This window comes from Chiloscyllium punctatum, chromosome 40, assembly GCF_047496795.1.
Source record: "Chiloscyllium punctatum isolate Juve2018m chromosome 40, sChiPun1.3, whole genome shotgun sequence".
In the NCBI taxonomy this organism is placed as follows: Eukaryota; Metazoa; Chordata; class Chondrichthyes; order Orectolobiformes; family Hemiscylliidae; genus Chiloscyllium; species Chiloscyllium punctatum.
The window spans coordinates 11927006-11978994 of NC_092778.1; the positions used below are offsets into that span (position 1 = coordinate 11927006).

Sequence of the window (51989 nt, forward strand, 5' to 3'; positions counted from 1 at the left end):
CTTTTCCCTTCCCCTCACTTTATCCCAGATCCAACCTTCCAATTCAGCACTGCCCTCTTGAACTGCCCTGTCCATCTTCCTTTCCACCTATCCACTCCTCCCTCCTCTCCAACCTATCATCTTCACACCCACCTATCGTGATCACAGCTACCTTCCCCCTAGCCCCACTCTCCTCCCATTTATCTCTCAGTCCCCTTGGGCCACAAGCCTCATTCCTGGTGAAGGGTTTAAGCTTGAAATGCTGATTCTCCTGCTCCTTGGATGCTGTCTGACTGGCTGTGCTTTCCTAGCACCATGCTCTTCAACTCTGATCTTCAGCATCTGCAGTCCTCACTTCCTCCTGGAAATAGAACCAGTTTGACTGAAGATTGGGATACAGACAGACACTAACCTCATACCTTTTAATGCATTTCCTGAACTGAGATGTCAACTTTTTTTTATAAAACCTTAAGTTATTTTGAGAATGTGACTTAAAATAAATTCTGGGATTTAGATATTAACGAACCGAAACCGGCAACTCATTCTAAAAGATGAAAGACTGGAGGGGGGTGATGGTGATGGGTCATCTCCCACCTGCATCTCCCTATTGCCTTCCTAGCTATCTTGCTCCCAACCTCCATCCCCACCCTACTGTTTATCTCTCAGTCCCCTTTACATTCCCGATGAAGGCGTTATGCCTAAAACTTGGGCTCTCCTGCTCCTCAGATTAGATTAGATTACATTACATTACAGTGTGGAAAAAGGCCCTTCGGCCCAACAAGTCCACACCGACCCGCTGAAGCGCAACCCACCCATACCCCTACATTTACCCCTTACCTAACACTACGGGCAACAAAGCATAGCCAATTCACCTGACCTGCACATCTTTGGACTATGGGAGGAAACTGGGGCACCCGGAGGAAACCCAGGCAGACACGGGGAGAATGTGCAAACTCCACCTGACCTGCTGTGCTTTTCCAGTGCCACACTTTTTGATGATGAATGAAAAACAATCATCATGTCCATTCTGGATGGAGCAAGAAACACTGCAATGTTGTGACTTCAACTTATTGTGTTTCCTTTCTTTTGTCTGATTTGGATTCATTAGGCCCTGAAGGGGGAAAGTGTGTCTAAATTTGATGTCTCTGAGATACAAAAATCTAGAGTCTGGTCAGATGGTAGTGGGTTATCATTGCTATTTACTTACAAAATGATAGCGTGTTGAAGGCTCCTGGGGTACAGTGGTAGTGTGAGCCAGGAGACTTGCTTTCAAGTCTCCAAACATGTGTCATAATATCTGAGCAGGTTGCTTTAAAAATATCCATCTAAGACACCTTGTTCGCACGCGATGTTTCATCACCTGATTTTGCAAATATCAGTTAGAGTGTTGAACATTGATAGTTTGGTGTGATGAAGCAATCCTGATCCCGCCCTCTGGCTCTCTGCCCTCCCCCCCCCACTCCCTATAAACACAGCCAGCACTAGCTCAGGTTGCTCACAGTTGCTGCCTGCTGTTTGATCTCGGGATGGCTGTCCTTTTTGCAGAGAGTCTGGGGGCGATCCGGGCCGCTCTGTCCGACCAGACCTGGATCCTTCTCATCACTTTCCTGCTCCTGCTGGCCTGGTAAGTGTCTGCGGGATCTCTTTATCGCCTCGTCCAGCTTCCAACGATGGGACAAAACAGTCACAAAGTTCACCTGCAGTCGCTAACGGGGAAAGTTTGTCACCAGGTGGTCTGTGTGTTTGAACTCTGGGTGTGAGGCGGAGAGAGGGAGGGGGCTCTCCTCAGCCTCTGACCGCACTCCCCCTCCCCGGGCAATCGCTGCTGATTGTGGGGTATTTTCCCTTCCTCCTGCCCCCAGCCCTGAGAGCCCAGGCTCTGGCTGAATGAGGCTGGTCCCAGGATGGGAGAGAAGCTGATCCTTGTGAGATCCAGTTTCGGGTGGGGGCAAAGGGGGGTCGGGGGTGCTGGGGAATGTCTGATAGTGAAGAGACAGTCAGACCTGACAGTGTGTGAGAGGAAGCAATCCTCCTAACGCTGTAGATTCCTCCCTCCCTCCAGTGTTTTCGGTTGAGGATGAGAACAAGCTGAATGTCTGGGGCAGGTGAGGTTGACAGTCCTCTGTTTTGTGGTTATCCAGAAGTTAGACAGGACTGTTTTAATTGTTTATAGGGTTAGATCTATTCTGCCTATTATAATCTAGATCTTGTTTTAGAGCTAAGCAGTATTTACAATGGTATGGGAACCAGATCTTACATTTCCAGAAGGGCACACAACTGAACGATTTCTTCTTCATCAAATCACCAGTGGGATTTTGTCATCTATTAACCACCACCAGTAAATCATCCATGTTTTCCAATTGATTGATGAAGTTGCAAAGTCATACAGACTGGCGGGGGGGGGGGGAAATGATATTCAAAATGGAGTTGTAAGGGGAGATAGGAAGCCAGTTCTTCTACCCAGAAGTGTGTAATCACACACAAGTAAGCGTCTTCCCACCACCAAAAGCTTCATGACTTTGTTGCTTTTAAACTAATAAACATTAAAACACTGTTAAGGGCAGTGCAAACCATGAAAGGTTGGGGGATGAGGTATTTAGGGAGAGTAAGAAGGGACTAAATCAAGGTGGATGGTGAAATAAAGCACTGAGGAAACAACTTTCTCATGTGCTCCAATTAGCCTCAGTACCTGTTAATCATACCTGGAACATGCACATATCCACATTCAATTAGCTCAGCATTTGAAACATTCACCACTTTTAATAATGAACACAATGAATGCTGGAGAAACTCAGAAATGACTGCATTGTGAAAGAGAAACAGAGTCAAACAAGAGTGATACTGGACTAAAAATATTAACTCTGGCACGATCTTGTGGAGAGAGAAATAGATTTGCTGAGTGTTTCCAGTGTCTGTTGTACTTTGTTTTTATTGACATGTTCAGGTTTTGTTGTTGATGAGATAGTCATTCACTTTGCAGGTACAGTGTTTTACCATTTGGGTTATTTAAACGCATTGGAGTTCCAGGCCCAAGGCCACTGCCATTCATTGGAACATTTCTGCATTATAGAAAGGTATGTTTGGTTGCCATTTTCTTTCCTGACTATGTCAAGAACTCCAATTTGAACCTTAATGAGGGCTGATGGAGATTCCTCGAGTATATTTAAGGGTAAAGGTGAATCTGGAGGATGCAGGGTTGGTGCTGGCTGACTGTCATCATGCTCTATTTAGTGAATTAGCCACAATCTGATGGAACTCTCCCACAGGACTGTCTCACTGGATGTCTGTAGAAGTGAGTTTGAACTTGTACTCCTGTGATTGGCAGTGCTAGTGCTTCAGCATTGGACTGACTGCAGTAGTGTGAGATATTGCATTCTAGTTCCCTTAACTAACCCACTCACAAATGCTTTATATTTTCCACACACATTTTATGTTTATTCGTTTGTAATCCTTTACTAACCCACTAAGAAACTCAGACCACTTTCCAGTTTCATTCATTCATTCATACCTCCCTACTATAATAAGGTTTCATTCATTCATTCATAAAACCACAGTTTTGTAGTAATTTTGCTACCATGGTAGCATTAGCGCATTTTCACACCTTATCAGCACTTGCTGCAAGCAGTGTTTAGGCTTATTTACCTCTGAATAAGTGTAGTATATTCAGATCAATGCCAATCCCTCCATCATATCTCCACGAAAGATTATGATACTCATCAGTCCTTACTAATCAACTCTCATACCTGAATAGATTACAGAACATCAAACATTTTCCCCAATTAGTATGTATTTGTTAAATCCCTTTTAACTGAGCTCATAGAGTCATAGAGATGTACAGCATGCAAACAGACCCTTCGGTCCAACCCGTCCAGATATCCCAACCCAATCTAGTCCCACCTGCCAGCACCCGGCCCATATCCCTCCAAACCCTTCCTATTCATATACCCATCCAAATGCCTTTTAAATGTTGGAATTGTACCAGCCTCCAACACTTCCTCTGGCAGTTCATTCCATACACGTACCACCCTCTGTATGAAAAAGTTGCCCCTTAGGTCTCTTTTATATTTTTCCTCTCTCACCCTAAACCTATGCGCTCTAGTTCTGGACTCCCCCACCCCAGGGAAAAGACTTTGTCTATTTATCCTATCCATGCCCCTCATAATTTTGTAAACCTCTATAAGGTCACCCCGCAGCCTCTGACACTCCAGGGAGAACAGCCCCAGCCTGTTCAGCCTCTCCTTATAGCTCAAATCCTCCAACCCTGGCAACATCCTTGTAAATCTTTTCTAAACCCTTTCAAGTTTCACAATATCTTTCCAATAGGAAGGAGACCAGAATTGCATGCAATATTCCAACAGTGGCCTAACCAATGTCCTGTACAGCCGCAACATGACCTCCCAACTCCTGTACTCAATACTCTGACCAATAAAGGAAAGCATACTAAATGCCTTCTTCGTTATGCTATCTACCTGCGACTCCACTTTCAAGGAGCTACGAACCTGCACTCCAAGGTTTCTTTGTTCAGCAACACTCCCTAGGACCTTACCATTAAGTATATAAGTCCTGCTAAGATTTGCTTTCCCAAAATGCAGCACCTCACATTTATCTGAATTAAACTCCATCTGCCAATTCGCAGCCCATTGGCCCACCTGATCAAGATCCCATTGTAATCAGAGGTAACCTTCTTCACTGTCCATTACACTTCCAATTTTGTTGTCATCTGCAAACTTACTAACTATACCTCTTATGCTCACATCCAAATAATTTATATAAATGGCAAAAAGTAGAGGACCCAGCACCAATCCTTGTGGCGCTCCACTGGTCACAGGCCTCCAGTCTGAAAAATAACACTCCACCACCACCCTCTGTCTCCTACCTTTGAGCCAGTTCTGTATCCAACTGGCTAGTTCACCCTGTATTCCGTGAGATCTAACCTTGCTAACAAGTCTCCCTTGGGGAACCTTGTTGAACACCTTACTGAAGTCCATATAGATCACACCTACTGCTCTGCCTTCATCAATCCTCTTTGTTACTTCTTCAAAAAACTCAATCAAGTTTGTGAAACATGATTTCCTACGCACAAAGCCATGTTGACTATCCCGAATCAGTCCTTGCCTTTCCAAGTACATGGTACATCCTGTCCCTCAGGATTCCTTCCAACAACTTGCCCACCACCGATGTCAGGCTCACTGGTCTATAGTTTCCTGGCTTGTCCTTACCACCTTTATGCGTTTCAAGACATCCAGCACTTCCTCCTCTGTAATATGGACATTTTCCAAGATGTCACCATCTATTTCCCTATATTTTATATCTTCCATATCCTTTCCCACAGTAAATACTGATGCAAAATACTCGTTTAGTATCTCCCCCATTTTCTGCGGCTCCACATAAAGGCCGACTTGTTGATCTTTGAGGCTAATATAAGAACTGCGTATAAACAGGCTAATGTAAGGACTGTGTATAAACAGGCCAGTGTAAGAACTGCGTATAAACAGGCTAATGTAAGAACTGCGTATAAACAGGCTAATATAAGAACTGCGTATAAACAGGCTAATGTAAGGACTGCGTATAAACAGGCTAATGTAAGGACTGCGTATAAACAGGCTAATGTAAGGACTGTGTATAAACAGGCTAATGTAAGGACAGTGTATAAACAGGCTAATGTAAGGACTGTGTATAAACAGGCTAATGTAAGGACTGTGTATAAACAGGCCAGTGTAAGAACTGTGCATAAACTGGCCAGTGTAAGAACTGTGTATAAACAGGCTAATGTAAGGACTGTATAAACAGGCCAATGTAAGGACTGTGTATAAACAGGCTAATGTAAGGATTGTGTATAAACAGGCTAATGTAAGGATTGTGTATAAACAGGCCAGTGTAAGAACTGTGTATAAACAGGCCAGTGTAAGGACTGTGTATAAACAGGCCAGTGTAAGAACTGTGTATAAACAGGCTAATGTAAGAACTGTGTATAAACAGGCCAGTGTAAGAACTGTGTATAAACAGGCCAGTGTAAGGACTGTGTATACACAGGCTAATGTAAGAACTGTGTATAAACAGGCCAATGTAAGGACTGTGTATAAACAGGCCAGTGTAAGAACTGTGTATAAACAGGCCAGTGTAAGAACTGTGTATAAACAGGCCAGTGTAAGGACTGTGTATAAACAGGCTAATGTAAGAACTGCGTATAAACAGGCTAATGTAAGGACTGCGTATAAACAGGCTAATATAAGGACTGCGTATAAACAGGCTAATGTAAGGACTGTGTATAAACAGGCTAATGTAAGGACTGTGTATAAACAGGCCAATGTAAGGACTGTGTATAAACAGGCCAATGTAAGGACTGTGTATAAACAGGCTAATGTAAGAACTGTGTATAAACAGGCTAATGTAAGAACAGTGTATAAACAGGCCAGTGTAAGAACTGTGTATAAACAGGCCAGTGTAAGAACTGTGTATAAACAGGCCAGTGTAAGAACTGTGTATAAACAGGCCAATGTAAGAACTGCGTATAAACAGGCCAATGTAAGGACTGTGTATAAACAGGCCAGTGTAAGAACTGTGCATAAACAGGCCAGTGTAAGAACTGTGTATAAACAGGCCAGTGTAAGAACTGTGTATAAACGGCCAGTGTAAGAACTGTGTATAAACAGGCCAGTGTAAGGACTGTGTATAAACAGGCCAGTGTAAGAACTGTGTATAAACAGGCTAATGTAAGAACTGTGTATAAACAGGCCAGTGTAAGAACTGTGTATAAACAGGCTAATGTAAGAACTGTGTATAAACAGGCCAGTGTAAGGACTGTGTATAAACAGGCCAGTGTAAGGACTGTGTATACACAGGCTAATGTAAGAACTGTGTATAAACAGGCCAGTGTAAGGACTGTGTATAAACAGGCCAGTGTAAGAACTGTGTATAAACAGGCCAGTGTAAGGACTGTGTATAAACAGGCCAGTGTAAGGACTGTGTATAAACAGGCCAGTGTAAGGACTGTGTATAAACAGGCCAGTGTAAGGACTGTGTATACACAGGCTAATGTAAGGACTGTGTATACACAGGCTAATGTAAGGACTGTGTATAAACAGGCTAATGTAAGGACTGTGTATAAACAGGCCAATGTAAGGACTGTGTATACACAGGCTAATGTAAGGACTGTGTATAAACAGGCTAATGTAAGGACTGTGTATAAACAGGCCAATGTAAGGACTGTGTATAAACAGGCTAATGTAAGAACTGTGTATAAACAGGCCAGTGTAAGGACTGTGTATAAGCAGGCCAGTGTAAGAACTGTGTATAAACAGGCTAATGTAAGAACTGTGTATAAACAGGCCAGTGTAAGAACTGTGTATAAACAGGCTAATGTAAGAACTGTGTATAAACAGGCCAGTGTAAGGACTGTGTATAAACAGGCCAGTGTAAGGACTGTGTATACACAGGCTAATGTAAGAACTGTGTATAAACAGGCCAATGTAAGGACTGTGTATAAACAGGCCAGTGTAAGAACTGCGTATAAACAGGCCAGTGTAAGAACTGCGTATAAACAGGCTAATGTAAGGACTGCGTATAAACAGGCTAATGTAAGAACTGCGTATAAACAGGCCAGTGTAAGAACTGCGTATAAACAGGCTAATATAAGAACTGCGTATAAACAGGCTAATGTAAGGACTGCATATAAACAGGCTAATGTAAGGACTGTGTATAAACAGGCTAATGTAAGGACTGTGTATAAACAGGCTAATGTAAGGACTGTGTATAAACAGGCTAATGTAAGGACTGTGTATAAACAGGCCAATGTAAGGACTGTGTATAAACAGGCTAATGTAAGAACTGTGTATAAACAGGCCAGTGTAAGAACTGTGTATAAACAGGCCAGTGTAAGGACTGTGTATAAACAGGCCAGTGTAAGGACTGTGTATAAACAGGCCAGTGTAAGGACTGTGTATACACAGGCTAATGTAAGAACTGTGTATAAACAGGCCAGTGTAAGGACTGTGTATAAACAGGCCAGTGTAAGGACTGTGTATAAACAGGCCAGTGTAAGGACTGTGTATAAACAGGCCAGTGTAAGGACTGTGTATAAACAGGCCAGTGTAAGGACTGTGTATACACAGGCTAATGTAAGAACTGTGTATAAACAGGCCAGTGTAAGGACTGTGTATAAACAGGCCAGTGTAAGAACTGTGTATAAACAGGCCAGTGTAAGGACTGTGTATAAACAGGCTAATGTAAGAACTGTGTATAAACAGGCCAGTGTAAGGACTGTGTATAAACAGGCCAATGTAAGCACTGTGTATAAACAGGCCAGTGTAAGAACTGTGTATAAACAGGCCAGTGTAAGGACTGTGTATAAACAGGCCAGTGTAAGAACTGTGTATAAACAGGCCAGTGTAAGGACTGTGTATAAACAGGCCAGTGTAAGAACTGTGTATAAACAGGCCAGTGTAAGGACTGTGTTTTGGGATTCTGTTGCCGCCTCGAACTTGTGCTACTTGTGGTTTCTGAATAAAGAGGTTATTTTTGCCACTCACCAATTTTGGTTGTTATTTGAACACGATCTGACAGCAATGTAAAAGAATTATTTTAACAGCATGGCTCATAAATGCAAGTGTTTCAAAAAATCGCAGTTAAAATTTACAGAAAGAAGTGGACTCAGTACTGATTCCTGTAGAACGTGCAAATCACAGGCCTTCAGTCTGGGGGTTAGGGGTGGGCATGGGGGTGTAATTACAACAGAACAGAAGAAGTCTTTATTGTAGTTCTATGCCCAACCTCAATGTCTCTTTTCAGCTTAATTTGCATTTGGGCTAGAAATAGATCAGCAACAGTAAAGACCTGATTATCTGACTTGGTGATAAAGGTTGAAGGATAAATATTGCCCAGATAAATACTGCAAGCAGTAATTGCTGCTTATCTTTGAAATAGTGCTGTGGAATCTTTCACATACACGCGATAAAAGGAAGATGAGGCCTTGAGTTAACCTGTTGTCAGAAATACACTGTTCAGTAAAAGCTGCCTTCATCCAATCACCTCAAACAGTTGATGGGATAAGGCTGCTGTAGCTCCATGTCCTTCTCACATTCTCAGTTCTGAGGTACATACACTGTGGTCATGGACATGTCTTATCAGAGACTGAAGGCAGAAGTTTGGGATCAGAGATAGTAGTGGGAGGGATAAGGGGATGTTGAGATGAAGCTAGAGGAACACACAATGGATAAAGCGATTGGAAAGGGGCCCCAACAGAATAGATGGAGTCTTGTGCGGAGCATAAATTCCATGAATACAACAACTGCCTCAAATGGCCTGTCTTCATCTTTGAAAGTGATTTCAAACTGTCTGCTGTGATTGGTTCCGCTGAGGTTACATTAATGTATACTTGCAAAATGTCAAAATAGAATGGAATTAAAAAGGTACATTTGGTGGTGGTTCCAGAAGATTCTTTTGACTAGAGCATTTGTAAGAGCACAGGACATTGACTGGAAACATTGCAGGAATGTCTTTCTCTGGAGTTCAAGAGGAGCAGTGCCCTTTGTATTGTTCCAATTGTTTACCTCACCTTCTGTCTCCATGCACCAGCCCTTAGTAGCTACCCACCACATGGACCCGGATATGTAATTATCCTTATATTTTCTTTGAACTTTGTGCTTGTTTTGCTGATGTTTTTGTTTTCTTCTGGCTAGGGTATGTTTGGATTTGACACAGAATGCTACAAGAAATATGGAAAGATATGGGGGTGAGTGTATTTAATCAACAGGTGACATATGTGAAGTGTTGGATTTTTACCTTCTTCAAAAATCTATTTTCCATCAGTCGTACAGTCCAGCCTAAGGCCAACTCAGTTTTAAGGGAAAGATCATTCCAGTCTTGACATTGATTCAGTTATGACTCTTCAAAAACTTGATACACTGTTGTCATGGATACTTAACTTTACACACAAAAGGATGGTTTGAAGTTCTTGTGGAGGGATGTTCAACCTTCATGTCCTTTTGTTCATCCTGAGAACTGTCTCCAATGGTGCCTTCACATTATGCCTGACGATCACTCTGGTTTGATTCAAACACAGCTCGTACACTTTTCCATCCAAGTCACTGCAATAATGGGGTGAAGTTTTGATCTGATGAGAATTGGCCCATTTTCATTGTTGCCTGGAATTGTCATAATGGGTTGGCCTGAATTCCGTCCACATTTTCTGTAGGAAGGGAGCATTTTTGAGGGAGCTAGAGATTCTTGTCTATTGGAGAAATTTCATCTATTGAAAACGAGCAAGTCTGGGAAATGTCCCAGTTGTCCCTCAAAGCTTATTGATCCCAGAGGTGACCTTTGATAGGCTGAGAATGTTTAATCTGTCATTTCCCTTTGGATGAGGATGGGCTTCAGGATGAAGGTGGAATGGATGGTGGCGACTAATTCACTCGCAGGGTGGTGATGAGTCACAGGGTGAAAGGCTTTAAGGATTGATTCTACATGTTTTTATTGATGTTCCATTTTTGGGAGGATTTCCTGGACCTGAATTATTCCAGTGCTATCCTCCTATTGACCCCACCTCTTCTCAACCTTCCTCTGCCATTGCTACCTCAAATTCCCTATCCCTGATGTCTACTACAGGTTAGTGTCAGAGCACTTACCAGGCTGACAATTAGGCAACTTCTCAAACAGGCTGCCTTTCAGCAGAGTTAAAAATCACGCAACACTACTTTATAGTCCAACAAGTTTATTTGGACTATAACCTAGTATTGTGTGATTTTTAACTTTGTACACCCCAGTCCAACATCGGCATCTCCAAATCATGCCCTTTCAGCAGGGCAAACTGATAATAAATTTGCATTATAATCTGCGTGGTGTCTGTGAAACCTGAAAATCTAAGTTTTCTGTTCTGCTTACAGTAAATATTGGGCGTGTGTTCTCTGTCTGAACTGGTTTTGAGTGAGCCAGGTGGTGGTGAGAAAGCATTTATATGTCTGTATTAAGGTTATAGTGACGAAGACCTGGTTGTCTAGAGCACATGAATTTATTGCAGTAAATCAGCCAAGTCCCCCAAGTCAGACCCCAAGCTTTAACTGAAGCCAAAATTCACTTTGGAACATTTTTGCCTTTTTCCCTTTAGGATTTATGATGGACGGTTACCCATTCTCTCAATCTTGGATCTTGATCTCGTTAAAATCATCTTTGTAAAAGAATGTTACACTTTGTTCACCAACAGGCGGGTATGTATTGGACTGCGCTGAAGGTTATCTGCTTTTTTATTGATTCTTCTCAGAACTGCAATAAACCCTTGTTTTCTTTATCTGAATGTTAGAATTGCTTTACTGGTTCATCTGAAATGTAATTTGATTCCCATTTTTTCTCCATCTGCCAGAAGGTATATCTTACCCAAGCTTTAAGTTTCTTGTAGCCTGCAATCCTCACCACAGAGTCAATAATTGTTGTGAAGTCTGACAGGATTTCTGCACTCTGATTTATGTTATGCAACAGAAGGATTTATAGTCACAGAGTTGGACAGCACAGAACCAGACTCTTTGGTCCAATCCATCCAGGCCAACCAGGTACCCTAAACTGATCTAACCCCATTTCCCAACATTTGACTCATATCCCTCTAAACTCATTCTATTCATATACCCATCTGGATTCATTTAAAATGTTTTAATTGTACCGGCTTCCACCACTTCCTTTGACAGCACCACCCTAAGTGTACAAATATTTCCCCTCTCACCTTAAACCTATGCCCTCCAGTTTTGGACACACTCACCCTGAGGAAAAGACCTAGGGTATTCACCCTATCCATGCCCCTTATGATTTTATAAATCTCTTTAAGGTTACCCCTCAGCCTCCAATGCTCCAGGGAAAAATAGTCCCAACCTATTCAACCTCTCCCTCTAGCTCAAGCCCTCCAACCCTGGCAACATCCTTGTAAATCTTTTCTGAACCCTTTCAAGTTTCACAACATCCTTCCGATAGGAAGGAGACCAGAATTGCACACAATATTCCAAAAGTGTCCTAACCAATGTCCTGTATAGTCGCAACATGACCTCCCAACTCCTGTACTCAATACTCTGACCAATAAAGGAAAGCACACCAAACGCCGCCTTCACTATCCTATCTACCTGCGACTCCACTTTCAAGGAGCTATGAACCTGCACTCCAAGGTCTCTTTGTTCAGCAACACTCCCTAAGACCTTACCATTAAGTGTATGAATCCTGCTAAAATTTGCTTTCCCAAAATGCAGTACCTCGCATTTACCTAAATTAAACTCCATCTGCCACTTCCCAGCCCATTGGCCCATCTGATCACAATCCCATTGTAATCTGAGGTAACCTTCTTCGCTGTCCACTACACCTCCAATTTTGTTGTCATCTACAAACATTACTAACTACACCTCCAAATCATTTATATAAATGACGAAAAGTAGTGGACCCAGCACCGATCCTTGAGGCACTTACTGGTCACAGGCCTCCAGACTGAAAAACAACTCTCCACCACCACCCTCTGTCTTCTACCTTTTAAGCCAGTTCTGTATCCAAATGACTAGTTCTCCCTGCATTCCATGAGATTTAACCTAGCTGACTAATCTCCCATGGGGAACCTTATCGAATGCTTTACTGAAGTCCATATAGATCACATCCACTGCTCTGTCCTCATCAATCTTCTTTGTTACTTCTTCAAAAAACTCAATCAAGTTTGTGAGACATGATTTCCCATGCACAAAGCCATGTTGGTTGGTCCGGGTGTCGCAGAGGTGTTCTCTGAAACGATCCACAAGTAGGCGGCCTGTCTCCCCAATATAGAGGGGGCCACATCGGGTGCAACAGATGCAATAAATGATGTGTGTGATAGTGCAGGTGAATTTGTGGCAGATATGGAAGGATCCCTTTGGGCCTTGGAGGGAAGTAAGAGGGGAGGTGTGGGCGCAAGTTTTGCATTTCTTGCGGTTGCAGGGGAAGGTGCCGGGAGTGGAGGTTGGGTTGGTGGGGAGTGTGGACCTGACGAGGGAGTCACGGAGGGAGTGGTCTTTTGGAATGCTGATAGGGGAGGGGAGGGAAATATATCCCTGGTGGTGGGGTCCGTTTGGAGGTGGCGGAAATGACGGCGGATGATACGCTTTATATGGAGGTTAGTGGGGTGGTAGGTGAGGACCAGTGGGGTTCTGTCCTGGTGGCGGTTGTAGGGGTGGGGCTCAAGGGCAGAGGAGCGGGAAGTGGAAGAGACGCGGTGGAGGGTATCGTCGACCACGTCTGGAGGGAAATTGCGGCCTTTGAAGAAGGAGGCCATCTGGGTTGTACGGTTTTGGAACTGGTCCTCCTGGGAGCAGATGCGGCGGAGACGAAGGAATTGGGAATATGGGATGGCGTTTTTACAGGGGGCAGGGTGGGAGGAGGTGTAGTCTAGGTAGCTGTGGGAGTCGGTCGGTTTATAGTGAATGTCCATGTTGATTCGGTCGCCCGAGATAGAAATGGAAAGGTCTAGGAAGGGGAGGGAGGAGTCTGAGACGGTCCAGGTAAATTTGAGGTCTGGGTGGAAGGTGTTGGTAAAGTGGATGAACTGTTCAACCTCCTCGTGGGAGCACAAGTCAGCGCCGATACAGCCATCAATGTAGCGGAGGAAAAGGTGGGGGGTGGTGCCAGTGTAGCTGCGGAAGATGGACTGTTCCACATATCCGACAAAGAGGCAGGCACAGCTGGGGCCCCTGCAGGTGCCCATGCCCATCCCTAATCAGTCCTTGCCTTTCCAAATACATGTACATCCTGTCCCTCAGGATTCCCTCCAACAACTTGCCCACCACCGACGTCAGGCTCACTGGTCTATAGTTCCCTGGCTTGTCCTTACCACCCTTCTTAACCAACCTCCAGTCTTCTGGTATATCTTCCATGTCCTTTTCTGTGGAAAACACCAATGCAAAATACTTATTAGTATCTCCCCCATCTCCTGCGGCTCCACAAAGAGGCTGCCTTGCTGATCTTTGAGAGGCCGTCTTCTCTCCTTAGTCACCCTTTTGTCCTTAATGTATTTGTAAAAACCCTTTGGATTCTCCTTAACTCTATTTTCCAAATCCATCTCATGCCCCCTTTTTCCCCTCCTGATTTACCTCTTAAGTATACTCCTACTGCCTTTATACTCTTCTAAGGATTCATTTGATCTGTCCTGTCTATACCTGACATATGCTTCCTTCTTTTTCTTAACCAAACCCTCAAATTCTTTAGTCGTCGAGCATTTCCTACACCTACTAGCCTTCCCTTTCACCCTGATAGGAATATACTTTCACTGGATCCTTGTTATCTCATTTCTGAAGGCTTCCCATTTTCCAGCCGTCCCTTTACCTGCGAACATCTGCCCCCAATCAGTTTTCAAAGGTTCTTGCCTAATACCGTCAAAATCGGCCTTTCTCCAATTTAGAACTTCAACTTTTAGATCTGGTCTATCCTTTTCCATCACTATTTTAAAACTAAGAGAATTATGGTCGCTGGCCCCAAAGTGCTCCCCCACTGACATCTCAGTCACCTGCCCTGCCTTATTTCCCAAGAGTTGGTCAAGTTTTGCACCTTCTCTAGTAGGTACATCCACATATATTGAACCAGAAAATTATCTTGTACACACTTAACAAATTCATCTCCATCTAAACCCTTAACACTGTGGCAGTCCCGGTCTATGTTTGGAAAGTTAAAAAAACCCTACCATAACCACTCTATTATTCTTACAGATAACTGAGATGTCCTTACAAATCTGTTTCTCAATTTCCCTCTGACTATTAAGAGGTCTATAATACAATCCCAGTAATGAGATCATCCCTTTCTTAGTTCTCAATTCCACCCAAATAACTTCCCCGGATGTATTTTCAGGAATATCCTCCTTCAGCACAGCTGTAATGCTATCCCTTATCAAAAACTCCACTCCCTCTCCTCTCTTGCCTCCTTTTCTGTCCTTCTGTAGAATTTGTATCCTGGAACATTAAGCTGCCAGTCCTGCCCATCCCTGAGCCATGTTTCTGTAATTGCGAAGATATCCCAGTCCCATGTTCCTAACCATGCCCTGAGTTCATCTGCCTTCCCTGTTAGGCCCCTTGCATTGAAATAAATGCAGTTTAATTTATCAGTCCTATCTTGTTCTCTGCTTTGTCCCTGCATGCCCTGACTGTTTGACTCACTTCTTTTCTTAACTGTACCAGTCTCAGACTGCTCTCTTTCCTCACTGTCTCCCTGTGTTGTGTCCCCCCCCCCCCCCCCACCTTACTAGTTTAAATCCTCCTGAGCAGCTCTAGCAAATCTCCCTGCCAGTATATAAATCCTCTTCCAATTCAGGTGCAATCTGTCCTTCTTATACAGGTCACCTCTATCCCAGAAGAGATTCCAATGATCCAGAAATGTGAATCCTTCTCCTATACACCAGCTGTTCAGTCATGCATTCATCTGCTCTATCCTCCTATTTCTACCTTCACTAGCTCATAGCACCGGGAGTAATCCAGATATTATACTCTTGAGGATCTCCTTTGTAAATACCTGCCTAACTTTTATATTCTCCCTTCAGAATCTCATCCTTTCCCCTTCCTGTGTCATTGGTCTTAATGAGTAAATGGTCTCCTGCTGCTCCCTCCCTTTTGAGAATATTCTGCACCTTTCTGGGATTTCCTTGATCCTGGCACCAGGGAGGCAACACACCACTCTGACGTTTTATTGTCGTCCACAGAAATGTCTGTCTGTGCCTCTGACTAGAATGTCCTCCATCACAGTCGATCACTTGGAAACCTGATATACCCCTCGTTACATTAGTGCGGGTTATTAACAGTAAACCAACAGACAATATCATTTGTGATCTGTGGAGAACCATGATCACTGATATTTGTTGTACTATGATGCCTGGCCACCAACAACTGGCAGCTTATGGTAGGGAGTGGAGAGTAGCCACCAATCTTCCTTCTGATGACATTCCAAGGGGTTGTCTAGCAGTCTGTGGAGGAGGATGGAACATGAGTAAGTCTTCGCAAAATAAGTTCTTCCCGAACAATATATAGTTTGTTAGATAACTCTAACTAGATTAAAGTTACATGAATCCTTAGGGACATTAATTATTCCTAACAAAAAGGTAAAAAAGATGTGTCTCCATGAGGAGACCGTGCAAGAATCCAGCTGATTCTCCATTCAGAAGCTGAGCGACATCATCAGCTCAGTCATGAACTCTTTGAGAACCACTTCCTTGTATGAACACCATAACTCATACTGTTTCATCAGAACCAGTAATAGACCATGCAGGCCTTCAGCTTTTCCCCACCATTCTGTAAGATCATGGTTAAATACCCTAGGCCTGAATTTCTTGTTCATGTCAGCTCCTCGTAGCCCTCAACTCGTTGATTATTTCAAAAATCTGCCACCTCTTTCTATACTTCAGTGATCTAGCCTCCATGACTCTCTGGTGTAGAGAATACCACACATTCACTGCCATCACAGGAAATTTCTTCAAATCTCCATTTTAACCGAATGTCCCCTTATTCTGGAAGAACATCAGTGTGAAGTGGTAAATCCTCTGATGTGAAATAACTTGATGCAAATAGGAATGCGACAGTTATCTTTGTTGTGCGTATTGCCAAGAGTGTCCAACTCAATGCGTGATTTCATATTTGTGCTCTGATATTATAATATTGTGTACAATAATCTATGAGAATGAAGTACTCTTTTTGTGCCAGCATCATGTTGCATCAGCTCTGTGCAAAGGTAACCTAATAACAAATGTTGGAAGGAGTTGAGCAGCTGTGTTGTGTTGTACAACTGCCTCCCTCATCATTTGTACTAACTCTCTTTCCTCCTCCTCTTCCTTATGTTTCTTCTCTTTTCCTACTTGTCCTCCTCACTCACTGATCTGGAGTATTTGAGGCGAGCAGTTCAGTCTTGACCATTTTCTCCAGGTGAAATGTTCCACAGTTTCTATGTGGTATCCCAGTTATCACAATGAATTTTCCTTATTTAAAAATAGGATTATGTGATATGAAATTGTGCCCTAGACTCCTTGATGCTAAGAGGGGATAGATCACACAGAGCCAAGCGTATTTTCAGAGTGATCATAGTTCTGCGTATTTGTTGAAATCACTGCTCAGAGAAATAACAAGCATTCACATTGGTGTGGTTGACAATGGCAGAGAAAATGCACATTGCAGACATTATAAGAAAATTGTAACTAAAAGCAGTCTGGGCAGACATGGTCAGAGAAAAGGTTGTGGAAGTGGGCGAAGGTCTTGAAATAGTGATTAGGCTTTAAAATAAATGGTGCATTTAGCAGGTTTTCACAGGAATCATTGCTTTACACTGCTGATAGATTTGAAGCAACGAGTGTTGGTTACCTGAGGAACTCTGGCACGGATTTGATGATCTGGATTCTGAGATTTGAAAACTTTGACACACCTGGAAGGGTGAGAGTTACCTGGATGCTGTGTTACCATCACACCCTCCAGATTAACTATCTGGAATTTGGTCAGTGACCGGAGAATGTGACAACAAACAAGTAGAGGAATCCAGGAGGCAGTGCTGAAGAAACCTCAGCCTTCGAGCTCGTCTAACAGGTTTGAGATGCTAGTTCCCTTTGTGGAGAAGATTGGGGGCTGTAGGGTGGATGAGCAAATCGACCATAAGCAGCGAAGAAGGTTACCTCAGATTACAACGGGATCGTGATCAGACGGGTCAATGGGCTGAGAAGTGGCAGACAGAATTTAATTTAGGTAAATGTGAGGTGCTGCATTTTGGAAAAGCAAATCTTAGCAGGACTTATACACTTAATGGTAAGGTCCTAGGGAGTGTTGCTGAACAAAGAGACCTTGGAGTGCAGGTTCGTAGCCCCTTGAAAGTGGAGTCGCAGGTAGATAGGATAGTGAAGAAGACGTTTGGTATGCTTTCCTTTATTGGTCAGAGTACTAAGTACAGGAGTTGTGAGGTCATGTTGCGGCTGTACAGGACATTGGTTAGGCCACTTTTGAAATATTGCGTGCAATTCTACTTCCCTTCCTATCAAAAAGACGTTGTGAAACTTGAAAGGGTTCAGAAAAGATTTACAAGGATGTTGCCAGGGTTGGAGGAATTGAGATATAGGGAGAGGTTGAATAGACTGGGGCTGTTTTACCTGGAGCATTGGAGGCTGAGGGGTGACCTTATAGAGGTTTATAAAATCCTGAGGGGCATGGATAGGGTAAATGGACAAAGTCTTTTCTCTGGGGTGAGGGAGTCCAGAACTCTGGGGCATAGATTTAGGGTGAGAGGGAAAGATATAAAAGAGACCGAGGGGCAACTTAGAGATTGATCATTACCAGAAAATAAAAAGAAGAAATAGAATGTATGAATGCCATATTGTATCAAGGAACCATAAATGTAGTGAAGCTCGATAATAGAACAAACATAAAGGATTTTTATGTTAACGCACAAAGCAGTCAGAATAAAATAGATAAACTGATGGCACATATTAAGAGTTTAAAGAAGAGTTTAGACTAATTAAAGATGGAGGATGGCTCAGCAGAAGATATTAACATTTCCAGAACAAGTAACAGGACAAAGAGTATGGAAGGAGCCAGGAGTCTAACTTCAGGCAAAGCAAATAAGGGGACAACAATGAGAAAGGGAACAGTCAGTCCAGGACTAAGGCATGGTACTTAAAATGCACGCAGTATACCAAACAAGATAAAGGAGCTTGTAGATCAGATTGTAATTGCCAAGTATGTTGTTGTGAGTATCACAGACTGCAAGGGGATCAGGGCTGGGAAGGATACGTGTTCTATCAAAAGCACAGGTAGAGGAAGTAGTGTTGCTTTGTCAGTAAGAAATTAAATTAACATCAATGGCAACAAGCAAAATAGCACCTGAAGGCATAGAATCTGTGTGGATAGAGTTGAAGAACTGCAGAGGAAAAAAGACCCTGATAGGAATTACGTAGAGGTCAGGATGTGGGGCAGAAAATAAATCGAGAGATAGAAACGGCTTGTAAGAAAGACACTATTACTGTAATCAAGGGGACTTCAATATGCAAATATACAGGGAAAGTCAGTTTGATAGCAAATCCCAAGAAAACAAATTCATGGAATGTCAAAAGATTTTTTTGAAAGCAGATTGTGATAGAGCTGACTAGGGAACAGGCAGTTCTGAATTTGGTAATGTGTACTGGAGTAGACTCAATTAGGGAGCTTAAGAAGAAACCCCTAGTGGGATAGTGATCACAATATGGAAAATTCGCCTTGCAGTTTGAGGGGTAGAAGCTGGAATCAGGTATAATTGGATTACCATTGAGTAAAGGTAACTACAAAGACATGAGGGAGAAGCTGGTCAGAGCTGACTGGAAGAGGAGCCTCATTACGAAGACTGTGGATCAGCAATGGCTGGAGTTTCTGGAGGAAATTTGGGAGGTGCAGCAGAAATTCATCCCAAAGAAGGTGAAACATATTAAAGGGAGGATGAGGCAACCATGGGTGACAAGGGAACCCAGAGACAGCACAAGAGCAAAACTAAAAAAAAATACAATGTGGTGAAGATCAGTTCAAATCCAAAGGATTGGGAAGATTTTAAAAACCAGAGGTCAACTAAAAAAGCAACAAGGGGGCAGAAGATGAAATGTGAGGGTAAGCAAACTTGTAATATAAAAGAAGATTGCAAGAGATTTTTAGATGTAAAAGGTAAGAGAGAGACAAGAGCAGACTTTGGACCACTGGAAAGTGAGCCTGGAGAAAGAGTAATATGGAACAAAGAAATGGCGGAGGAACTGAGTAGGTGCTTTGTATCTGTGTTCACGGTCGAAGACACCGTTAGAAAACAGACAGAGGTGCAGATGTGCATGCAATGGACATCACTAAGGGGAACGGGCTGGGGATGCGGAAAGATCTGACGTTGCAAAAATCACCTGGGCCAGATGAACTACACCTCAGAGTTCTGAAGGAGATAACTGAGGAAATTGTGATCAGAAATCAGGAGTCCGGCAGGATCCAAGAGGACTGGAAAATAGCTAATGTAACACCCCTATATAAGAGGGATATGTAATAGAAAACAAGAAACTATAGGTGACTTAGCCTGATGATATTGACAAGAGACTGTTATTAATGATGAGATTGCAGAGTACTTGGAAGTGTATAGTAAAATAGGACTGAATTAGCACAACTTTATCAAGGGAGGTCATGCCTGACAAACTTGTTAGAATCCTTTGAGGCGGTAGTGAGCAAGTTAGGCAAGGGAGAGCTCGTGGACATGATCTGTTTGGATTTCAAGAAGGCCTTTGGCATGCTGCCGTGAAGGAAGCTGCTCAATGAGATAGGACCCCATGGCATTAGGGGTGAAGTACTAACATGGATAGAGGATTGGCAGATTGGCTGACCGGCAGAAGGCAGAATGGGGACATAGGGATCTTATTCAGGTTTGCAGCAGTGACTGGTGGATTTCCACAGGGGTCCATGCTGGAATCACAACTATTCATGTATACATTAACCATCTGGATGAAGGAGCTGAGGGCATTGTTCCAATTTGCAGATGTTACAAAGATAGGTGGAGGAACAGGTAGTGTTGAAGAGATGGGGAGGCTGCAGAAGGACTTGGACGAGCTAGGAGAGTGTGCAAAGAAGGAGCAGAAGAGCTCCAATATGAAAAGTGCACTTTGATAGGAATAGAGGCATAGATTATTTTCTAACTGGGGGAATTCTTCAGAAATCTGAACTACAAAGGGACTGTAGGAATCTTAGTTCAGGAATCTCTTAAATTAACATGTGAGTTCAGATGGTAGTCACAAAAACAAATGCAATTTTAGCATTCATTTTGAGAATATGAGAGCAGGAATGTATTTCTGAGGGTCTGGACAGACTACATTTGGAATATTGTGAGCAGCTTTAGGCCCAATTTCTCAGGATGGATGTGCTGGTGTTAGAGAGGGTCCAGAAAAGAATTACAAGAATAATCTCAGGAATGAAGGGTTTGTCATGTGAGGAATGGTTGACATTCTGAGGCTGTACTCAACAGTGTTTAGAAGGATAAGAGGAGGATCTCATTGAAACTTACAGAATACTGAGAGACCGACATAGACTTAACACGGAGGAGGTGTTTCCGCGAGTAGGAAAAACTAGGAGCCCAAGGCACAGCCTCAGAGTGAAGGGACAACCCTATAGAACTGAGATGAGGAGGGATTTTTTTCAACCGGAGGGTGGTGAATCTGTGGAATCTTGCCACAGAGGGCTATGGAGGCCAGGTCATTGAGTGTATTTAAAACCGGTTTGGGTTCTTGATTGATAAGGGGAAATCAAGGATTATCGGGAGAAGCCAGCAGAATGGGTTTGAGGAATCCATCAGCCATAGCAGGATTACATAATTCATTATGTGCACCGAACAGTGACTCGTCCCTTCAAAACCCAATATTTTCAACACAGAAGGAAGGAAGCCATTCAGTTCATTGCATCTGTAGCTGCCAATTATCCAACCTAACTGGTATTCCAGCTCTTGTGGGTATAGGTACAGTGGGATGGCATTCTCCCTGGCAAATTGTTTGCATTCAAATGTCCCTGTATATGCATCACAGAAAGTTAACGTGGAGATACAGCAAACTATTAGGAAGCCAAATGTTATGTGAACTTTTATTGCAAAGAATTTGGAGAAAAGAAGTCTGATTACAATTATAATTTGGAGATGCCGGATTTCAGTTACATCACACTGTAAACTTTTGCTATTAATTCTGCGTATTACGATCTTATACTCCACAACCACCTAATGAAGGAGCAGCGCTCCAAAAGCTAGTGCTTCCAAATAAACCTGTGGGACTATACCCTGGTGTTGTGTGCTTTTTAACTGATTACAATTATAAAACACATTGGTGAGGTCACATGTAAATTGCTGAGTAGTTTTCGCATCTTCATCGAACAAAAGACATACTTGCTGTAGAGAGAGTGGGTGCAATGAAAATTCACTAAACTGGCTCGTGGGATGAGGGAATCAACTTCTCAGGAAAAATATAACTCTATTTCCCTTAGAGTGAGGAATAAAGTAGTGAAACATTGAAACCTCTTAAGGGGTTTACAGGATTAATGTTGGAGAATGGAGAAGGTGGGGTCACGGAATAAGAGATCTGGAAGATTACGAGAAATTTCTTCACTCATATTGTGATCCTTTGGAATTCTCTCCTGTGAAAACTGTGGACTTTCTGTTATTGCATTTACTTAAGACAGATTGATAATTTTTGGAAATTGTGGAGTAGTGCAAGAAGGTGAAAATCAACCATGATCATCTTGAATGGGGCAGTATGGCTCAAAAAGCGAAATTAGCTTCTGGGGCTCCTGTTTCTTTCGTTCTTGAACCTATTCCACATTTCAGTCACAAGATCACAAGATGGCTCATCTTCACTTCATTATGTTTTTCCACTTTGCCTTCATTATTTTGTCGTACCTTCATTTAGATTGTCAAAATCAGTCTTGTTACTGTGCCAGGATTCTCAGTACTTTTTTAGGGTGAAAATTTCAGATTAATATAAGGCCTATTTTTGGATTTGAAACAGGTAATATCCCAAGTTGGTTACATTCCAAGAATCGGACCCAAATTGTATCTCAGACTTCAGAGGAATAATTCCAATGAGTTGCCAGAGAGATTTCCAAAGACCAATATAGGTCACCAGTAGCTCCAACAGTGATTCTTGGTCGGTTTGGAGATATGGTCTGGCAGGGTTGATGTGAAAACCTCTTGAACCTGGCATGACAAGAAAAAAATTTCTTTTATAGGACTTTGGTCTGAATGGCCCATTGACTGAGTCCATCCTGGTGGTCGAAGATGACCATTGGAAGAGAATCCGAAGTGTGCTTTCACCAACTTTCACCAGCGGGAGACTGAAAGAGGTAATGAACCTCCAACCCATTCCCCAATAAATGAATGGCTTGTCTCTGCCTGTACTTGTACATGGCATGCAAGATGAGCTACATAGAAATTATATGCAATATTGCACAATACTAATAATTGGATATTTTTGAAGGTTAGCTGTAGTTGCTGATAAACTCTGAGGATTTATAGTATAAGTGAAAATACTAAGTCATTGAAACACATTCTATCAATATCCACAAGGTCCCAGGCTCCATCCTATCTTTGTCAGATGTAATGTTGGAAAGTGCTGTTGTCACTTTGGTATGAAGAATTAGAAAAACATTCTTTAATTGGAGAGAAACTGTGGTAAGGAGGGATCTGGGTGTCTTGTACATGAATCAACTTTGACATCCACACCTTGTTTGCCCTATTTCTTTTCCCTTCCCAGATGTGTCCAATCATCAGTCGCTATGCAGAAAATCTTGTAAAGAATGCAAAAAAGAAAGCAAAGCTGAATGAATCTGCTGATATTAAAGAGTGAGTAACCTGTACCTGTTCCTGTACCACAAACCCTTCCTATCCCAAGGATTTACTGATTCTGACTGGTTTCCAAGTGGAATTTATGTGATATTCACCAATCGTCCAGCCTGTCATGTTCATGCTGGTCCTTTACAGAGGAATTCAGTCTCATTTCCCTTTTGCCCTGCGCATTACTCTCAGATATTCATCCAGTTCACTGTTTGAAATTACAATTAAATCTTCCTCCCCCACCCTCTTCAGCAATGCGTTCCAGATCCTAATCATTCACTGCATGAAGAAAGATTTTCCCATTCACTTTAAACCAGTGTCCTCTGTATCCTGACGCTTCCACCAACAATACATTTCTTCTCATCTCCTCGAGTAGATGAATTGATATGTAGATTTCCCACCATCTCTTTGAGCTGTTTCTTAATGAATTTGTAGTCATGATTGCATTGAATTATTCTTCCCCACTACAGTCAGATCCTATGCAATGCACAGATGTAGACATAGTTGTAAAATGCCAATAAGAGGAAGGTGGAGTCAAAGTGGTCATATCAGTGGTCATACAGAACCCCAGATAAACCTGTGTTTGAATCCCACCATAGCAAGCAGTGAGATTTGAATTCAATAAAATCTGAAATAAAAAAGCTGGTCTAATGCAACTCTCAATTATTGTAAAAACCCACTGGTTCAGTAATGTGCTTTGGAGAGAGATCTGCCATTCTTATGTGGTCTGGAATACATGTGACTCCAGACACACACACATCTGGTTGATTCTTAAAAGCCCTCTAGGCAATTGGGGATTAGATTAGATTACATTACAGTGTGGAAACAGGTCCTTCGGCTCAACAAGTCCACACCGACCCGCCGAAGCGCAACCCACCCATACCCCTACATTTACCCCTTACCTAACACTAGGGGCGGTTTAGCATGGCAAATTCACCTGACCTGCACATCTTTGGACTGTGGGAGGAAACCGGAGCACCCGGAGGAAACTCACGCAGACACGAGGAGAATGTGCAAACTCCACACAGTCAGTCGCCTGAGGCGGGAACTGAACCCGGGTCTCTGGCGCTGTGAGGCAGTAGTGCTAACCACTGTGCCACCGTGCCGCCCACAATGATGAGCAATAATGCTAGGCTCACCAATGATGCTTCATTCCATGAAGAAATTAAATTTAAAAATTGCACTTCAGGGTGCTGAATTTATCAAAGTTAAATCCTATCAAGAACTGGCACAGACAGGATAAGCCAAATTGCTTCCTTCTGAGCTGGGACAATTCTGTGAAAAGAACAAGCCAGAGAACAGGGTGTTGGATTATCTCTCCTCCTTCAAGAGGCTGGAGGTGACTTCTCCCTTTTTGAGTTTTGTTGTAGTCCTTGCAGAGAGCCCCGAACAGTGGATGGCTGTTTCCCTCTGTTTTTAATTTCAGTCCAGATAATGTCAACGTACAAAAGGTGGAGAAGCTGTGAAACTGGACTCCTTAGTGCCTGAATGCACAAAAAGATGTGGAGCACCTTGCTAGCCTCTACCTGTGTGCTACCCAATCCTGCTCAGTGTGCAAGAAATGCATACATTAGCACTGACACATGGAGCTGCAGTGTGTACAATTTACAAGATGCACTGCAGAAACTCATCAAGACTCCTGAGACAACAGCTTCCAAACCCAGAACTTTTACCATTTAGAAGAACAAGGATAGCAGATACATGGGTACATCACAATCTAAAATATTCCTGTCCGTGCCACCCATTGTCCTGATTTGGAAATATTGCCGTTCCTTCACTGTCAGTGGAACTCCCTCCCTAACTGGGTTGTGGGTTTACTTACTGCACAGGCATCCCAGAGTTTCAAGGAGGCAGCTCACCATCAACTTCTCTAAGGGGGGGGGATCGAGGGGTGGACAATAAATGCCAGATCAGCCAGTAATACCAACATCACATGAATAGATTTTTTCCAAAACTAAGCCTCTTTCAAGATGGATGATGATGGCACTGCCAATGTCATTAAGCATCAGTGTGGCTAGATCCTGGCCATTTCCATCTGAAGGCATGTCCAACGTCTCCCATTACACTGACCATTGATTCATCTGGAAGGTGACAGAGGCCCTCTATCTTAAGCAAGGGGATTGCATTGTGTTCACTTCAAGGAAGAAACAGAATGGATAGGCACCTGGATTTGCCATGTCAGCTCGATTCTTAATGGTTCAGAAAGCTATCGGCCGCAATTGGCTATGAAGCTGTGATCGTCTTACCTGAGAACAATGAGAGTTATAGGAACCACAAGATGTACCATTCCGTCAGTTTGAAGTTTGTGTCATTCGTGATACATTATGTCAGTGGGTGCCTGCTACCCTGATGAGACAACCTGACATTCCCATTATCTATGGGCCTCCAACAACAAGGCGGCACAGTGGTTAGCACTGCTGCCTCACAGCACCAGAGATCTGGGTTCAATTCCCACCTCGGGCAACTGACTGTGTGGAGTTTGCACGTTCTCCCCGTGTCTGTGTGGGTTTCCTCCAGGTGCTCCGGTTTCGTCCCACAGTCCAAAGATGTGCAGGTCAGGAGAATTGGCCATGCTAAACTGCCTGTAGTGTCAGGTGAATGGGGTAAATGTTGGGGAATGGGTCTGGGTGGGTTACTCTTCAGAGGGTCGATGTGGACTTGTTGGGCCGAAGGGCCTGTTTCCACACTGTAAGTAATCTAATCTAAACTAATCTAAAACAACCAGAGGATGGCTTTGGGGACACAGAATTCCCTGTGCATACGATTCCTAATCTGCTCTGTGACCTGACCACACAAGCATGTAACAAGAGTCATGCAACCACCAGGAACATAGTGGAGCTGCAAACATGACTGCTGAAACAACACTCTCACTGTCTGGGCTGTTCAAAGAAGCTCTCAGTCAATACAGGAGCAAGTTTGAGTTGATCAGCTGTGACCTCCACTGTATCACCATTGTGAGGACACAGCCAATGACACCAGGAATCCAGAGGTTAACTCGAGGACGAGTAAGAAAAGGAAGAATTTAAGAGGAGATGGGAATTAGAATATGGGTCACTTTCATAAAACTATACGACAGAGGAGCAGAAACTAGGCCATTCAGCCCATCGAGTCTGCTCCTCCATTCAATCATGGCTGACAAGTTTCTCAACCCCATTCTCTCATTTTCTCCCCATTAACCTTAAACCCCTTGATACTTGTTATGACACGGGGTAAACCTTCCAGCTTAATTTAAAACCAGCAACAGAAAAGATATATCTCATGCAGTTATCTGTAAAGTTTCGAGTGGCCAAGAACTATTCAAAGTAAAAATTAACAACTTTATTTCTTAAAGTATAACAGAGAATATTTAACTCACAACTATTTACCATGCCTTACTCTAACCTATCTGTTACCTTCCCTTCTATAATTAATTTTCCAATTAAGATTTACAAAAGCACACTTCTTATCTCAAAACCAGGCAGCTTTCGTTCTTCTGTTTGGATCTTCCTGTGTCTTCTTTTTCTTAGGAATTTCTGCGTCAAAGGTTACTGATCAAAAAAGTACTTTTAAAAGAGCTATTATTCAAGCAGTCTGTTTACATGCTGTACTTGGCAGTTCTCCTCTCAACTGTTCAATTTTCCCCAGTCTAATACCCCCCTAAAGCACTGGATTGTGTTGTTGGCTTTTAAGGTTGTCAATATACTCAATTCAAATTGGATTTGAGTTTGATATTTTTGGGGGTATAATTTGAACTGATTGGCCAAATTCAAATTTGTGTTTTTGTCTCACAGCAACTCAGCGAGTGCTGTTTGTTCTCAATCAAATGTTACTTTGTAAATCTCCAGCACTCAGTGTACTTGCCAAGTCCTTCACTTTCTTAAAGGTACATACACATCTTCATAACATAGTCAAGATCTTATCCATCTCAGTCTTAAATATACTCAATGATCTGGCCTCCACAGCCTTCTGTGGCAATGAATTACATGAATTCACCACTCTCTGGCTGAAGAAGATTTTCCTCTTCTCCATTCTCAAAGATGTTCCCTTTGCTCTAAGGTTACGCCCTCTGGTCCTAGTCTATCCTACCAAGGGAAATGTCTTCTCTACATCTACTCTGTCCAGGCCATTTGGTATTCTGTATGTTTGAATTAGACCCCCCACCCCACCTCCATCCTTCTAAACTCCATCAAGTATAGATCCAGAGTCCTCAAATGTTCCTCATATGTTAAGCTTTTCATTTCTGAGATAATTCGCATAGACGTCCTCTGAACATGTTTAGGGCCAGTACATCCTTCCTGAGATATGTTGTCCAAAATTGCGCACAATACTCCAAATGTGGTCTGACCAGAGCCTCAGAAGTACACCCCTGCTTTTATATTCAAGTCCTCTCAAAATAAATGTCATCATTGCACTTCATCTCTATAAAGGCTGAAGAAGTGTACTTGCATTGACTACCAGTAATCCTTTATTACCAACCTTAGCATCCATCTGAGATGCACCATCCCAGCACTTTTTGGGTCAGGATTATACAATAAAAGCCACCAACAAAACCTTCCCAAAACATTTTCATTTACACAAACTCATCCGCGCCAACCAGACATCCCAATCTGATCAAGTCCCATTTGCCTACATGTAGCCCATATTCCTCTGAACCATTGCAATTCATATATCCATCCAGATGCATTTTAAATGCTGTAATTGAACTTGTCTCCACCAATTCCATCTGCCACTCCTCAGCCCATTGGTCCATCCATTGTAGTCTGAAATAATCTTCTTCACTGACTATTATGTCACCTCTTTTACTATCATGCACAACTAACCACGCCTCCTATGTTCAGATCCAACTAATTTATATAAAAGATGAAAACAATGGACCCAGCACCAATCCTTGTGGCACACCTTTGTTCACAGATCTCCAGTCCAAAGAACAACCCTATACCACCACCCCTGCCTCCTACCAGCTAGGCTGAATGATTTCTTTCTCAACTGTACATTTGATGGAATAGTATATTCTGCCTCAATGCCAAATGACAATAACATTTTTGTTTTCAGCTGCTAACCAGTTGTAACAAATGCATTTCTCTTCTGCCAGTTTCTTTGGAGCATACAGTATGGATGTGATTACCAGCACTGCATTCAGTGTGGATGTCGACTCGATCAGCAATCCCAATGACCCATTTGTAAAAAATATCAAAGAATTCATAAAATTCAGCCTCTTTGACCTTGACATGATCATTTCTGGTATGTGGTAGCATCTTTTTCTCTCATCAGTTGGCTGTTGTGTCACTCATGTCATGTTGCAAAGTTTTAGCAATGTTTTGTGGGAAAAGCCTTTTGAGCAAAAGGTGAAGGGTTGGATCCAACAGCAGACCCTATTGAATAGCTGTCACAACTAAACCTGGCCCAATGAGTTTTTCTTTGTGTACTCATCTGTATCATTCCACATTTGAGTGCCAGGAAACTTTTTTTCCACAGTTTCTTCAAACAAATTACTGGGAACGTCTTGGGACCACTGAAGTTCAGAATCAGTCAGTGGGTGCACTGATTTACAGCCCAGGAACAGGCTCTTCAGCACTCTACACCTGTGCCGATCCAAATCCAATGTCTAAACCTATTGCTCAATTCCTGAGGACCTGTATCCTTCTGCTCCCCACCTACTCATGCATCTGTCCAGATGCACCTTAAATGAATCTACCATACCTGCCTCTACCACCTCTGCTGGCAATGCGTTCAAAACGCCCACCACCCTTAGTGTGAAGTACTTGCCACGTGTATCCCCCTTAAACTTTCTACCTCTCACCTTAAAAGTGTGACCTCTCCCTTCACCCTGGTGAAAAAGCTTGTCTCTATCCACCCTGTCTATACCCTTCATGATTTTGTAAACCTCAATTAGGTCCACCCCAATCTAATGAAAATAAACCTAACCTACTCAACCTCTCTCCATAGCTAGCACCTTCCATACCAGGCAACATCCTCGTAAACCTTCTCTGCACCCTCTCCAAAGCGTCCACATCATTGGCAATGTGGCGACCAGAACTGTACACAGTATTCTAAGTGCGGCCGAACCAATATCTTGTACAATTTTAACATGACTTGCCAGCTCTTATACTCAATGCCCCGTCCAATGAAGGCAAGCATACTATATGCCTTCTTGACCACTCTATCTACCTGTGCAGCAACCTTCAGGGTACGATGGACCTGCATTCCTAGATCCCTCTGCCCATCAGCTTTTCCCAAGGCTCTTCCGATCATTGTATGATTCGCTCTAGAATTAGTCTTGCCTAAATGCATCACCTCACATTTGTCTGGATTGAAATCCATCTGCCACTTTTCCGCCCAACTCTCCAGTCTATCTATATCCTCCTGTATTCTCTGACAGTCCCTTATGCTTTCTGCTACTCCACCAATCTTCGTGTCATCTGCAAACTTGCAGATGATACCAACAGTGCCCTTTTCCAGATCATTTATGTATATTACAAACAACAGTGGCCCCAGCACTGACTCCTGTGGAACACCACTGGTCACCTTACTCCACTTCGAGTCCATGTATATGACGTCAACAGCCTTTCCTTCATTTATCAACTTGGTTACTTCTTTGAAGAACTCTATTAAGTTGGTAAGGCACAATCTCCCCCTGCACAAAACCATGTTGCCTATCACTGATAAGCCCATTCTTTTCTAATATAAATAGATCCTATCCCTCAGTACCTTCTCCAGCAACTTTCCCACCACTGACATCAGGCTCACTGGTCTATAGTTACCGGAATAACCCTACTACCCTTCTTGTACAGGGGTACAACATGAGCAACCCTCCAGTCCTCCGGCACCTCACCTGTATTTAAGGATGCCACAAAGATATCTCTCAGGGCCCCAGCTATTTTCTCTCTCACCGCCCTCAGCAACCTGGGATAGATCCCATCTGGTCCTGGGGATTTGTCCATCTTAATAACCTCTAGCCTACCCAACACATCTTCCCTACTTATGTCAACGTGATCCAGACTAATTAAACCTCTATCTCTAATTTCAGGATTCATCATGTTCCTCTCCTGAGTGAACACTGATGCAAAGTAATCATTCAGAATCTCACCCATTCTCTCAGGTTCGACACACAGCCTTCCTTCATTATCCTTTAGTGGATCAATCCTTTCTCTAGTTACCCACTTGCTTCTTACATAAGAATAAAATGCTTTGGGATTCTCCTTAATTCTTGCTAAAGTTATTTCATGACCTCTTTTCGCCCGCTTGATTCCTCATTTAAGATTTGTCCTACTCTTCTGATACTCCTCCAGGGCCCATTCTGTTCTTAGCTGCTTCAACCTTATGTACGCTTCCCTTTTCCTCTTGGCTAGTTGTACAATTTCTCCTGTCATCCACGGTACACGAATCTTGCCCTTCCTATCCTTTGCCTTCAATGGGACATGCCTATCCTGCACTATCTTCAACCTATCTTTTCCTCTATCATGTCATATCAAATGTGGATTTCTCTTCAAAAAGCTGTGTCCAATCCACATTTCCGAGCTCCTGCCTAATTTTGATATAATTGGCCTTGGCCCAGTTTAAAGGAGAAAGTGAGGACTGCAGATGCTGGAGATCAGAGCTGAAAATATGTTGCTAGAAAAGCGCAGCAGGTCAGGCAACATCCAAGGAACAGGAGAATCGACGTTTCGGGCATAAGCCCTTCTTCAGGAATGAGGAAAGTGTGTCCAGTAGGCTAAGATAAAAGGAAGGGAGGAGGCACTTGGGGGAGGGGCGTTGGAAATGCGATAGGTGGAAGGAGGTCAAAGTGAGGGTGATAGGCCGGAGTGGGGGTGGCAGCCGAGAGGTCAGGAAGAAGATTGCAGGTTAGGAAGGCGGTGCTGAGTTCGAGGGATTTGACTGAGACAAGGTGGGGGAGGGGAAATGAGGAAACTGGAGAAATCTGAGTTCATCCCTTGTGGTTGGAGGGTTCCTAGGCGGAAGATGAGGCGCTCTTCCTCCAACCGTCGTGTTGCTATGGTCTGGCGATGGAGGAGTCCAAGGACCTGCATGTCCTTGGTGGAGTGGGAGGGGGAGTTGAAGTGTTGAGCTACGGGGTGGTTGGGTTGGTTGGTCCAGGTGTCCAGGTTTCCTCATTTCCCCTCCCCCCACCTTGTCTCAGTCAAATCCCTTGAACTCAGCACCGCCTTCCTAACCTGCAATCTTCTTCCTGACCTCTCCGCCCCCACCCCCACTCCGGCCTATCACCCTCACCTTGACCTCCTTCCACCTATCGCATTTCCAACGCCTCTCCCCCAAGTCCCTCCTCCCTACCTTTTATCTTAGCCAGCTTGGCACACTTTCCTCATTCCTGAAGAAGGGCTTATGCCCGAAACGTCGATTCCCCTGCTCCTTGGATGCTGCCTGACCTGCTGCACTTTTCCAGCAACACATTTTCAGCTCTTGGCCCAGTTTAGTACTCTTCCCTTAGGACCACTCTCATCTTTACCTACGAGTATTCTAAAACTTACAGAATTGTGGTCACTATTCCCAAAGAAATCCCCCACCGCAACTTCTACCACCTGACTTGGCTCGTTCCCCAGTGCCAGGTCCAATATGGCCCCTTCCCTTGTCGGACTATTGACATACTGCTCTAGAAAACTCTCCTGGACGCTTCTTACAAATTCTACCCCATCCAGACCTCTGACGCTAAGTATATCCCAGTCAATGTTGGGAAAATTAAAATCTCCCATCACCACTACCCTATTGCCTCTATATCTTTCCATAATCTGTTTAGCTATTTGTTCTTTTACCTCACGCTCACTGTTGGGATGCCTGTAATACAGCCCCCAACAATGTAACTGCACCCTTCTTATTTCTCAGCTCCACCCATAATGCCTCACTACCCAAGACCTCCATAGTATCCTTCTTTAGCACAGCCGTGATATCATCCCTGACCAGCAATGCAATTCTACCCCCCTTTTACTTTCCTCCCTGTCCTGTCTGAAGTGTCTATATCCTGGAACATTTAGTTGCCAATCATCATGCCCTTCCTTCAATGAAGTATCTGTGATTGCAATACTGTCATACTCCCAGACACCAATCCAAGCCCAAAGTTCACCTGCCTTACACACTATGCTCCTTGCATTAAAACAGATGCATTTCAGGCCACCAGTTCTTTTGCGCTCATCTGCTGTCTGCCTACTCTTCCCTTTATTAATTCTAGCTTCATGATACCAGTCTCCACCTCGCTGCCTACTTGGTTTCTCTTCTGGTTCCCCGTCTCCTACCACATTAGTTTAAAATCTCCCTAACAGCAGTAGCAAAAGCTCCCCCAAGGATAGTGGTTCTGGTCTTGTTCAGATGTAGACCATCCATTTTGTAATAGTCCCACCTTCCCCAGAACCGGTGCCAATGTCCAACAAATCTGAACCCCTCCCTCCTACACCATCTCTCAAGCCACATGTTCATCCTGCCTATTTTTTCATTTCTACACTGGCTAGCATGTGGCACTGGTAGTAATCCTGAGATCACTGTCTTTAAAGTCCTCCTCTTTAACTTCTCTCTTAGCTCCCAAAATTCTTCTTTCAGGACCTCATCTCGTTTTATCGTTGGTGCCTACATGCACCAAGACAACTGGCTGTTCACCCTCCCCTTTTAGAATGCTCTGCAGCCGATCAGTGACATCCCTGACCCGAGCACCTGGGAGGCAACATACCATCCGGGAGTCCTGTTTTCGGCCACGGAACCGCCTATCTACTCCCCTCACAATAGAATCCCCTATGACTATGACCTTACGAGTCTTTTTCCCGCCCTTCTGAACAGCAGTGCCCGCCACAGTGCCATGATCGTGATAACTGCTGCCATCTCCCCCACCAGTATCCAAAATGGTATACCTGTTTTGGAGGGAGATGACCACAGGGGACACCTGCACTGCCTTCCTACTCTTTTTCTGTCTTTTGGTCACCCATTCACTGTCTCCCTCAGCAATTCTAACCTGCGATGTGACCAGTTCACTAAACGTGCTATCCACGACCTTCTCCATCGCGGATGCTCCACAGTGAGTCCATCCGCAGCTCCAGAGCTGTCATGCGGTCAAACACGAGCTGCAGCTGGACACACTTCTTGCGAGTGTAAGAGTCAAGAAAGTCAGACACCTTCCTAAGCTCCCACATCAAGCAAGGGGCACATGCCACAGATCTGAGGTCCCCTGTCATTGTAAGTTTAGCTTTATATGAACTAACTAAAATCAAACAATGCACTTAAATATATGAAAAAGAAAGATAAGAAAGAAATAAAAGCCTTACCTTACAGAGTATTTTTCTTCAGTGTCAAGGATGCTCCAGTAAAATGTAAGTAAAGGGTAACTTGGTGACGGGATACTGACCTCTGGACTTATTTCAGTGCTCCTGACCTAGAAGGTGATGGGTTCAAGCCCCATCCCAGAGACTAGAGCACATAATCCAATTAATTATCAATGCAGAGCTGATTAGCACTGCACTATCAAGAAGTACAAGTGTTGAAGAAATATTAAATTATCTTCATCCTCAGATGGGTATAAAAGATCAATTTTGAACAGGGAGAGTTTTCAGTTTCTTGTCAATGTTTTGTTCCTCAAACAGCATCACCTGAAACCATTTCCGTTCATTATTATTTATTTCTGTTTGAAAGTTATTGCTATATTTCTTACTTTGCATTTTGTAAAACATTTGATTTTGCTGTCAATTATTCTGTAATTAAAAGTTGACTTTACACAAATTTTGCTTCCTCTTCCCCCACCCCTTCTCTCTTCCCCACCTTCTCTCCATCCATTCACTCTTCCTCTCCCACTCTCTCCTTCCCTTTCAACCACCCTCTCTCTGCCCCCACCCCAGTCTTTCCTTTCTGCCACTCTCTCTCTCTCTCTCCCCAACCCTCTCATATCCTCCTTTCTAAGCCTGTGCAAGTGGTTTTACTGACCCTTTGGTTTTGCCTCATAAATTCTAGTTCTCTTTCCTTGCATTATTCCAATCCTGGAGAAAATGGGTGTCAGCTTCTTCCCAAGAAATGCAACTGAGTTTTTTATGAAAGTCCTAAAGGATTTGAAGGCAAAGAGACAAAACGGAGGGTGCACTGTGAGTATTAAAATATATATTAGCGACTTGAATGAGGGAAATGAACATACAATTGGCAAGATTGTGGAATACATAAAAATAAGTGGGAAGCCAAACAATGAAAAATGGTATAGTCTACAGCAGGATACGGACAGGTTAACTGAATGGGCAAATGCTTGGTAGGTAGAAAATAATGTGGGAAATGGAGGTAATGCACTTTGTTGGGAAGAATAGAGAAGTCATACTATTTTAAATGGAGAAAGACTGCAAAACGCTGTAGCATGGCATCCTTGTGCATGAAAGATCACAACCTAACATCCAAGCTAACCAGATAACAGAAAAGGCAAATACTTCAAAGAAAATCCAGTATAAAAATAGAGAAGTCTTGTTAAAACTGTACAAGGCACTCGCCAGATCACAGCTAAGTACAGCAAACCATTCTGATCCCCTCATGTAACAAACAATATTCTAGCATTGGAAGCAGTCCAGAGAAGGTTCAATTAGGTTGATTCCAGGTGTGAATGGAATTGAGGGGGAGAGGTTGGGTGGGTTGGGCCTGAACTCACAAGAGCTTAGAAGAATGAGAGGTGACCTGATTGAAACATTCAGGATTATTAGGGAGCTTGACAGGGTAGATGCTGAGAGGTTGTTTCCCACTTGTGGAGAATCTGGTACCCAAGGGTGTGTTCTTTCAAGAAAGGAATCATCTGCCAGAGATGCGGAGGATTTTCTTTTATTTTGAGGGTAGTGCACCTGTGGATTTTTTTTACCCACAGAAGGCTGTTCAGGCTGGGGCATTAAGAATGTTCAAGGCTGAGAGAGATTTTTGGTAAGGCAGGTAATCAAGGGTTGAGGGGCAAACGGCAGGAAAGAGACATTGAAGATTATCAGATCAGCCATGATCTCCTTGAATGACACAGCTGAGCCAAGTGGCCCAGTTCTGCTCCTGTGTTTTATGGTCTTACCTTTGGGTGGGATTTCAGAGACTAGGAAGTTGCTCCTAAGGAACCTGTTCCTGTGCTGAGCCCTTGCATTGTTTCATTCTCAGGATCGAGTCGATTTTCTGCAGCTGATGGTTGATTCTCAGGTGACCAACAAACAAAACACTGACAGCAAGTCGAGAGACAAAGGTATCGTCAGTAAAAAGCCTCTCATTCTTTTCATCGTTGTTTCTGTTCCTGAAATGAATGCTTCATGTTTAGTTTTATTTTTGCTTATCATTCTCCAGTGTCCTCGTTTAACTTCCTGGTTGATACCTATTCCCAGCCCCTTTAAATATTGAGTTTCTGACTCAACCCCTCTGGAAGCCATAAGTTTTAAATTCCCTCCTTTAAGTTTACCCCCTATTCAAAAAGGGATGCAGACAAGGAAAATGATTTTAGGCCAATCAGCTTAACACTTTTCCCCCCAAACGTCAGATATTAGTCTGTCATGAAGGATGTCATAACTCTTGTTGGGATGTGTTGTTTGTTACCATAATGGGAGTTGCCCAATCAGTGATTCCATACAATCATGGGCCTGAGATTGCTTGTTGTACAGTGTGGAGAAATCTAAACACCTTATCTAGTAGAAAAAGTTCTTAAAGTATTAGTGTAGAAAACCCATCATTTGCATTTGCTCAGTTGTAAAGTGGAGTTTTTGATAGTTTCTGGTTCTGATTCTCTGCAGCTCTGACTGACACAGAGATTTTGGCGCAGGCTTTGACCTTCATCTTTGCTGGGTACGAAACCAGTGCTACTACATTAGCATTTGCTGCGTATAAGCTGGCGATGTACCCCGATGTACAGACAAAACTGCAGCAGGAGATCGATGAGACTTTCTCTAACAAGGTGAGTGCCTGAGAAAAGACAGGAGAGAACTTGAATTTCTGTAGCTCCTTTCCTGCCCTCGAGATATCTTTGATCCATTTTACGGAAAATTATGAATTGTCGTCACTGTTGTAATATATAAAATGTCAGCCTGTCTGGACAACAATGTGACTTAACAGTCAGATATTTGTGAGAATGCCCTTCCAAAAGCCTGACGTGTCAATTGAATTTTCCCGGCCTCTGAACAATGCCAATGACAATTCAAAAAATATCCTTCTCCGTGTTGAGGGGAATAAACTTTCTATTCAAGCCTTGAATGACAAGATGAGCGGAGAGGAGGTCAATTTGTCTTCATTTACATCTCATTATTACCTAGCTCCACTTCATTCACAGGCAGTTTGCTACTCATCTGCCACACGCAGATAGAAACTGCACAGCAACAGTTCCTGGCATGGAATTCTGAAAAGGTACTTGTTGCCACCAGCTCAGTGCTTGTTCCTCTGAGCCTCCAACAGTGAGCCTAGGACCAGCAGGTAACCTCCCCATGAAGATGTCACAGATTAATGTCCCCTTCACGATATGGAGCAGGTACAAGACACCCAGACTCTCATCATCCCCAATGTAATTTCCTCCAGCTGAGTAAAGCACATTGCTACTGCAGTTCTGTGAGGAAACAAACCCTTCGGTCCAACTCGTCCATGCCGACCAGTTGTCCTCACCTAATCTAGTCCCATTTGCCAGCACTTGGCCCAAATATACCCACCCATATGCCTTTTAAATGCTGTAATTGTACCAGCCTCCACCACGTCCTCTGGCAGCTCATTCCAAACACGCACCACCCTCTGCATGAAAAGGTTGTCTCTTAGGTCCCTTTTATATCTTTCCCTCTCACCCTAAACCTATGCCCTCTAGTTCTGGACTCCCCCATCCCAGGGAAAAGACCTTGTCTGTTTATCCTATCCATGCACCCCATGATTTTATAAACCTCTATGGTAGCTTCCGAGGCTCTAGGGAAAACAGCCCCAGCCTGTTCAACCTCTCCCTATAGCTCAAATCCTCCAACCTTGGCAACATCCTTGTAAATCTTTTCTGAACCCTTTCAAGTTTCATGACATCCTTCTATAGGAAGGAGACCAGATTTGCAGGCAATAGTCCAAAAGTAGCCTAATCAATGTCCTGTACAGCCGCAACATGATGTCCCAATGCCTATTTTCAATGCTCTGACCAATAAAGGAAAGCATACCAAACACCTTCCTCACTATCCTGTCTTCTTTCAAGGAACTATGAACCTGCACTCCAAGCTCTCTTTATTCAGCAACATTCCCAGGACCTTATCATTAAGTGTATAAGTCCTGCTCTGATTTATTTTTCCAAAGTGCAGCATCTCGCATTTATCTAAATTAAACTCCATCTGCCACTCCTCAGCCCACTGACTCATCTGATCAAGATCCTGTTGTACTCTGAGGTAACCTTCTTTGCTGTCCACTACACCTCCAATTATGGTGTCATCTGCTAATTTACTAACAATACCTCTTATGTTCATATCCAAATCCAATAGTAAGACTGAATCTATGCGGTTTCAAGACCCCCGCCCCCCCCACCCCCACCACCACCTTCCTAGCAATTGTACAGTCACAAGATGGACGAACTCAGGTCACGGCTCAGCTTCCAGCGTGAACTGTGTCGGACTGCTGCACAGTCTGCTTCACAGAAACCTGGCTCAACCCATCCATTCCCGACTGCGCACTTCAGGCTGATGGTTTTTCTATCCATCATATAGACCATACAGTGTCCCCGGGTAAGACAAAGGGTGGAGGGGTTTGCTTTTTAATCAACAATTTGTGGTGCATGGACATTACAACCCTGGGCAGTCATTGCTCCCCAAGCCTTGAATTCCTCACCATCAAATGCTGCCCCGTCTATCTACCACGGGAATTTACTGCTGCTATACCAACTGCTGTGTACATACCGCCACAAGCAAAGATTGAGGAAGCTCTGGATGTGCTGTACTCCACCACTAACACCCTGGAGATGGAACACTCCGAGGCCCTGTTTATTGTGACTGGTGACTTCAGTCAAGCCTAAGGAAGGTGTTGCCCAAGTATCACCAGAACATCACCTGCTCCATCAGGCGCCCGAACATTTTAGACCACTGCTACACATCTGTGAAGGATGCCTACTGCTCCATCCCCCCGTCCTCATTTCAGGAACTCCAACCACAATGCAATGCTTCTTCTCCCGGCTTACAGGCAAAAGCTCAAGCAGGAGACCCCCTCGCGGATACAGGTCCAGTGCTGGTCGGAGGAGGCGGAGGATCAAGTCCGGTGCTGTCTGGAATCGGCTGATTGAGCCATATTCAAACAGTCTGCAGGTACTTTGGACGAGTACGCCATCACCATCACAGACTTTATCAACAAGTGTGAGGAGGACTGTATACCGAGGAAGTCAGTCTGGGTGTTCCCCAATCCCCAACAGGAAACCCTGGATGAAAATGGACATACAGACCCTGCTAAGAACAAGGCATGAGGCCTTCAGATCAGGAGGCCCATTCAAATATAAGGAATCCAAGTATGACCTTCGCAGAGCCATTAAGACAGCCAAGGACCAATACCGATCCTAACTAGAGACCCAGACAGACACCCAGCAACTATGGCAGGACTAAATGACACCACAGGTTCTAATCAGAGACAGTGCAAGATGGCAGATGATAATACATCCCTCCCAAGCCATCTCAACGCCTTCTATGCTGGCTTTGAGCAGAATTTTGACGGAGAGGTAACACGTATTCCAAAAAGTCCTGACGAACTTATCCCAACAGTCACTGTATCAGAGGTCAGATCAGTTTTCCTTCATGTGAATCCAAGGAAAGTGATGGGACCAGATGGAGTACCAGGCCGTGCACTCAGAGCATGTGTAGATCAACTCGCAGAGGTCTTCTTGGACATCTTCAACCTCTCCCTGCAGCAGACCACTGTCCCTGCCTGTTTCAAGAGGGCCAACATCATCCCTGTGCCTAAGAAGGCTCATGCAGCATGTCTCAATGACTACCGCCCAGTGGCCCTAACTTCGGTGATCATGAAGTGCTTTGAAAGGCTGGTCATGGCATTAATCGACTCCAGCCTCCCCATTACTCTTGACCCACTCCAATTTGCCCATCAGACCAACAGATCCACGTCAGATGCCATATCACTTGCCCTTCACTCCCTTGAGAACTTCTTGACACCAAGAACAGCTATGTAAGACTACAGTTCAGGCTTCAACACTATTATCCCCTCGAGACTGATTACTAAACTTAGTGATCTCGGACTAAGCCCCACTCTCTGCAACTGGATCCTCAGTTTCCTGACCCACAGGCCACAATGAAGATTGGGGATAATATTTCATCCTCACTAATACTCAATACTGGAGCCCCCCCCCAGGGGTACGTACTCACCCCCCTACTGTATTCACTGTATAACCATGACTGCATCACCAAATACCAGACTAATGCCATTTACAAGTTCATTGATGACACCACCATAGTTGGTCGAATCTCAGATAGCGACGAAACAGACCACAGACGGGAGGTGGAAGACATGGAAAAATGGTGCACTGAGAACAATCTAGCTTTCCAATGCCAGCCAAAACCAAGGAACTCATTACTGATTTTCAACAGGATGTTACTCATGCCCCCCTACACAATAACAACACAGAGGTGGAACGAGTGGAGAGTGTCAAGGTCCTGGGAGTGGCCATCCACAACAAGCTTTCTTGGACTCTTCATGTGGATGGACTGGTTACAAAGGCCCAACAACATCTCTTCTTCCTTAGGCAGTTTTATAGGTGCACCATTGAGAGCATTCTGTCTGGATGTATCACTATCTGGTATGGCAACTGTATCATCCAGAATCGTAGACAGTTACAGAAAGTGGTGAACTTGGCCCGGACAATCACAAAAGCCAGTCTCCCATCTATAGAATCCATCTACCAGGCCCACTGTCAAGGAAAGGCAGCCAGTATTCTTAAAGATCCATCCCACCCTGGCAATGTTTTTCTACAACCTCTACCATCAAGGTGAAGGTACAGAAGCCTGAACATACATACCAGCCGGTTTCGTAACAGTTTCAACCCTACTGTTGTTAGAATACTGAATGGACTCTCAAATTCTTAATATTCGCCTGTACCTGTGTTTTTGTTTTTGCCGCTGTTTACCTACCTGTGTTATTTAACTCTGTGATCTGCCTGCATTGCTCGCAAGACAAAGCTTTTCACTGTGCCTCGGTACACGTGACAATAAATTCAGTTCAATTCAAATCATTTTTGTAAATAACAAAATGTGGTGGACCTAGCACTGATCCTTGTGGCACACCATTGGTCACAGGCCTCAAATCTGAACAGCAATGCTCCACCACCACCTCTGTCTTCTACCTTCAAGCCAGGTCTGTATCCAAATGGCTAGTTCTCCTTATATTTCATGAGATTTAATCTTGCTAATCAGTCTCCCATGGGGAACCTTGTCAAACACCTTACTGAAGTTCATATAGACCACGATCACCACTCTGCCATCATCAATCCTCTTTGTTACTTCTTTGTAAGGCAGTCTCAGCTATCTGTAAGAATAATAGGGTGGTTATGGTAGAGGATTTTAACTTTCCAGACATAGACTGGGACTGCCATAATGTGAAGGGTTTAAATGGAGAGGAATTTGTTAAGTGTGTACAAGAACATTTTCTGATTCAGTATGTGGATGTACCTACTGGAGAAGGTGCAAAACTTGATCCACTCTTGGCAAATAAGGCAGGGCAGGTAACTGAGGTGTCAGAGGGGGAGCACTTTGGGGCCAGCAACCATAATTTTATTAGATTTAAAATAGTGATGGAAAAGGATAAACCAGATCTAACAGTTGAAGTTCTAAACTGGAGGAAGGCTAATTTTGACTGCATTAGACAAGAACCTTCAAAAGCTGATTGGGGCCAGATGTTCGTAGGTAAAGGGAGGGCTGGAAAATGGGAAGCCTTCAAAAATGAGATAATGAGAGTCCAGAGACAGAATGTTCCTGTTAGGGTGAAAGGAAAGGCTAGTAGGTATAGGAAATGCTGGATGACTAAAGAAATTGAGGGTTTAGTAAAGAAAAAGGAAGTATAAATTGGGTTGGGATATCTGGTTGGCATGGACGGGTTGGACCGAAGGGTCTGTTTCCATGCTGTACATCTCTATAACTCTATATGTCAGGTGTAGACTGGATAGATCGAGTGAATTCTTCAAAGAGTATAAAGGGAATAGGAATATACTTAAGAGGAAAATCAGGAGGGCAAAAAGGGGACGTGAGATAGCTTTGGCAAACAGGGTTAAGGAGAATCCAAAGGGTTTTTACAAATACAATAAGGACAAAAGGGTAACTAGAGAGAGAATATAGCCCCTCAATGATCAGCAAGGCAGCCTATGTGTGGAGCTGCAGGAGATGGGGGAGATACTAAATGAGTATTTTGCTTCATTGTTTACTGTGGAGAAGGACATGGAAGATGCAGAATATGGGAAAGTAGATGGTGACATCTTGAAAAATGTCCATTTTACAGAGGAAGTGGTGCTGGATGTCTTGAAATGAATGAAAGTGGATAAATCCCCAGTAGCTGATCAGGTGTACCCTAGAACTGTGTGGGAAATTAGGGAAGTGATTGCTGGCCTCTTGATGAGATATTTGTATCATCAATAGTCAGAGATGAGGTGCCGGAAGACTGGAGGTTGGCAAACATGGTGCCACTATTTAAGAAAGGTGGTAAGCACAAGCCAGGGAACTGTAGACCAGTGAGCCTGATATCATTGGTGGGCAAGTTATTGGAGGGAATCCTGAGGGACAGGATTCGCATTATTTGGAAAAGCAAAGACTGATTAGGGATAGTCAGTATGGTTTTGTGTGTGGGAAATCATGTCTCATGAGCTTGTTTGAGTTTTTGAAGAAGTAACTGTTATCTGCAATGCATCCCTTTCAAACCGAAGCGTTGGGTGACCATTGGATCCCAGCAGTCATCAGGTTTTTATGCAACTGGTTGCTTCTAAGGATCCATTGGATTTTTCTCAGATGTCTCAGTCTTCCAACCACAAATGCGTCAAGGCTGTTCCTGAGGAAACTTTGTACCAGATCACACTCCTTCACATTTCCCCATGAAGAGGTCAATGCTGCAGTCCAAGCTGTAGGCTTTGCCAACATAGCTGGCTTCCCCCAGATGCAAGATGCTACATCACATCAGAATGTAACTGACTTCCTCAACAGCAAATAATGTACAAGAGGCCCAGATGCCTATATCCTTAAATTCTCATGCTCTTTAATTTCAAGGGCTGGATGCTTTACAAAGATGGTTACTAGGAAACATGGCTATCCTCTGCAAGCCCCTGACTGAGTGAGTGTAGCTACAACTCCTGAGGAAGGGTATTTTTTCTGAATTCCTGCTTAGATTTCTTAATGACAGTCTTGTACATATGATCCCATAGTTATGGCCTTCCCCCAAGAAGGTAACCTTTTCCATTGCTATAAAATAATCAAATATTTATATTGCTCTCTGACAAAATATTTTAATTTTCTGGACAGCACTGCATGTTACATTGAGGAAACGGTGGCATCAGGGGCATTGCAGAGACTTAATCTTCCAGGGGCACGGATACAAATCTCGTTGCATCCAACTTGTGTAATTTAGGTGCAACTAATACATCTGGAATATAAATCCAACCTCTTAATAGCAACTATTATCAATTGTCATTGAAAATAAGAACCTGGTTCACAAATCTCCCTTACAGAAAATGTTGCGATTCCTATTTGGTCAGTCCTACAGTGGATTCCCCACCCACCATAATGTGGATGACCCGCAACTCCCCTGTGAAATAGTTTTGTACGCCATTCAGCTCAACAGTAAATCAGGGATGGGCAACCAATTCTGGCCTTACCTTTAAGTACATATAACCTCTGAAAAATCAAAAAAGTTTCTTGTTAATTGGTAAAAATGTTCTTATCATACAAAGGCTCCCGCCACATACGATGGAGTGATGCAGTTGGAATATATGGACATGGTGATATCTGAAACCCTACGAATGTTCCCCCCTGCCCCCCGTCTTGACAGAGTGTGCAAGAAAGATGTCCAGCTCAATGGGATAACTATTCCAAAGGGGACTATCGTCATGGTTCCTTCCTACGTCCTGCACCATGATCCAGACTACTGGCAGGAGCCTGAAGAGTTTAGACCTGAAAGGTATGGAGTAAAGATTTACATTTTCACTTCTGCTGCATAACTCAAAGAATCTCAAAGCTTTTGAATTTTGATGATCAACCAGCTTTTGATGCATTTTAGAATTCATCTGTCATCTAACATTGAAACTGCCAGAAAACAGAGCTGATTATTGCCCTGTGCCTTGGCCTGTGGAGTTAAGTTTAAGCCCATCTGTATACCTGGTCATTAGGGTGAACATCCATCTTGTCAGTTGACATAGGGCATAAGCCTCACCTGTCAGAAATTCACCAGTACTGAGCAGGATAACGTCCTCATCCATGCATACATGCCAGCTTTCCAGTAATTAAAGTTGTCAGGAGCAAACACATCCCAGTAATAATTCACTGGTTGTATTCCACTACTCCAGAGTTACTGAGACTTAGTGTAACAGCGCTATCACCACTCATAACTGAGACCAACCTGACACTATACTCAGCGGACAACACAATCTGGACTTTCAAGCTGAATTTTCCAGGACTTCTGTATATTGCTTCACTGAATTTGTCATCTAGTTGCTCATTTGTCTATGCTTGCAAATGTCCTTTGAGTTGTTGAAAGTTGTATCTTTCTTCTGCTTAGGAAGAACTACATTTATATCAAAATGGATTTACCACCTAGGGTGGGCTGATTGTGATAGCTTAGGTAGCCTGAGACGCCTCTATTCTGTAATGATAGTATAAACACAAACCATGGCTAAAACAGTGAATTAGGTGAGCCACTTCTTGAGCTGTTGCATCCATCAGGTAAGGTGAGGCCGGACCTGGAAAGGATTGCAGATCCTAATAAATTGGGGTTCACTGACATGCAGCATGACCATTACCATTCTGAATAGATCTGTTCACACCAAGATGTTCAGTGTAGAGAGGATCCAGATTGGCTATCATCCACACTTCTCCACAGTTGGTTAGTCTGACTACATATCAAGACTGACACTCATTGCCTGTGAACCACCAACTTGAAATATCAGTAAGTTAAGGAGTCATTGAACAAGACGATAGCTTCAAACTGTGGTCTTCTCTGTCTATCCAATTAGAAAATTATGAAATGATATAATTCACTCTCATTGTCTCTCAATATAATTAGATTCAGTGAAGAGAATAAGGAGTCTCGGGATCCTTACACCTTCCTACCATTTGGAGTGGGCCCTCGGAATTGCATTGGGATGAGATTTGCTCAACTGGCAATGAAGATGGCACTCACCTCTGTCTTGCAACATGTGACCATTGTGCCTTGTGAAGAGACAATGGTAGGCATTTAATCATTTTGTTTCAGCGAATATTGAGAATAATATGATGAACAGAAACATCTATTAACATAATCAACTGTAATGGGTTATTTAACCACACATGTGGCACAAAGATCATGAAGCAGGGGTTCATTATTTCACTGGCATTGGATTTTTTTAAATTTTGAAATTAAGACTAAAAGCAGGAAAACAGAATTTACATTGGACGAAACCTTGGTTGCAGAATCATTTTTTTTCCTGAGAGAGGACACTATGAACCTACTTCAAACTATATTACACAAATTTTTCTGTTGGTCATTTATTAACTTTGCTTTTTCTATTCCAGATTCCATTAGAACTAGATGTGACTGGATTCATGCAGCCTAAAAAGCCGATAATCCTGAAATTTGTGCCAAGGGTGAATGCTGATTCAAAGGATTAAACAACTTGGTCCAAATACACAGGACTGTGTTTGCATAAGATAATCAAATGAAAATACAGTACAACCTCGATTATCCGAATTTTGGATTATCCGAACAAGATCTCAAGATCCCGTAAAAATGGCATTCGGTAACTCAGCATTCAGTTATTAGTGAAACGGCATTGTGGTGTGTATTGCCAGATAACCGAGGCACGTTCAATAACCAGCACTCAACGTTTGTTATGATCATTTCAATTATCCAAATGATCAGTTGTCCGAACAAATACTCACCGCCTGTCTCGTTTGGATAATCAAGGTTGCACTGTACATGAAAACTTGTAACTCAATTTAAATCTATAGGATCAGAAAAATGTTTTAGCATGAATGTTAACTGTTTTTCTTTCTACAGTTAAAACAGCGAGGGAGCCTCTGATGTTCTACAAGTGATTTACTCAACAGGAAAAGATCTGTCAAGTGAATATTAATTTTTTTTGTAATCTTAGGTGTAGAAATAATTATGTGATTGTAAAATTATTAGACTACCTACGATCGTTTGAATATAACTTTTTTCATAGCAAATACATCTAAAGGATTTCTTAAAACTAATTGTAAGTATTGTGGTAAAAATGTAAACAATATGGGTTAATGTTTTGTTTCGGCTACCTTGTATATGAAAGATCTTGCAGGGTTATGCTTTAGAAGATCATGCCAAGGGGATAGCTCACTTGGAAGACATTGTTGTTGAATTTGTCAACATTCTGCAATCCAAATAGAACAAGTTCTCAAATCGTATTACAAATGGTGGAAACTTGAAGCAAATGGGTTAAAGTTCCCAAGTGTGCAGCAAATCAACCGACATAATTAGAGAGTTGACACTTCAATTCAAAATAGATTAAAAGTATCTGAAACTGAGTTTGTGTGTGTGTATGTGGGTGGTTGGGTGGGAGAGGGAGGTCAGCCTGTGGTCTGAGGCCTGAGTTGGATGGAATTGAACTCACCAAGCAAGCTGGTGAAAGTTTACCTTTCAGCTCAAGGGAAGCTAGGTTTCACAACCTAAATGTTCACTACTACTCGCAAAGAATGAACACTGATGGGAACTTTACATTCATTACTGTGTAAACAACTTATTAGTATCAGCATAAATGGTCAGTGTTTATAATCTCAAAAAAGGTCCTTCAGTAAAACATTTACAAATTCCTGCATTACTGTATAATCCCTGCAAGACTGATTACTATATATGTTTATGTTCAATGCAGCAGATACCCACACGACTGTTTTGTAAATTTTATGTGGATTGTTTTAGATTATCAAGCTACTCACTGAGCCACAGAATTCATTCAAACATATCAGTTAGGAGTAGGCCATACATCCCTTGAGGCTACTCTGCCAGTAACTAAGGTCATAGAGTCATACAGCATAAAAACAGAATGGTTGGTCCAACCAGTCCATGCCGACCATAATCCCAAACTAAACCGGTCCTACCTGCCTGTGTTTGGCCTGTATCCCTCCAAACATTTGTTATTCGTGTACTTACCTAAATGTGCTCAACGTTGTAACTGTACCTGCATCCACCACTTCCTCTGGACGTTCATTCCACCATACAAACAACTTTTTGTTTGTATGGTGGAATGAACGTCCAGAGGAAGTGGTGGATGCAGGTACAGTTACAACGTTGAGCACATTTAGGTAAGTACACGAATTTTATAAACCTCTATAAGAGTCACCAGGGAACTTCCTGTTGCAGATTTGATTATTCCGTATTCTTGTATAGCCCTGATAACTTTTCACCCACTTACCAAGAATCTACCTCTCCTTTTAAGAATATTTAAAGACTACTTTGCTTTCATCGTCTTTTGATAAAGAGTCCAAAAGACTTTGAACCCTCAGAAAAAATTCTCCTCTTAATCTTGTCTAAAATGATGATTGTTTTAAAACTAAACAATGACCCCACATCCCAGGCCCTCCCATATCCACCTGTCAAGTCTCTTCAGAAGCTCACACGTTCGGTCAAATCATGGTCAGCATGGACGAGTTGGACGGTAGGATCCGTTTCTGTGCTGTATATCTCTATGACTCTAAGTCATCTCTTACTCTTGTAAACTGCAAGAGATTTAAGCATCACTTCCAATATTTTATTACAAGGCAGCCCATGGGGCAGCACGGTGGCTCAGTGAAGGAATCCCATGTAAGAGTCCATTTCCTGCAAGCATCCCGCTGCAGCCCATAAAATCTGTCCAAATTTATCTCATTTGTTGTTGATAACCATTCAGCTTGAACTGGACAGAAACCAAAGTTGATGTAGTCACCTCTTGTGTGGATGTTTTCTAAACAATCTGTTCAGGTGTGTTCTTACCAATTCCCTGGAGCAGGTAGGAATTCAATCCAGGTCACCTGGCTCCCACTATCACTGTGCCATAAGACACCCCACCTCATCTGTCCGATAGCAGTATCTGACCGAGTGGATCTTACTACTTAATGCCATTCTACAAGCAAGAATAGGCCACTCCGCCTTTCAATCCTGCCTTGCTGTTATCGGATTCCTACATACTCCCAATAATCTGCCAAAAATATATTTTTAAGATTGTGTGTCCACTGCCTTTTCAGGAAGGGAATTCCAGAGGCACTCAATCCTCAGCTTTCACCATTCCCCCCCCCCCAACTTATTTATTGTAAATAGGTATCCATTTACTCTTAAATTATGATGTCTAGTCATAGATTCCCCCAGAAGAAGAAACATCCTAACTGCAACCACCCAGTCAAGTCCCCTCCCCCCCACCCGCCCCCCACTATCAATTAGATCTCAATTAGACATCTCAATTAGATCTCAGGCTCAAACTCTAAAACATATATGCCTAGACTGTCCAGCCTTTCGTCATAAAGCAATCCACTCATTTGGCTCATTCCCATTCTAGTAAGCCATCCCTGAAATACTTCCAACTCATTAATATACATCTGTGTAGCCTTAGGTAACTGATGCATAATCTTGCATTCAATTCTCTCCCGCAGTAAAAAAGGAATAAACATTCTATTAGCTTTCCTGATTACTTGCTGTAACTGTATATAATCTTGCAAGATTCATGCCCAAGAATACTCACATCACCCTGCTTCTCAGAACTCTGCAACCTGTACACAACTCCCATAAATAGCCTCTTGCCTTTATTATTCCTCATCTCTGCCCAAATAGCTTCTACATCCTGGTTTCCTGAATTTAGTTTGATACTCTCTCTTGTGCTTTCATCATTAATTAACAGAGTCAATCCTCTTTTCTGTTTATGTCCTTTAAAATGTCACATTCTTCAAGATACAAATCCCAATGTCAACTGCCTCTGTGCTCAATAGAAGACATGTTGTTTGGAAAATGCATGGTGCAGTCCACCTGCTCTTCTCAAAGGCAGCTTGTCCCTCTTATAGGGAAGCAGCACAAAGGAATATTGCTACAATTTAAACAATGATAGAGGGAATCAGAAACTGACTGTGAGCTTGGAGATGCGTTTGGAACAGAAGTACCATTATTGCACAGGAGACCAAGAAGGACCACTCCCAGAAGAAGACGAGAGGTGGTGGTTAGGAAATTGAAGGATTGGAACCTGGACCCAAGGACCTCGCAACAATCTCATGACTTTGTACAAGGATTTAACATCAAATAAATGCATTCTTGCATGTTGTATGACCTAGCTGCCAAAACAACCCCCATACTATTCAATGCACCATTTCCACACCACTCACCCAGTAACACTTCCAGGCACTTGGGATTCAGACATAACTCCCAGATATTCCTTTTTAGCAACTTATATTTACCAATGTTGCCAACTCCATAACTACCTCGTGTTGCCTCCATATATGTCAAGCTATTCAGCCAAAGCAGGATCATTACTGAAATGCCACACAAGACAGCTCTTTTTTCTCTCAGGTCAAACTTACACACAATGGACAGGAGCAGAGATGAAACTGTGAGGGTCAAGGATACCTGTTTCTCCTAAGCTTTATTAAAAGGAGAGTGTACCCCCAGAACATATAGGATTCAGAGGCGATGAGAACAATTTTCCACCTCACCCTCATGACAGCAAGTTGTTGGTAGTGACTATAGACTTCTTGCTTTACACCCCATTGCCCTCACCGCACTCTGAACTTCTTTGAGTTCCTGCAGACAGCTGTCCAAAAATTGACACCCACAGCAACAACAGCATTGCACTGTTCAAGAGGTTCTGGTTTACATCTGCAGACACCAACTCAGGTACTGGTTCTGCACTTTCCTTGGAGCTAGAATCAGTGTGTGATAAGTTTTCTGTACAGGAGTGGACTATAGCTAGGCTGAGATAATGGATGGCTCACTTGTCAGCTCTGCTTATGCTGTGAAAAGGCAGCAACACTCCCCTGCAAATTAAGGGAAACAAAAAACACATTGAAACATTCCAGAGTCCTTCCAGACATATTGTTATAGGAAAAGTTGTCAAAATTAATCTTTCCTCGCAACTTGAGTGCTAGTTCGTTAGTATAGGGTCCATGTTGCTGTACTGGAGTAGCTTGCCATAAAAACTTTCAAACACTGGATTTCCTAATCTTAAAAAAGTCAATTCCAATTATTCTAAAATGTAAATCAAGCTAACATCCTTCAATGTACACTCTACCTGTCATAAACCATCCCAGTGTGAACAATTTTCCATAAACACTTCAAGATGCAAGATTATATCATGTTCCAGAAAGATTGTCTGACATCATTTTTATTTAATCCCTTGATAAACCCCAAACTGTAAAACAAATCCTAAAGCATAAGAATCTCACAGCATTCATCACACCTGCCCCCAAAAAAGAATTAAAGAGTAACGTTTAGTTCCCAGATTCAAAAGTCCTGTGTCCCAAGATGGAAAAAATTGTAGCTCTAAGAGCTGCTCCTTTTTTGAAGTATTTTAGGTGTTTGAGCTGATTTCCTCAAATTCCAGGAGCATAAATTACAGTTTTAAAAGATGTTGTATTGTTTTGAAACTTGGCGAAAAAATGATAGTGAGGAAAGAGATCAGTTTGAGACTGGTGTAATTGGGAAAAAGAGCAAGGCAAACAGTCAGGGCAGGCAGGAACAAAGCAGAGAATGAGGTAGGACTGATAAACTGCTTTTACTTCAGTGCAAGAGGCCTAAGAAGGAAGGCAGATGAACTCAGGGCATAGTTAGAAACATGGGACTGGGATATCATAGCAATTACAGAGACGTGGCTCAGGGATGGACAGGCCTGGCAGCTTAATGTTCAAGGATACAAATCTGTATCTGTACAGAATACTAATGCCATACGAAGGATAGAAAGGGGAGGGCAAGTAAAGAGGGGGAGAGGCATTTTTGATAAGGGATAACATTACGGCTATATTTAGGGAGGATATTCCTGTGAACACATCCAGGGAAGTTATTTGGGAGGAATTGAGAAATAAAAAAGAGATGATCACCTTATTGGGATTGTACTATAGACCCCCCACCAAAAGTCAGCAGGAAATTGAAAAACAAATTTGTAAGGAGATCTCAGTTAGTTGTAAGAATAATAGGGTGGCTTTTGGTAGGGGATTTTAACTTTCCAAACATAGATTGGGACTGCCATAGTGTTAAGTATTTAGATGGAGAGGAATTTGTTCAGTATATACATGAAAATTTTGTGATTTAGTGTGTGGATAGACCTACTAGAGAAGGTGCAAAACTTGACCCACTCTTGGGAAATAAAGCAGGGCAGGTGACTGAGGTGTCAGTGGGGGAGCATTTTGGAGCTAGTTTTAAAATAGTGATGGAAAAGGATAGACCACATCTAAAAGTTAAAGTTCTAAATTGGAGGAAGGCCAATTTTGATGGTATTATGCAAGAACATTCTAAAGTTAATTGGGGGCTGGTAAAGGGATTGCTGGAAAATGGGAAGACTTCAAAATTGACTCCAGAGACAATGTGTTCCTGTTAGGGTGAAAGGCAAGGCAAGTATGTGTCGGGAAGCTGCATAATGAGAGAAATTGAGGTTTTGGTCAAGAAAAAGAAGAAAGCATATGTCAGGTATAGACAGCAGATGTCAAGTGAATCCTTAGAACAGTATAAAGGCAGTAGGATTCCACTTAAGAGGGACATGAGATACCTTTGACAAAAAGATTTAAGGAGAATCCAAAGGGACTTTATAAATACATTAAGGTCAAAAGGGTAACTACTGCAAGCCCATCGACTCACACAGCTACCTAGACTACACCTCCTCCCACCCTACCTCCTGTAAAAACACCATCCTGTATTTCCAATTGCTCCTCCTCCGCCGCATCTGTTCCCAGGATAACCAAATCTACCTCAAAGTACCAAATGGCCTCCTTCTTCCAAGATCGCAACTTCCCTTCCCACGTGGTTGCCAATGCCCTCCAGCGCATCTTCTCCACTTCACGCACCACCCACCCTTGAACCCCACCCCTCCCAATGCAACAAGAACAGAACCCCCCGGTCCTCACCTTCCACACCACCAAACTCAGCATACATCACAACGTCCTCAGCCACCTCCACTACCTCCAAATTAACTTCACCACCAAAGATATATTTCCCTCTCCACTCCTATCAGCGTTCCGAGAAAACCATTCCCTCCGCGCCTCCCTTGTCAGGTCCACACCCCAGTCCTAGCACCTTTCCCTGCCACCGCAGGAAGTGCAAAACCTGCAACCACACCACTCCTCTCAACTCATCCAAGGACCCAAGGGATTCTTCCACATCCACCAGAAATTCACCTGCACCTCTCCCAATGTCATCTATAGCATCCATTGCATCTGCTGTGGTCTCCTCTACACTGGGGAGACTGGACGCTTTCTTGCGGATCGTTTCAGAGAACATCTCTGGGACACCCGCACCGACCAAACCCACTGTCCCATGGCTGAACATTTCATCCCCTCGGTCAAGGACACGCAAGTCCTGGGCCGCCTCCAATGCCAAACCATTACCACCCGACGCCTGGAGGAAGAACGCCTCATATTCCACCTCGGGACCCTGCAACCACA

At 43.1% G+C, this 51989-nt stretch overlaps 1 protein-coding gene across 1 annotated transcript; it reads left to right on the top strand.

Moving 5' to 3' along the window:
• The first annotated feature begins 1452 nt into the window (after positions 1-1452).
• Positions 1453-45911, top strand: LOC140464347 (cytochrome P450 3A21-like). Its single transcript, XM_072559300.1, has 13 exons — positions 1453-1603; positions 2960-3053; positions 9657-9709; positions 11081-11180; positions 22677-22790; positions 23201-23289; positions 28352-28500; positions 34201-34328; positions 35356-35437; positions 35976-36136; positions 43109-43335; positions 44437-44599; positions 44925-45911. The coding sequence occupies exons 1-13, from the start codon at positions 1506-1508 to the stop codon at positions 45018-45020; spliced, it is 1554 nt and encodes a 517-aa protein (XP_072415401.1). The 5' UTR covers positions 1453-1505; the 3' UTR covers positions 45021-45911.
• Positions 45912-51989: the final 6078 nt, after the last annotated feature.

What these genes read in the sequence shown, in the direction of transcription:
- LOC140464347 (XM_072559300.1), top strand. Translation starts at nt 1,506, where the DNA reads ATGGCTGTCCTTTTTGCAGAGAGTCTGGGGGCGATCCGGGCCGCTCTG. An exon ending in CCAGCGGGAGACTGAAAGAG is followed by an intron (nt 22,791 to 23,200) that starts GTAATGAACCTC and finishes TTCCCTTCCCAG; the next exon opens with ATGTGTCCAATCATCAGTCG. An exon ending in GACAAAACGGAGGGTGCACT is followed by an intron (nt 34,329 to 35,355) that starts GTGAGTATTAAA and finishes TTTCATTCTCAG; the next exon opens with GATCGAGTCGATTTTCTGCA.